The sequence below is a fragment of the Polyodon spathula genome, chromosome 2 (assembly GCF_017654505.1).
Source record: "Polyodon spathula isolate WHYD16114869_AA chromosome 2, ASM1765450v1, whole genome shotgun sequence".
In the NCBI taxonomy this organism is placed as follows: domain Eukaryota; kingdom Metazoa; phylum Chordata; class Actinopteri; order Acipenseriformes; family Polyodontidae; genus Polyodon; species Polyodon spathula.
The window spans coordinates 96,749,391-96,818,372 of NC_054535.1; the positions used below are offsets into that span (position 1 = coordinate 96,749,391).

The 68,982-nt window shown below is 36.5% G+C and overlaps 1 protein-coding gene across 1 annotated transcript; it reads right to left on the reverse strand.

Annotated features, from left to right (window-relative positions):
* Positions 1-3,269: 3,269 nt before the first annotated feature.
* LOC121304547 (phospholipid-transporting ATPase IC-like) lies at positions 3,270-53,698 on the reverse strand. Its single transcript, XM_041235732.1, has 28 exons — positions 53,469-53,698; positions 30,139-30,331; positions 29,618-29,715; positions 26,909-27,022; positions 24,899-24,997; positions 23,756-23,817; positions 22,905-22,977; positions 22,496-22,566; positions 19,754-19,836; positions 19,026-19,184; positions 16,277-16,365; positions 15,554-15,744; positions 15,096-15,304; positions 14,962-15,005; positions 14,361-14,517; positions 13,873-14,061; positions 9,975-10,087; positions 9,632-9,796; positions 8,971-9,082; positions 8,622-8,697; positions 7,611-7,740; positions 6,822-7,113; positions 6,437-6,660; positions 5,591-5,674; positions 4,894-5,139; positions 4,344-4,482; positions 4,038-4,168; positions 3,270-3,528 (listed from the first exon to the last, which is right to left on the reverse strand). Exons 2-28 carry the CDS (start codon positions 30,308-30,310, stop codon positions 3,328-3,330), a joined length of 3,723 nt encoding a protein of 1,240 aa, XP_041091666.1. The 5' UTR covers positions 30,311-30,331; positions 53,469-53,698; the 3' UTR covers positions 3,270-3,327.
* Between the last annotated feature and the right edge of the window lie 15,284 nt (positions 53,699-68,982).

The window sequence follows — 68,982 nt, forward strand, 5'->3', positions numbered from 1 at the left end:
TATATATATATATATATATATATAAATATATATAATTATATAGTATTTGATTGAATTTCTGGTATCGGGAGCAGTAATAAATAAATATATAAATAAATACATAAAAAAAATGTATGCTGCTTTTAAATTTAGTTGTATATTTTTGCAGCTCTGATTTGAGATATATTTGTTTTCTGTACCAGTAGGTATCGGGGCGCTGTATAGATCCAGTATAAAATGCTCTTACAATTTGAGTACAAAAGAATATACAGAAAACAACTATTAATACATGCTAGATCTGCAAATATACAGCCGCATTTAAAAACAGTATAAAATTACTGCTCCCGATAACAGAAATTCAATCAAATGCTCTTTGAAAAAGCAACTACGCATATTATGTGTATAGTAGACACCCAGCACAAAGAGCTTTACAAAGATGTGAACCATGCATTATATGCAGAGTCACTTACAATAGGACATTGATTTAATATCTCATTGACAGGATGGAGCACAGTGAGTCAGTCGGTGGGATTTGAACCCACGACCTTGTGGTTACAAGCGTTGGACGGTAACCACTAGACCACACTGCCTTCTTCAAACAGACATGCTCTCTTTAGTGTTATTATTCCACTGTACATTTAACTGTAGGCTCGACTGCTTGGCTAAACGGGCAACTCATCTTCAATCTGTCTCCTTGTTATAAGCATGCATGTCTACGTGAACATCTTGCACTGAATTAAGACCCACACGCATCTACACAATCTCAAAATCTCAGATTCCATATCTGAAAAAACAAAAACAAATAACATAAATACATCGACACCACCAGCTTTTTACAATAAACAACAAGTTATTCTACTACAATCAGCACTCTTTTGGTTTGCAGTGGGAACCAAAGTATACATGCATTAATAGCATAAAAGGAATACACAGTTTACCATGCAAAATATGAAAGGAATAAGAGAATTCCGCCTGCATGTATACAGAGCATTCGGAATAGTCTAGTATTCTGCATACTTAATATTCTGAATACTTGTACCATGTAAACATACTGATTGAATCAGAATTCTGCACTGTGGGGTGACATTTTCATTCTGTGGGGTGAATGTTCAAAAAACCATAACATATTTGTTAAAAAGGGACATTTGTGACACACTGACCACGTCTTTTTGGTAAAAAACCAACACAATCTGAGGAATATTATGAACCACCTTAAACACTTCTAGGTGGAACACATTCTTTAGCCATTTGAACTCTGAAAGGCCAAAAACTACTCAAAACATGACTAACCTTTGACCTCAGATAATGTCACATGATTATATTCCCCCACACTGTGACATTTAAAAAAAAAAACAAAAAACCACAACAACTCAGGCCTTATTCAATACACGGATACCACTTTTGTGTTAATCCAATGTGCAAAACTCCAGTTACTGGTATTTGTCTTACCACCACCACATCTAACTTTTTAAAATAAAACGGCCTATTTTTTTATTTTACCACATTGCCACTAATGTATCCACCCTAGAATGGTGTATTAGGACCTTGACTGTCCCAAAAACACAGAAATAATCTCTCTACCAGGGTTGAGCTTTTTCAAGATTTAATGCTCTTTATTACTTCAAATGATAGACTGTTTATGTTGTTACTGAATAACCACAGCTAAACTTAACCTATCCCTATTCAGGTGACTTCTGATAACTAATTCCTTTAGCTTTGAAAAGACTGTGCAAGGCTTGTGTACTAATTGTTGATACACTATAAGTGGCCTCAAAAACCTTTATTGGGAGAGCACACATTATGAGGAGGTGTACCGAGCAGAAGGGATAGTGCAGCTGTTTACTCTTGCAACCCCTACATAAAAGGTCAACCCCCAGATAATATATGGAAACTAACTGTCAAAATCCAAAACTTACATTAATTCAAACCAGTAATTCACAATGCAGGCTTGTGAACAGCTTGATGTCATGTAACATGACTGACTGTCTTGTCTTGCTTACATACCCCTCTAGGGTGAGCAGAGGTTGTGCATAACATGGGCATTCCTAGAAGGCATGTTCAAACTCTGATTGGCTGCTGCACAGATTCTTCATTTGCTGCCTCTTCTGTGAACTGTCTTATAGTATCATCTCCATTGTCTACTGTTGTCAGTCAAATGTCACTGGTCTAGACTTATCTGATCAACAGCTGATATTTAGTCTTTTGTCTGTGCAGCCCGCTTCCCTGTGGTATATAAAAAGTCTCTACAGTTATCCCAGTTTGTATTAATGTTGTTATATTATAATCAAAATCTTATCCAAGCACGACAGAAAACAATGCTGTTTATTTCTTTTTTTATTATTATTTCTTCTTAAATAAAGTCAAAGTATTCACAAACACTAACAGAAAACTTTAGTGTTTTTATTAAGTATTTGGATATTGAAGAGAGTATTTTACACAAATTGCAACATCAGTTGTGTCTAAGATTACATTTTCAGACTATTATAAAACCCATCAGCTTTATTGCAACCCATCCAGGTTTTAAAATTCTGGTTTCAATGTGTTGTCAGTTCATCCCTTCAATAAAAAGTACCAGAACCTGGACCTCAAACTGAACCTGATCAAAAAAGTTTCTACATACAGTTCCAATCTTGGATATTAACCTAGTTCTGCATGGACTGGTTTTGGTTAGGCATTCAAGTTATACCAACTGCAAACAATGTGTCTCCAAAAAGGACACCATCATAGGACTAAATTTCAATTGATGAACCACAATATACAATACATTGCAAACGACTATGTACACAATTACCCCTAAAAACTTAAAGACCCACCTATCTTTATAATTAGCATGGTGTTGGGGACACTATCCATAATCTAAACTCACTGCGTACTGCTATTCTTTGATTAATTTGTACATGCCTTTTGCTGCAATTCTTTCACAAAGTCCAAGAGGAGTCTAGTTTTATAAAATCTAACAAGCCCTTTTTGAGTAGGTAAAATGTTTAAGTAACTAATTTATTTCATAAGTGGAGGATAACAAATTCACTACACACATTTCTTCACCTATTAAAAACAAAAAAAACTTGTATGACTAGTAACACCACCCAGTTGTAACAATATCAAAAACATGCACAGCTGGAGTAGAAAATGGTCAAGACATAAAGCATCACAATATTAAGGCCACCACAGAACTAAAACGGCAAATATCAGGGAATTCAACAAGTAATAAGAATATATTGAACAAAAAAAAAATCTAAAAAATGTCCTGAGAACAACATTGTCCATTATAAAAATAAGGTAAACTGTGCAAGAGTTAAAAAGTCTTTTAATGCATTATTGTTAAAAGCGTGTGTTAGTCTGTGGCGTTCACTCTGTTTCTCGGAGCACGGATGCCCGGACTGCCGATGGCCTCTTGCGGATGCTTTGTCCAGAAGCGATTAAGTCAGCGTAGCCTCGTTGGTGTGAGAAAGCATAAGCGGACCGGCGACTGGTTGCACCTCGTCTTAAAGCACTTGGTTTCTTCTTTGGAGACTCGGCTGCCTCGTATGTCTTACGGCTCCTCTGTACCTGTGTTTTTAAAATGAAGAGAATGATTTCCTCTCCCTAGAGCAAAAGTTCTTAGTCTTTTTACTAAACATTAAAAAAAGGAAATTTTGTTGGCGATATAATTATTAGGTACATGATATATATATATAGATCACCATTATTAAGAAATTAAAATCTTACTTGTAATAATCAGTACCTGGTTGTCAGTTAAAATACCGTATTTGTTTAGGTTCAGAAACCAAGTGGGTTGAAAGGTCAAATTCTCAGTGAAAAGCAGTACACATCACAAAACCACCACACAGTTTGACAGTCTCAAAACTGTATAAAGAGAACTTCAGGTTTCGAGTAAAACCCCAAAACACATTCCAACAAAACACCATCACAAAAACACTGCGGGCACATGTAGTGTATTGTTTTTTTATTGGTAGCAGTAGCAGTTACCACACCTACTGCAGTTCTACAAATCAGACAGAACCACGATGTCAGATGATTTTCTTATTTTGAATCTAAAGGTTTTCTTGACAACTTACTTTATCACCCTCTGAAGGCCATATTGTCTTGTGCAGGAAATGGACTGCGATAACAGGCATAAGACTGATACCAACGGTCAGTATAATCGTCAGCCACAGATAAGGCTGCCTGAGAGCATTTGGAGCAGCTCCTGTAGAAGAAAACATTAATAAAATTAATAGAGCAACAATTATTTACTTAAACTAGCACAGTTCAATATGATAAACCATATTTTTAATTTCCAACTTTGACTCATCATGGCTAAACACTGGCTGCATTAGAATTGACATGCGTATCATTACTAAACAAAGTTGACCAATACTAACCTGTAAACGTGAAGTAAGAGGGGAAGATGACATGTATCCCTGCGCTATGGATGTCAAACATTATTCCAAAATAAATTGCTATACTGCCAAAGACTGAGAATGCATTTAAAAAGGTCCAGTATGAAGTGTTCAGGGAAATCTATGAGAGAAAAAGGTAGCACCCAGTTATAACAATGCACCTCACCTCAAACAAAGCTCTCACACACTGTACAAAGGAGGCAAGCCAGAAATACAATATACAATAACTCAAAGCCTTTCATGAGATCAGGATTCAGCTCTAGTTAAAATTAGCCTGTCACATCCTAATAACGCAATACAGTGATCTGAGTCCATGTATAGAACCATGAACAAATATATTTATTGATGTATTAAATAGTTCCACTAGCTTCTTGTGAATGTTTTAAACACCTTTTGCAAATTGTTCTCTTTGTTTGCTTGGCATTTTGAGAGGGAGAGAGAGAAAAGGAAATGTTTACACAATCCAAGAAGGTAAAGGGGTAGCCAACACTATTTACACTAAATACACAATACTTGACTGTATTTTACTTGCCTGGAGATTGACAATGATGATTAGAGAGGAGGCAGTAGTGACAGCGAATGACTGGTAGTCTGACGGTGCCTCCCCATCCTGCCCCATGGTTTGCAGAAATGCACCATAGGGTATAAAGAAGACTATCAACGACGTATAAATTCCATGGAACAAACTTATGAAGAAGTTCTTGTAATTAAACAGCTGTCCTTCTTGCCCTGGGACATAAAGCTTTGGAAAGCGGAGGCTTAGTTTGTCATTCACATCCTAAAAACAAAAGAAATAAACTGAATCATAACTTGTATTAAAATGAAGACTCAAACCTTAAGTTGCTCTCAGGATTGTCAGGCACCGTTTAAAATGAAGATTGCATTTAAAAGTTATGACATTAATAGATTTCATGATGTTTCAATGAAGAACCAATGTTAGCTTAAAGAAAATACACTCCTCAAAAAGGTGGGTGATTTCCTAAGGAATTTGGGCAGAAGTAAAACCATTAAAAAATAAAATGTGGAAACGATATGCCAATACAGCGAAAACAAAATCAGAAGGGTGCGTTTGTGTTTGCAAATGTCAGGGATTAAGCTGCTAAAGAAAATGTTTTGAAAAGCTTAAGAGCATATGAAATCAAGAAGATTCAGGACAGTGTTACAAAAAACCTGATGAACATGTATATATGATTCATGCATGAATGAATGAATTAATATAAAATACACACCTGATCTAACAAACCTACAAGAAGAACTGGAAGACTGCTGTACAGAACATTGTACAATGTAATGAACCAGTCCTCATAAGCAGTCTAAGAAAAAGAAAGACAAAAAAGATTTAACTCTACCTATAAACCAAGGTGTAAAACAGCACATTTGTATTTTTTCTTTTTTTTTTTTTTTAAACATTGAGAATGAAGTAGTACAGTGGAAGCTGGCATTTTAATACGGATTTAAACCTGCTAAGATACAGAAGGGTATATTAAAATGAGAAATAACTAACTTGAGTGCTTAAGAGACCTTCAAATTACACATTACCAAATCACTAATAAAATAACAAGTTTGTTTCTCCTTGGAAATTGGAGTTAGAAAATATGCCCCTGATGTATGATCCTGTATAGTAACACTGGGTCGGTCTACAGAAAAAAAACACACTGCATCAATGCCACTGATTAGCAATTTGGAGTCATAAGATTCAACCAAATTGCGGTTCCTATAGAACTAACAACTGTTGCTTCATAAAGTCAAATGAAACCTGCTGAACTTATTTAACTACATACCACTTTGGAGTTTTTCATATACTTAAATTGAAAAATGTGACATTTCGAAACCTAACATGAAATACTGTACGACTATAATGGCTTCCGGGAGACTTTTTCAATATCATTTGTAGTTTCTGATTACATGTTAAATAAAAGATTATTCTGTTCAATCCTAAAATTCTAGGTGTGCAAAACTTTAGGCCAAAGCCGCAGTTTAGCTCAGATTGCTTTGGAAAGGTCATACTATTAAAACAAATTAAAATTGGCAAGAAACATGTGTCACATAAATTGGTAAATTCTAGGTATTCTTACCCTTGCAGAATATCCACTGAAAAATGAGTACCAGATATGAACCAACGTGAAAGCGAAGTTCTTGTAGAAAAAGTACCGCAGGAATTTACACATGCGGATGTACGACCATCTTCCATGCACCAGCAGTAGCCTCTCCAGGTAGCGGAACTGGGCAAAGGCATAATCACTGGACATGACAGCCTGCATGCCTTCCTGTCCACTGATCCCAACACCGATGTCTGCAGCTATAGAGATAAAGATTGGAAATCAGGAATTGTAATCACGAAGCACATATAAAACTTTACTCTCCTCCTTGTACTGCATAAGAATTTCAAGTTATTAAATTTAAAAAAAAAATAAAAAAAACAGACAAATCTAGTACAAAATTTTTTTTAAAGTATTTTACTTTTAATCATGTTGACGTCATTGGCTCCATCTCCAATGGACAGTGTGATTGCCTTCTTGCACTTCTTGACAAGGTTGACTACCATGGCTTTCTGCTTGGGAGTGACTCTGCAGCAGATGACCGCGTTGCACTCGCAGGCCATGTCCACAAAGTGGCTCTGTCGCTCCTCCTTGGCCCGCTCCTCCTTCAGCTTAGACTGCTGCTGGTGTGTTTGTTCTTCCTTTGTCTTGGGAGTAGGCAGCCGCAGCTTCAATTTCCTCTTCCTCTTTTTTTTCTCATAAAGGATTTCATTCTGTTTGGAAAAATGTATTAATTTGAGTTCAAATTTATTACAAAAAAAAATCAATAGCCTTGTTGTGTTTGCAGCATATAAAATAAATAACTACAACATAAAACACTAAACTACCTCAGGTTGTAGAATATGCATAATATCTTCCATTAAAATAAGCCTTTTAATTAAATTAAGCAGAACAATGTTTTCTGACATGAAAGGGAATGACAGGATGTTTTGAGAAATCTGTATTTTCAAGTAAACCCCCATGTCCCAAAAGTGATCACCAGTGAGACATTAACATTTGCACTTCACCAGGCAGATTTACATTACATTATGCACATGTGTGCACAAAACACAAGTGCATTTCATACAAATAATACCTTAGAAGACCTAATATAAAATGGGCCCAACAAAGGAAACAGTACTGTATTTTATCCAACCAGGTGAAACCAAAAGAAGGGGTTGGTGCACCATTTGGGAAGGACAGATGGACTCTTCACACTTCAGTAACTTACCAGCCAAGACCCAGTGATTACTAAAGCGTGTATTCCTCCATCTGTAAAGTAGGGCTCTTTGGCTTTTGATTTCACTAGTTCTGTCCCATCTGTGTTTCTACTGTTCTGCTGCCTGGTCCTCAGAATTACACTGCAAGGAAAATACATATTTTACAGTCGTTCAATTGGCTTCATGATTGGCCACTTTACAAGCAAGTTAATTTGACAAATTATGCTGGTCACATAATAAAATATCAAAATACATACAGAACTAAATAAGCTCTCCGTCTCCCCTCTAGACTGACTTTGCCAATGTTCATCCAAATGCTTACATACAAAGGTAATACACATATACTGGGTGTTCACATTATATGTACAAAGATTCACATTTACAAAAACAAATACAAATATTAAACACTATTAAAAGCTGCAATAACAAATCAAATAATTACACAAAGTTCCATTTCACAACATCAGTCTAATATGCAGATTTGAAAGCAGCACATTTTAAGAGAACACTTAAATGATAAATGGTACCATACAAGGTTTTGAAAGCTCTCAATTTAAATGTGTTATTTTCTGGTATTCTGTTACAGAGTAACAGAGGTAATTTCATTTCATTACTCCAGTTCAAAGCATGTTGGCTGGTAAATCACAGGAAAGAAAAGTGTGAGGGGTGGGAACGTATCACCCAGCAGGTGAAAGGACCAAGGGAAGTGCATGTGTTACGCAAAATCAACAATGAAAGAGGTGCACAACAGGTTTCGGGAAATATTGCATTAGCTAGAACCCCTTTAAAGTGGAACCAAGCTCAAAGCAGGCTTCAGCCTTTCCACATATTGTTGTCAAACAATAAACTTCTGCTAAATAATTTTTCTTAATAGGAAAAAATAAGCTTTGACAAAATTAAAAGGACATTGCCTTATAATACCATAAATCACAACGATGACTCACATAGCCTGATAAACATACTCCTCATTTAAAATCCTGTGTGCACTAAAACAGGCTTACAACTGCAGAAGTTAAACATACTTGACATCTTCTCCGTAATGGATTTGCGTTTCGTCAGTTAAAAGCTGACAGGAATACCCAATGTTTTCAGCAGTTTCTACGAGAGGAAAAAAAGTGTTATTGTTACCAAGACAGTAGAAGTCCAGTAGAGACTGTAGAAGACCAGAGAACAAATCTGACCATCTCAATAAGGATTCTCCGATTTACAGGATATTGCATTAGTTAACTGTTTAAGACCTAGTCCCTCATATAACAGATTATTGGAATGCAAAACTGAATCCCTAATATGTACAGTACTCTGCAAAAAGTTGCTTTATATGCTTCTGACAGTCAAGAAAAAAAAAAAACATTTAAAATTTCAAACTAGTACCTTTCTTATCCCCAGTTAGAACCCAGATTTTGATATCAGCCTTGGCCAATTTGGATATCGTCTCTGGAACACCGTCTTGCAGTTTGTCTTCAATGGCAGTTGCTCCAATAAGCTGGAAAGTGACAAGAACCACAATGAAATGCCTTAAGAGAGTTTGATTTTACTATGCAACTAAATTGAGGGGCAGCAGATAGAGGATATGCATCTTCAAGAACAGCACCAGCTCTGGAACATTATTCTGATGTTGCTATGCAACATAAGTGTGGATATTGTTTCAGGTCTGTTGTCAAATCGCAGAACATTTTTTGGTGGAAATGTCCATAATTCAAGTTTATTTTTGCAAACACATTTGGTCTAAAAAGTATGCTACAATACCAAAAACGGTTCTGTTATTAAAAATGAAGTCCTGTGTAGACTTTTGCTGGTTAACTAAAATCTGCTTGAAAAAATTGCATTGGCTTTCAGTTTATGGGTTAACCTTACGGTATATTCCCTCTCCAGTATGATATTTAAACATGTTCCATCATGTGCCCTTCCCTCTCTTACCCTAAATCTTCACATTAAAATTATAGGTTAGGCAAACTGTACTGTTAGCCTGCAGATGTATTACAATGCACAAGATTAAACACTGTAATTTTATTAATTAAAAAAATTAACATACAAGCAGGTTGGTTTCTATTTCTTCATATACTTTATCCAAAGCTGCTTCTCGGTCTGTCACAGCAATTCTAGCTTCCTTGTGCTTCTCTTCCCAGACGCTAAACTCTTCATTGCTTATATCTCTGTAACACAGACAGAGAGTTCGGAGGGTCTCGTTTGCAAAAATCTGGGAAAAGATCAAAACAAATTTTAGAGATAATATTGCATTTAAACAGTTGCCTAGATCAATTAAGCAGTTTATATATGATTGTACTTTACTGTCTGTGCAGTACAGATAGTAGACGTTGTAATACATACCAGTTATTTTTTAGTTTGAATTCAAATAAATGGTTTAAAAGACTTACATCAAGTTCTGTCTGGGTAGTTTCCTTGTTTTCAGCCTCCGGGTACAAACGTTCGTAGATAACAGTATCAGCTCCTTTACAGTAGAGTCTGATTGTGCCATCAGTGAGTTTCACTGAAAAGAAAGCAGAGGGAGTTATATGACACACACATACAAATGTATTGGCACCCTACACTTAATACACAATAATTCAAGAAAGCATGTTAAATACAAGCATTTAGTGAACATTAGCCACCAATTAACATAGACCAAAATAAACAAAAAAAACCCACACACCACACAAGTTTAACAAACAATGTTTATATAAAAAGCACTTTGTTTTCTTGAATTCTCTTATATTAAAAGTGTAGTGTGACAATACTTCTGTGGCACTATAAAACAGTTAAGTTGTATCGGACACTTGTATTAGTTGAGAAAAACCACAGAGCACTTGTGTTCCACAAATTAAAACAACTCAAACTCAAAATGTTCTGTCTCTATACCCTAAAACACTCAAGTCACATTACAGCAAATTTTGTACAGTGTGTTTATAGAACCCTGCAAACAAGAAGTCACTACCTCAAATCGTCCCAGAGACACACAGGGGTGATTAATTACATACCGTGCGACATGAGCAACAGATAATTTGCAAGTATTAGTGTGTGCTGTAGATATGTTTGTTTCCCATATGTAAACCTACTAAACACTCAAGCAACAAACACACACTGACATTTTCTACTGAATGATTAATTATCTGCTCTATTAATATAACATAAAGCTACTGCAGCCAGCCAGTCAGTGAAAGAAAACCACATCCAGACAGAAGTTTGTGAAACCAATCCAGGTAACGTATGTTCTTGTGTCTCCTGGATTTACAGTAAATTCATAATGTCTTTTCTGAATATGAACTCATATTCTTGCAAGTTTGAATCTGCAAAAGTAACGCCCTGACTATGTTTGTACTACCAGACTTCCCCACAAAACTCCTCCAAGTCCCTGCGGCACATAACATTAGCGCCCGCAGCCGTACGCACTTTACGCAATGTGCATACTATTAATTTCCCCTAGTTTAAGTCTGTATTTCAAAATAGGCTTATTTGTAACTTTTACTATTGTTGTGAACTATTTGGCTGTCACTGTAATTGCTGTTCTCTATCTCGATGGCAGCATGTTGTGTTTATTCATTTTTCTGAAAGGGAACCTCAGCACTCCGATTGGCTGAAACAGTTATCGGCATGAGAGGGATGTTGGTGTGGTTCAGTTGTGTGTACCATGTGAAAGATTTCTTGGGGCGCGCCAGGCACATAACATCACTCAAAGCTACAGCAGCTCAATTATAAAAATCAGAAATACAACTATAATGTAAACTCTTAACAATTCCTTTCAATTTAGCTTTTAGATTACATGTGACTTACACCATTTACTTTAAATGCCAGCTAATGTTGAATATATATATATATATATATATATATATATATATATATATATATATATATATATATATATATATATATATATATATATACACACACACACACACACACACACACACACACACACTTGACAGTTTGAAAATACTTGCTTAAATGTAATTGGAAATTAACCAAAAGTGAGTCATTTATAAAATTAACTCAGTGTGTGGTGTTTTATGGATTGGGAGGGCTCACGCCTGGCTCAGCTATTTTTGATTTGAACATTTCATTGGAAGTTTAACAGGTTGGAGTCTCCAGATGCTTAGTTTATTTGATTCACTCTTGGTTGCGTGTTTTTAAATATTAATTTACTGCATTTTTTGACAACGTATAATAAAGTAATATTAAAGTTAAAAAAAACACCACACACGTGTCCAGCATTTAGCTTTCTTCAGCTTACATTTGAACGTTCCTAACATCAAACACTAACTATATATACTGTAGTTAAACCACTAAGCCAGTCAGTTATTAACTTTGATAGTTAAATAACTATGTTGTATAAAAAGAAAAAAGAAAATAACTTGTGACTAAGATGACACAATAAACTGCCATAAAAGCACAGAAAAGCAACTTTTGCAAATAGCAGTAATCTTTTCTTTATTCTGAGATATTGTGAAATACCAGAAGGTACACCCAGTAAGTACCCTCATTCAAGATTTATTTTTTGCACACTTTTTTCATACTGCATAGACCAGATGAAATCGACAGGTGTGATTAAATCAATTAAAAACCCCTCTTTCTCATTCATATATATATATTAGACGTCGGCACGGGTACATAAACTGGCTGGTTTTAAAATTAACCAACGCTACGGTCTCTTTTTATTATCCAGGTTTCACTTTATTAATTTGAGAATTTAAAGAAAAATGTAGAAAATATGACAGTGCAGTTGTAAGCGTAGGTCTCTGGCCAGCGTAGTAAATACAATGTTAAAACAAGCTTTGCATTAAGCCTTCTCTTCACTGACAGGATTTCAATGTTTTACAAAAAACAACAACACACAGCGAGCAGGGGGTACACCTCAATAATAATAATAATAATAATAATAATAATAATAATAATAATAATAACTGTGGAGACTATTCTCAGGAACTAAATCGGAAACAAAACATCCTAAACAGGGCTCTACAGAGGGACTAATTTGGTCACATATACAACAAAATTTGCTTGTGCGCATTTAGGAGCATAGCGTCTAGCGTCACTAGAAATTCCTAAAGGTTGACATAAAAAATAAGTGATTTTTTATTTTTTTTTAGCCGACTATAAAAAAAATCAAAAGAAAACAAAAATACACTGATCTAAACTTCATAGTTCAATTGTAATGTACTCTGGGAATCTAGTTTATTTGTGTCCACTGCCAACTGTTAATCACACATTAAAAAAAAAAAAAAAAAAAAAAAAAAAAAACTTACAAATGCCACCACGCCAGTTCCACTGATTTATCAGTGAGATGGCTATTTGTTTCCAGACAGTTTGAAAACTTGTCAAACCAAGTTGAATATATATGTATCACACACACACGTGTGGGGGTGTGTGCCACACACCCCCACAATGGGGGTGTATATATAATATATATATATATATATATATATATATATATATATATATATATATATATATATATATATATATATATATATATATATAAAATGCTGCTTGAGTATTCAGTAGGTATATTTAATGTAACCATATCTGCAGCATACACAAAATGTACTTTTTATATCTAAGGCATGGGTCATGTCTTGATAAAGCAGGACACTCCAAACAGACCTTAATTGCAGCTTCATTGGATCGACAGTTCAGAAGTTATAGGGTCACAGTTTTAGGTTTTGAGCAGATCCACCGACATTCAAAATTGCTAAATTAAAAGGATCTATTTGATCTATTTTACTGAAATATTAAGCCAGTATCACTGGGCAGAGCTTGATGCATACTGGGTTCCTTGTAATAAATTTGCTCTGTGAAATTCATATTCCTGATATGACCTCTCCCTCCACCAGGAAATTCAGTATCAGTCAAACACATGCCAGTAAGGTAATAAAACATGCATACAAATTCTGAGATGGCCACACCTTTATACATTTTCTGCCAAAGTAATAAAGCAAATTGTGTCTCAAAATTGTTAATCATAACAGTTGAACATATTAACTATTTACAACAAAATGGCACTAAAACCATTACTTTCTCTCAAATGGATCCTGAGCGATAGCAATTTGAACGTCAGTGGGTCTGATGAAAACCTAAAACTGATTCTCTATAAATTCTGAACCACTGTTCAATCAAAAATGATGATAAAATGATAATAAAATCCCTAGCGGTAACAAATTTCCATTAAAACCCGAAACAATGCCCCTTAGGCGTCTAGATTTGTTTCCTTAACAAACTAGATATTTCACACAAAATGTACATTTAGAACTAAAAATATCATACAAAAAAACTACCACTTACAAATAACAGACATTCGTTTTCTGTCACTGTTGAAGTCTAATATTGCTATCACTTCATATGTTTTTTCAAACCCCATCTCACTTATTGTGATAGTGTTTTGTGTTCGGGAGAGGAAGACAAATCCAAAGTTCCTGGCAGCCGTAACGAGGGCTCCTTCATCTGGGGAAGCTGCCTGATAAACAAGTTGACCTGAGATGAGAAAGAGAATGTGCTCAAAGAGATGCCTAAAACAATACCTTGTCCTTAACACACAAAAAAAAAAAAAAAAAATCAGTTTTTAATAGCAGCCTTGTTAGATCTGCCTGTTTAGATACATTACACATAACCTTATCAGTATATTAGGTTCCAGTGAAATGTCAGTGAATTCCCATAAAACAGAGATTGTAATTCCTGAGAGGTCAAAATGAACAAATGTTAAAAAGAATAACATTATCTGTAAATAAATAAAACCTCAAATCTCCAAGTCCAGCTCTTTTCTTCTCACTGACCTTCCTTTTCTTCCACCATCACAGTGTGGCAAAGGGCAAGTAATCTGAAAAACTCCAGAGTATGTAGGTCTTCCCCTGTCTTTATGCAATGTGGCAAAGAATGGTCATAAAACTGGAACTTCCCATCTGCATACTTGTTCCATCTAAAATCCACAGGCTGCAGTGTTTTGAAAGAAAAAAAAAAAGACAAAAAGTGTATAAAGGATACAGTACAAATGCAATATAAAAAATAATGACTACATGGTGGGGTCTGCATGGATAACATGTATAGTAACAATCTAAACAATGGCAGACACAATTTGTATTTTGCAATATACTGAAAATGCCAATGCTAGTGAAAGGGCATAAAAAGGAAACCTGGGGAGCCATGATTGCCCAATAACCCGTTTTCATTATATGACTGCATTTAATTGGCAGAAAAACGTGACCGTGTCAGTAGCTGAGCTTTAAATCCCAGATCTCTTCACAGACAGAACTAGGCCCCAAAACATATCACCTGCAACACTGCAAAGCTTGTCCCATTTGATACTGAGAGGAATAAAACAGGACAGCTTCAACCTATCGTGTTAAAATACAGAACAGGGGGGGGGGTCATACATACGTCAATGCTGTCTAAATTCACTCCATCTGCATTACATGCGTTACCTAAGGAGAATAATGATATTAGAAAATCAGAAATGTATTTCAAAAATTTTACTGAATAAATAATGGGTTGTGTTCAATACTGAAGCTCACCATATGTCTTTCCATTGATGGTACACTTTTTGAAGGCCATGATGTTTTGGGTGAGGGTCCCTGTCTTGTCTGAGAAGATGTACTCTATCTGTCCCAGCTGCTCATTTAGGGTAGTGGTCCGAGCCTTGGCAGGAGTGTCCTTGTCTTCATAGTACATCTGCAGGTCCCAGTTAATGAAGTGACTCTGACCCAGTCTGATAACTTCAACACTTGAAGAGACATTTAAAAAAGAAATTAGCTTCGAGTGACACATCCCAGACCAAATTAAAAGCTACTTGCGGGTTGCCCAGATCTTGGGGAATATATCTGGCTCTACTCAATGACATGCTGATTCAGCCATAAACATAAGACACATCCTTCACCCTAACCCATAGTTCAAAGAAACCAAATACTGTCCTGTTTTTTGTTTTTATTACAGTATTTTGCATTTGTTAAGCAAAACAAGACTCTTTCCTTACCTAACATAGAGAGAGATGGGGACCATTGTGTTCAGAACAATAATATAACCCCAGAAGGTGATAAAGCCTCGGTAGATTGAGTTTTCAGATGCTCCATCATTCAAGTACCAGGCCTTACTGCCAATCTGCTCCTGCCAAAACGTATGGCCAATAGCCAGGCCCGCTGCTATGAAAATAAGAAGGAAAAAGATCTATACAAAAAAAAAAAGAAGAAAAAGAAATGATTTCTGGAGCAAAGCAGCAAGTAGTGCTGTTGCATCAAAATTATGACCAAACATCCGAGATTACAACATGCACATTTTATGAAAATTTGCGTGTGTTTTACAGGTTGTGACCTTGCTCGCTCTGTCTTAGTAAATACACTGTAAAATGTGCAGTATACACAAATGCTGTGATCTGAACAGTACACTTTTTTTTTTTGGTGTTTGTGGTAGGCTAGCACAGAAGACACATACATTGTACCAAAAATGTCCAAAACTCAAATGGACAAAACCTAAGCCAGCTTTGTCATGCCTCTTATACACAGGGTGCATATTATATAAATAAAAGGGAACTTTCACTTGATACAATTACAAGAACTTCAAAATCAACAATCAATTATGTAATGTATTTTCTACATTCAGTATATATTTGCCCCCCCCACCCACCCACCATGGATATGACGATTACTGAAAGACAATGTTCACATCTTGAATATTAATGAATTGTAAAAGCTGTACATACAGTGTAAACCATATAATTCATCAGACGATCAATATTAGTCCTTTTAAATCTAGTTTTGCCACCATTCTTCATGATTTTGGTGTCAGCCCCTAAAGAAAGGAAAAGAAAACATATATATGCAGCAGCCAAGGGTTACAAGATATACAGCATCTACAACTTGTGCTACCTTAAAGCATTAAAGAAAAGATTAGGTAAAGGGTTAAAATAAACAGTTAAACAAGCAGTAGGAAAATGCTCGAGTATGTCTGTGTAGGCGATGTTGAAATATGGATAGGTGAGTCAGCGCTTTACAAGGACATTGCACTTTGGCTGTGTGGACATCTTGTGTGTACCGAGAACATCTTGTGATACTTTGTTTCCTTTTAAGATGAATCTACGTTCTGCTGCAAGCACACACTATTTTGTCTTCTTTGTGCATTACTATAAAAGCTGTACTTTGTAAATATGTGTCAGAGAAGCATTAGCAGACTGTGACGTGTTGTCTCTCCAGATATCTGCTGGGATAAAACTACCTTCTTTATCATCGACTCTTTAGAGATTGAATTAATTTTTGGTCCCCACACTATGCAGCCTCACTCATCTGACCAAACATTCGTTTTGTTTCGAATATTTACAAACGGATTTACGTTTTCTCCCCATTCCTCAGCCACTATAAACATTATACTTTCATGTAAGTATTTCAAATTTAGTTTTTGATCAAGTTAGTAGTTACTACGCCCGGCAATTCCCACAATATATCAGACTTATTGGTCAACATAAATCAGCTGATAGTTTTGTGAAGCGACAGAGAACCACAACTGAACGTTATTTGATCCTCTGACGTCTAAACATCTGCTGTATCCTAGGATACAGCGTAGGGCTGCTTATTACAATGTCGGAATCAAAATAAAACAGCATTTTAATCAAATTATTCTGTATTGCCTAGAAAATAGTACAGGGATAACGTAGAATAATATTAAAATCAGTATAAACCAACGTCTAGTTATAAAAAAAAATCCTGTCATTTTTGGGTAAAATTCTGAATAAACTGGAAAAGTAGAACACTATGTATATGTTATCTTGCCATGGTAGCATCCTATAATACCTTCTAGGGGGTAAAAAAAACTGAAACATACATATATATACACACACACACAGTACTGTGCAAAAGTTTTAGGCAGGTGTGAAAAAATGCTGTAAAGTAAGAATGCTTTCAAAAATAGACATGTTAATAGATTATATTTATCAATTAACTAAATGCAAAGTGAGTGAACAGAAGAATAATCTAAATCAAATCCATATTTGGTGTGACCACCCTTTGCCTTCAAAACAGCATCAATTCTTCTAGGTACACTTGCACACAGTCAGGGATTTTGTAGGCATATAGTCAGGTGAATGATTAAACAATTATACCAAACAGGTGCTAATGATCATCAATTCAATATGTAGGTTGAAACACAATCATTAACTGAAACAGAAACAGCTGTGTAGGAGGAATAAAACTGGGTGAGGAACAGCCAAACTCAGCTAACAAGGTGAGGTTGATGAAGACAGTTTACTGTCAAAAGTCACACCACGGCAAGACTGAGCACAGCAACAAGACACAAGGTAGTTATACTGCATCAGCAAGGTCTCTCCCAGGCAGAAATTTCAAGGTAGACAGGGGTTTCCAGATGTGCTGTCCAAGTTCTTTTGAAGAAACACAAAGAAACGGGCAACGTTGAGGACCGTAGACGCAGTGGTCGGCCAAGGAAACTTACTGCAGCAGATGAAAGACACATCATGCTTACTTCCCTTCGCAATCTGATGATGTCCAGCAATGCCATCAGCTCAGAATTGGCAGAAAACAGTGGGACCCTGGTACACCCATCTACTGTCCGAAGTCTGGTCAGAAGTGGCCTTCATGGAAGACTTGCGGCCAAAAGGCCATACCTCCGACGTGGAAATAAGGCCAAGCGACTCAACTATGCACGAAAACACAGGAACTGGGGTGTGGAAAAATGGCAGCAGGTGCTCTGGACTGATGAGTCAAAATTTTAAATATTTGGCTGTAGCAGAAGGCAGTTGGTTCACTGAAGGGCTGGAGAGTGGTACATGACTGAGTGTCTGCAGGCAACAGTGAAGCATGGTGGAGGTTCCTTGCAAGTTTGGGGCTGCATTTCTGCAAATGGAGTTGGGGATTTGGTCAGAATTAATGGTCTCTTCAATGCAATACCATCAGGGAGGCACCCAATTGGCCCCAAATTTATTCTGCAGCATGACAACGACCCCAAACATACAGCGAAAGTCATTAAGAACTATCTTCAGCGTAAAGAAGAACAAGGAGTCCTGGAAGTGATGGTATGGCCCCCACAGATCCCTGATCTCAACATCATCGAGTCTGTCTGGGATTACATGAAGAGAGAGAAGCAGCTAAGGCTGCCTAAATCCACAGATGAACTGTGGTTAGTTCTCCAAGATATTTGGGCCAACCTTCCCGCCGAGTTCCTTCAAAAACTGTGTGCAAGTGTACCTAGAAGAATTGATGCTGTTTTGAAGGCAAAGGGTGGTCACACCAAATATTGATTTGATGTAGATTTTTCTTCTGTTCACTCACTTTGCATTTTGTTAATTGATAAATATAAACTACTAACATGTCTATTTTTGAAAGCATTCTTACTTTACAGCATTTTTTCACACCTGCCTAAAACTTTTGCACAGTACTATACAGTACTATATATACATAAAGACGTACATAGGGAATCTGACACTTCCTAATATTTGTACTAACCTGCAAAAATGACCAGAGCGTGACTGATGTCTGTGTTGCGCACTGTACAACCACGCAGTAGAATGTTACTCAGATCCAGTGAGTAACTGTCGTTTCTCCACATCATAGTGCCAGTGAATTTGTCTAGTCTGTTGTTGGGCTCTTCACATTCAATCATAGCTAACGTAACAAAAAGACAAAGAAATGTGTTCACCTGTGGAGCGCTTATTGTTTGTTACCCAAACAAGCTCAGTGAAAAACCTGACTCCACTGAACAATCACTGAAGCAAAATCAGATTTTACTTACTGATAATGAAATTATGCAGCCAGTTTTAAAGACCAAGGTTTTTACTGAGCAAGCACTGGATGGAATCTCAGATTACTGCCAACTAGCTGTTACAGGTTTAATACCCTATTGCCAATCAAACTGAACTACCACGTGCCCTCACTGCCCAGGGTTATTTGAAATACATTGTTAACAGTAGGATTATCTTTCTCAGCCTTTGCCAACATGTTTTGCCTTAGACACATACGATAAAATGACAGAGTCCACATCATAATCCCCTAATCACTCCACATGCATGCCATTATAAAAGTATCAAATGTAGCTTCTAGTATTACCATGGTCAATAGGAGAACCAACACAAAGGCACTTTAAAAGACAAATACATTTATAAACAAAATCTCCTCTACCAATACAAAGCCATTGGCGTTTCTAAAGAAAATGGTAATATTTCAAATGCACACACCATCATATTCTGACAGCTGCTGTTCTGTTTGTAGCTCTTCGTGTGTTACCTTCAGGCCCAGTTTAAACTTCAAATTAGTTTCTCTGAAAAATAATCATTAAATATAAAAATACATAAATACAATATTGATAATGCTGTTAAAATCACAGGTTCATAAATTACAAAAGGTCATTGCTAGTAGATTACAGGCTTTATACTAGCCACTGAAAGATGTAGATGCAAAACATAAAAAGGGAAGAAATGTCCAATCTCCATGAATGGAAACATCAAATACTATTACCTGATTTTAAAGAAAACGTAATTGTTTCGATAAAATGTGGGGTCCAATGACCAAAAAAAAAAAAAAAACTGGCAAAAGTGTGTAATAGCCTTATTATTTCTAGTCATAGTCTACATTTGTGAATAGCATAACTAATAACATGTCTATAGACTGTTTATAATCACTTACAATAAGGGCTTCTGTTTTTTCAGTTTTTATTAATTTAATTATTCTGTGTACTTATTTATTATTAGCAATTTGAGTTTAATGCAAATAGCTTTCGTTTTTTCAGGGCTTTTGCTTTTTATATACTGTATGAAATTAGTGTTTTCGGTTACGTTCCCAAAATGTTTGGGCAATTTGTTCTGTCAAAATATGTATAGTAACTTGACACCACTTAGAAGTTGTACCTTCTTTCCTTTGCTGTCTTCCACAACATAATCCTTATGGTCACGAGAACACTTCAGGGGTTTTTGTGTGGAGGCATTTTTTTACATTTCGCCACAATTCTGTTTCAAATCCTCTGTATCTTAACTGAAATACAGCTTTAAATCCCATGAACAAGCCTCCATTTCTAATTGTAATCTCATTTTTAACTGCAAAGGGAAAGGTCTTTTTTTTTGTAGGTTTTTTTTTTTTTTTTTTTTTTTTTTTTTTTTAAATGGGAAAGGGTTGGTCAATGAGAACTGAATAACCATTTCCACTGTTTTTTCTGTGTTTATTGGCTATACACAGATTATTATTATTATTACTTTTTTTTTTTTAATCTTGGTGTTTTAATTCAGTTAACACTAGGACTATCGGGCGTACGTACATACCTAGAACTACCAGAGGTCTTTTTTACGTTATCTTAAAATGCGTATAAAACTACTGCATCGTTTCGCTGTTCTGCAAATGTAGTCAAAACAGCGTGTTTATTTTAACATACCAAACACAGTGCTTACCTTTAATTCCTCACTTGTATTTTCTCAGAATTTCTTTGTAAATCAGACAGTTTGATGTTATTGTTTGTTTTCCTTCAGGATATTGGAAGTGACACTGTTTTTGAAGCCTGCTTGTTACACGTGAGGAGAAACCTTTTACAACACGAGCATTTAAGGGGACTTATGATTGCAAATGCTGGGCTATAAAACAGAGTGGTTTTAGCAGCTCATAGATGACTTTTAACATGCAACGGGAGCTTAAGACACTGTGAAGCAAGAGAGAATAGTGCCCGAGATTTGTCTGTTTTACTGTTTTATACAAGTGTTTTTTGTTTACCCTTTTATTTTGTGCCCGAGTTCGACTCTGTTAGCTATTCAACTGTAATTTCCGTCTCCAGTCTTGCAATTGCTGGTTTGGTACACTATTACTCAGTAACTTTTTTTTGTTTGGCATTGCTGTGATGAAATGCTATCAAAATACAGTACTGGGTACAAGGCAATGAAGCAGGCATCTGCGACAGCCAGATCCATCACAATGCCTGCGCACAGTAGCCCTGTGCACGCACTTGTGACTATCCGTCCAACACAAGGGTAGCAGAGACTGCAAAAAAGGTGCAGGGTCTGCTACGAAAATGAAAACAAAAGGAAAGACACAAGAAAAATGTGCAGCGGTTGCTAAGGCAACCCTGGGTTCTGTTGTATTGAACATTAATAAACGGCACAGAGCAAGACGATAATGGCACATGTTTTGATGTTGTCTGATTTTTATTTGATAATTACTGTTTACAGAGTATTATTGTTATTAGCAGCATTTTTGTTTTCATTGTTCAAACAAAAAATAAATACGTGTTTTATCTCTATATTGAACATGGTGGTAAGAGGTACACAGGAGCATAAAGGGTTAATAAAAACAAAGTTCAAATCACTTATTTGTGTTTTATTCATCATATGTTAACATTTTATAGCAATTACAGGTTTGAAAACATTATTATTATTATTTTCAATAATCTGGTACTTGGGAAGGGGTTTTATTTTTACATCTGAAGTTGAAGTGATTAAACAAGATAAACATAAAATAATCTGGTTTATTTTTTCTTTCAAAGAAACATTATTGTAAAAGGTGGTTAAAATTAAGGAATATAATGTAGTAAAATTGCAATATTCACACCCTGAACCAATCACCCTGTTTTTTTTCTTTTCTTTTTTTGAAAGAGAATATTCAACAGATATCAACCGAAACCTTACATTAATTACTTAGATATGGTAACGGCTGAGGGCTCAGATCCAGACTTGTCCATTAGTCTAAACTCCAACACATTTCTGAGGTTTTGTAGATACATTTCTGAATTATCCATGTTTAGAAGACAACTTTATTTGAATTTACTTTCGCGTAATGAACTTAGACAGTTGGAGTGGAGCTCTGTTTGGTTATCAGGTGGTGCCACAAGACTTTCTTTGGTAAATTTACCAATCAGTACATAAAGCGCATTATGGCAGAAAATTATAAATGGTCTTGCACATACAAAAAAATTTATAAAAATTAAATAAAGAAAATCTTACCCATCAAGTTCGGCAGTTTCAACATAACAAAGACTGTTTGGTTCCGAGGTAGACAGTAACAGAATATCAGCCTGAATGGAATGAAATCAAAATAACGGCATGAAACAGAAAAACAAATGACATAAATCAAACATGGAAAAACAATAAATGATTAAATAAAGCAGAAACAAAACACGCTCACTTTAGTTACAGATGATTTAAAACTTCAGACAAGGCTCTGCGAGAACTGCATGTGTGCACTTGAATACATTCTAAACACATGTTTAATTCCTACAGTAGTTAAAAACTAGCATTGCTAGGAGTACTTGAGGACAGGGACAGAAACAGGAATTTTTACAAGCTAGTCAGCACACAAAGTAAATATTAAATGAAAAACATGTCATCGGGTATAAAGATAAAATCATCTTACAGGAATAAAATCATTTTTCTTCAATCGAACAACATCCCCAACTTGAACGTCCTTCCATTTGTATGCTTGAAACCTTAAAAAAAAAAATTTAAGTTAACTCTTCAAATAAAAGTATACCATGCATAAACATCTTAAAACTACTCCTACCACGCATTGAGAGTATTAACCGTTTGCGGTCCTATGTCGGACCAGGTCCGACATTACAATTTTCCCTTTCCAGTACGATGTCGGACCCCGTCCAACATCATCAAAAAGATGTAAAGCACAGGTCTCTAGTCATTTTTTCTCTGGAAAACCTTTCAATGGCCGAATGAGACCGATAGGAGCCAGAAAAAAAATAAGGGGCGTATCTGAGCAATGCACCAGAAACAACATGGACACAAACAAAGGAGATAGCTGCTTCTGCATCCAGCGCTCAATGATGAATATCACGGACATTTGCAGAGCTTTGTGATGCTACAGTAATAAAACAATGACTTGGATCGCACTATTGAGGAGTTTGCTGATGAAACGAGTGATCAGGAGAGGATTTATCAGAATGCACGTCTATAAAGAGGTCTGTGGAAAATACAGCGAACAAGGGGTGGGGCGTCGCTGGAGATGCAATACTGATGCAATACTGATGACGTTTTGCCATGCAGTGCCTTTTAAACCTGTTTTACTCTGAAAAATATTTTAGCAGTGCATGTAAAATAACAGCACATGTGAAAATAAATTGGGCCTGACGTGCCTGACAAGCGCTGAATAAATGGACTGCAAAGGGTTAAGCTTAAATCAAATATCGAAGGGGCAATTCAACTTAAATCCTGGCTGCTTATGTAGATTACATATGCTAGACAACTGTAGAATACCTGCCACCCTGAAGGACATCACAAGACCTATTATTAATTTCATTGTCCATCCTGTGACGTGCCTAAAAGATGAAACACAAAATGAAAATGTTATCAGCATTACACAGGTTCTGTCCAAAGCATGTGCTCCTTACCCTTTCTTTAACAAAAAAATGTAATAGAATAGCATGCTGAGAAAGTCTATACTGGATGTAATAGACCAAATATTTATTCAAATAATTATCACTTTGTATATTACAGACCTGACGCGGTGGGCTTTCAGTACTGTGATGTGTACAGAGCTGCACATTGGTGCAAGCTGTTGTATGAATGGAAACACTGTGCATTATGCACATTATTGCAAATTTATTTCTTAGCAGACGCCCTTATCCAGGGTGACTTACAGTGGTTATAAAATATCACAATACAAGGTATCACATTACAGATAAGAGCATTTATAACAGTACAGTAAAAATCAGTAATTAAATATAGTAAATGTATTTGCTTATAATAGAAAATTCCATTAACAGCAAGTAGTAAGTCCAATAAATGGATAAGAATGATTTCAAATAAGTGCAATTAGAAAAACAACCCTGAATACAGATACATAGAAGAGTAAAATCAAGTACAAGATACAGGAAAACAGGTGCATCTTGAGGAGGCGCCAGAAGGTGGTCAGGGACTGGGCAGCCCTGCTATCCGTGGGTAGGTCGTTCCACCGCTGAAGGGCAAGGGTGGAGAAGGAGCGGGATCTGGAAGCAGGGGAGGGGTACAGCTAATCTGCCGGTGGCGGAGGAGCGGAGGGGGCAAGAGGGGGTGTAGGGAGAAACAATAGTCTGGAGATAGGAGGGAGCAGAAAGGTCGAGAGGAGAGTATAAGAATTTTGAATTGGATGCAAGCGGCACTAGGGAGCCAGGTGGAAAGAGCGGAACAGTGGTGTAGCGTGGGATAAACGAGGAAGGGAAAAGACAAGGTGGGCAGCAGAGTTTTGGATAAGCTGGAGCGGACGGATACAACCAATGTGTTACACACGGATCTGCGTTAGGCACAAGTTATATCCTTAGTTTACAATATTAGCAGTTAACCATAAACCTTCGGTACAGTAAACTATAAATCAAAACAGGTGGTTGAATGCTAGCACAGCGATATACAACAAACACTTACAATATCATCCACCAGGTCTTTGATGGCAGTGATGCCCAGCACCAGGATCAAAGGCACCAACGTTGTATACCAAGGCAGTGTGGAGATTTGAGGAATTACCTGAAACACAACATTCAACAGAAAGGTTACCTATAGTATGCAGTTTAACAGTACACCATTACCATTGTTAAGAAACTATGCAGTAAATTACACCACCAGTCTAAATGCACACTGGATAGTTTAAATACTCAATAAGGCTCATTACAGATGTCTTAAAGAGAAACTGCAAATGGGTATGAAATAACAGAGTTATATTAACTAATGCATTCTCCATATACTTTAGCTTCACTTTGTAGACTGCTTAAAGCAAACCTGTGGCTTCAAAACTGTTCTCAAATGAGTTCTCTTCAAGATTAACCTGTCCCCGTGCAGCACTTTGTCCTCACATAACCACTACATTTGTTCTACATGGAATTTCTTTCTTGTGCATTTCTTGCTTTTTTTACAGTGAGGAACAGTTAAATTACTGTTCAGAGAAGTTTCCTTCTAGTTTTATAGCATGTAGATGGCTCACTGCCTCATTGTTCTTACGTCTAGATGCAGCTTGTAGCAAATTGCTGTTGTAAAGGAATTGCCATTCTGAATTGTTTTACCTGGACCAATAAAGATAAGTGGAAGGTTGGTTGGTTGGTTGATTGACTGATTACACTATGTAACACAATTCTTGTTCCTGGGTAGTAAGTGTTATTTCCTAATTGCTTACGCCTCAAAAGTATAGAAAATGGCTATTATTCCCCACAAACTTTGCTTTTGTGACCAGGACAGTGATATTTTGAAATGTACCTATTTCCAATGAGAAAACAGGCAAATGTGTGTCTTTTCGTTCACATAAAGTCAGAAAAAAACAACATATGAATCCAAATTAACATGTATTTACAATAAAGTACTAAAGTTTTTCGAGATTTACGATTATACTGTAAATCACTTTCACGAATCAGCCCCCAAATGTAGTCTCCCATCATGTTCTCGTTATACTGTCTTTGGTAGCGGCGTTCAAAGTCCAGTATATCCTGGTGGAAGCGCTCGCCTTGCTCCTTCGAGTACGCTCCCATGTTCTCCTTGAATTTATCAAGATGAGCATCAAGGATATGGACTTTGAGGGACATCCTACAGCCCATTGTGCCGTAGTTCTTCACCAGAGTCTCAACCAGCTCCACATAGTTTTCGGCCTTGTGATTGCCCAGGAAGCCCCGAACCACTGCGACAAAGCTGTTCCAAGCCGCTTTCTCCTTACTACGGAGCTTCTTGGGGAATTCGTTGCACTCCAGGATCTTCTTTATCTGTGGTCCGACGAAGACACCGGCTTTGACCTTTGCCTCAGACAGCTTAGGGAAGAAGTCTTGAAGGTACTTGAAGGCTGCTGACTCCTTATCTAGAGCTCTAACAAATTGTTTCATAAGGCCCAATTTGATGTGCAGTGGTGGCATCAGCACCTTCCGGGGGTCCACCAGTCTCCCACTTGATGTTGTTCCTCCCCACAGAGAGCTCGGTCCGCTGTGGCCAGTCCCGCCTGTGGTAGGGCGCCTTGGTGTCCCTGCTGTCCCAAAGGCAAAGATAGCAGGGAAACTTGGTAAAACCGCCTTGGAGACCCATCAGGAATGCCACCATTGCAGCCTCTTGATGCCATCTCAGAAAAATGCAGATATGTATCCACTTAGGCAGCTGGAACTAAACTGAACTGGTTGGCTTAAGGCCCCTGTATTTATACTACTATTTATATTACTGGAAAGTTCTAGAAGTTACTCCAAGTTTACTCAGCACTGAATCTATCTGGAATGTTCTGGAAAATAGGTAAATTTCAAAATATCACTGTCCTGGTCACAAAAGCAAAGTTTGTGGGGAATAATAGCCATTTTCTATACTTTTGAGGCATAAGCAATTATGAAATAACACTTACTACCCAGGAACCAAAAAAAAAAAAAAAATTGTTACACAGTGTTAACAAACTGATTCCCAACACAGACTACCTACCTGCAAAATAAGCAGTGCAAGGAAATAGGCGTTGGCTGCTCTTTTAAACTGATCAATCAAGTTCAATGGTAAAAAGGTGATGGCATTATATTTGTAGGTTCTGATTGAATTCCCCTGGAAGAAAAAAACAAAACGAAACATATTAAGCCTTCACTTTCAATTTAAATGCATAATTTATTTTGTCATTCAGTTTTATGCAAGTACACCTGTGGTAATGTCTGAGCATGCCAGTATTGCAGACAGTTTATGAGGTCTTTCCTTTACACATTAAACATATCTGGATTGATTGTAATAATATAAAAATCATTCAAATATTGTATTTTAACGTATGACTAATATGTCTCAGTGGCTACTCTGCATAAATAACAATTTTAAAAAGCTGTACAGGGTTATATTTACAGAAGAGTTTACTGCTGCATTGAACTTCCAAATTAAAATTTAACAAAATGAAAAATAAACAAAAAAAAACAAGTGCTTATGTGACCTTGCTTCATATTACTAGTTGGATTCTAGTTTTGGTAGCATCTGTTTTTCTCCCTTAACAAAAGACTGACGAAAGCACTTTGAAACTCTGTCCGATAAGCTAGAAACTCATGTGTCTGGTAGTTAACAAGGATTACCAACACAGAGTAAACCGTGAAAGAGGATGGACAAATACGGAATGCCGCAGTCATTCTCATTTTCGTATTATACATGGGCTACGTGTTATACATGAACAATTACCCTAAGAGCAACATGTATAGTTTTTAAGGAGGTCCAGGGGTAAACAAGGGACCTCTAGATCTACTAAATAATGGTGGACCACATACTATATCATTACATAAAGCCAGAGCAGAATTACACAGGACAGCATACACATTCATCACACACACTTAAACACTTTTTAAAAATAAAATTTGTAGCGAATAACCGTTTTTACCAAGACTAAGAATTACTTACAACCATCAATACATTGTTGATATGCACAGTAAATATATTACTGTATATGTAGGGCTACAAAAAATAATTTGGACAGATGTTGAGAGAAGAAGTCAAAAAAGTCATTGAGATGTTCTTTAAAATTATTACTACTGTGCTACTGCTTACATTACCTTTAGAATTACTATTAAAACTACTTTCAGGATGGAATTTTTTCAAATGGGAATGTTAGATCAGTTTGATGACTTGGAACATTCTTATCAAATGTCACTGACATCACACGCCAGGAAGTACATTCAACAACCCTGTACTATATATCTTTGAATAGCATAACCCAAACAGCAAGACTAGAGATGTAAGCTTTTACTGCCCAATATACAACCTTCAGGACAGCACTTTGTACAAAGACAGTTTAAAAGCTTCATCAGTGGAGTCACCAGGACATTTTAAGCAGGTGTGTGATGACCCAGCCTAAATGCCCATGAATCACTTGCAGCATGAATTAGTGTGGTGGTACAGTACATTGTGAGAAGAGGGAAGGGGTATTGTTTTGTAAAATAATCTTATTATTCAATTGACCTCAAAAACAACCATTTATTTCTGCACCAAAACCCTCAAAAAATGCCTGTGTGATGTACATCTAATTAGTTAAGCTAGCCTATAAAATTACAAAACCAGAATCAAAGTGTCCAAAAACATCTGGTTCTGTCAGCAACAAGGCTAGACATGAACAGCTCAAGGAACATACCTTATATACACCCAGACATTATGTAGTTACTGACAGAGCCTAGGGATAACCCATGGAACAAAAGGACAACCAAGCTTTTAGGTATTGTGGGTTTTGGAATTAAAGTGTTGCAGAATGCCCTGCAGTTTACAACAAACTAATCACTAACGTTGCTGTATCTCCAGTTATCCATATTGCAAAAATTATATATATATATATATATATATATATATATATATATATATATATATATATATATATATATATATATATAGAGAGAGAGAGAAAGAAATAACGTATCTTTTACTCTGGAACACTGAAGAAAGAGACATGTTCTTCTAAACATCACAGGGTATCCACTCCCTCCTGCAATGTTGTTTTTGCTCTAATTGAAAGGAGTGGCATATTGTGGGAACAGAAAACCTGCACTGTTAAGGAGGAGACGTGATGAGGACACACTGATCCACAAAAAGAGGATTTTTTCCTCCTGGTGAGTGCTGCCAAGAAAATGTTGACAAAAGCAATGTCCATTTGATTTATGACTAACGATGTGTGATTATAAAACTGAAGAGTCAGTCATATGTTTAAAATATAAGGCAGAGACAGAGAGAGCATGGAACATAGCAAAGGTAATGTAATGCATTAGTTGTAAACGTTGCAGGCTGTTCTGTAACACTTTAAACTTACAGATCTAGTTACTTTAAGTGAAATTACACAAAACACCCTACACCTGTTGAGAAGATGATCTTCCTTTCCAGGTCCATAGTTGTATTTGATTACAGATGCATTATTCTTGAGGATTTGTGTGTTTGACTAATAAAATCAAACTGCTTATTTTCTTAAACTAAAACTGCCTACTGCACTGCAACATGTTAATTTTCATCTACTAAAAGTTAATTGGTTCCCCTCTGAATGGTTAAAACATTACTACCACACTGAACCACACATACAAAAAGTAAAACCATATGGAATTTCGTAAAGTAGACAGACCTGTTGGCTTATGCCTACACTGTGAAGACATACAGTGAAAACAATTGTCGACGTGACAAATAAGCCCAACTTACTGAATATTTACTCTTCTTAAACCATAAGAAGCTCTTTTTCTGAAACTCTGGAAGCTCACAGAATCTCCTGTCATTTGCTTTTACTTTCCAGGTGCCCTCTGAAATGAGAGAGGAGGATCAATTAGAGAACAAAGAAACCTACTGCAATGAAGTCAAGGGCTGTTTCAGATGTCAAAGGAAGTTGTTCCACATGTAAATACTAAATATAAATACAATATGAAAATAGCTGCTCCTGAGCTACTTAGGCATTTGTTAATGTGTGCATGGGTACATTTCATTAACATTCCCATGCGTGAATTTCAATACATTTACAGGAGAAGTTTCCACGTCCTCCAATTTCTACCTGATAACATTGAAAAAGGGGTCTCGCAAAACTGGCAAATAATTTGTTTGATTCCAACTCCAATTTAGACTTTAATAGCTAAAACAGTTTGGACGACTTAGTAATACAGAAATAAATAAATAAATAAAATAAACATAAAAAGTTCACATTGCTAGCAGCAGCTACTGGCAAAACATACCTTTCTTCAGTGGGCCCTGCTTGTCCTCGGTCTCCTGATTAATGCGATTTTGCTCAGTGTCTTTAGGCTGCTCCTCATCTAACTCATCATCAGTTTCATCGTCACTGTATGGCATGTCCTCATCATTGGGACCCAAAGAATCAACTGAGCTTACCCTAGAGCGCTGATCCATGTTGACTGGAACAAGGGGTCACTAAGGCAGTAAAACCAGAACAAAGTGTCAAAAAACTAAACAAAATGACACGGTAGGTTTGACATCTTAAACAGGAGACCATCTCTTGTTCGATCAATATGTTAACAGTAGGACTGTTACCTGTTTGACACACTTTACAATGTCTTTCTTTTTCACATGTGGATCAAGTGTGCCCCATCTTTCTCATATTGTAAAAGGTCACTGGATTTCATAATCAATACTTAAAGCAGCCTATAACAGGACAGTGTCAGAAATAAGACTCAGTCAGTTCAAGTGCATATGCAGACTTTTAATACACAAACAAAACAGGGACATGGGCCAAAATAAAAGAAACTAAACAATTCTGCAGTCAGGCTGGGCATTTGCCTTCACTGACCAAGTTCTCCAAAAACAGACTCACTAAACACCACCCCCAGACAAAAGGATTTATCCTTCCTTATACACCATGTGGCTGGAGCCTAATTAACAATCAATCATTCCATTATTAAGGCTCCAGCTACAGTCTCACATGTATTCTGGCAGGGAGGATTGTAACCCGTAACCCCCTCCTTGCCAACCCTAGCTATATATAAGTATGGATGCAACGAACATTTTTTCAGCTCAAATGTCTACTTTTTGAGCAGGGTTGGGATTCAGCCGAATACTTAGGATTCGGTGAACCGAATCCGAATCCTGTATCCTCCCAGACGCACATCCATTTTCATACATCCCTCCAATGTGTGCTGTTCTTTAAATAAAAGACACAAATCCGGTTTTGAACGTAACTTTTGTATTTAATAACAAGAACTTGTTTGTCGCGGCTCTCAACTCCCTATTACTGGTGGAGCACACACTAAACAGTCATGCGGCTGCTGAATGCAAACATACCCCCGTATGCAACAGCAGTCACATCGCTCTTTTCATGAAGTAAAGTTATGCTGTAAACCTGTAATATATAGTAATGGCAAACTGTTGTAGACTTTTGTGCTTTGTCGCTTTGTCTAAAGACATGTTCTAAAGATCATACTGAGGGAAAAATAAATTTAAAAAAAAATAAATCTGTGTACAAAAAAATATTTTTTGTAATTTTGCAACCGTCAGATGTGCAAGACGTTGTTGAACAACATGCTTTAGTAAATAAAATATTACGTTACTGTAATGTGCCAATGCAAGCTGAACCATTTGGGAACTTTTATTAAAATAACGTAACTATTTCGTAGCCTATTTGATATGTGTTACACACACAGTGAATTTAAAATCAACGTTCATTTTATTTCGCAGGGAGATTCGGGTCACTCACAGTAATTTTTTCCTCATAGAGCTCAGATGGAGTTATCTACAGGCTCCAGAATCTCGGGACACTAAGGCAGGTTAGGTTTTTTTTAACTTCTCTCTAAACTGCAATCTATTTGACATGTAAAGTGAGTGTGAATTGCTGTAATCTCAGAGTGCAGTTTGAAAGATACGGGGTCAGTAACTGCAAATAGTGAAAATCCATTTCAGGGCCTTGTAAGTTTACAGCAAAATCTTAAAATCAAGTCTATACTGCACAAGGACCCAATGTAAAGAGGCTAAAACAGGGACAATATGTTCACTTTTCCTGGTTTTAGTCAGAATTCTAGCAGTGGTATGCTGAACAAGCTGAAAGTGGGATAACATATGTTTTGGTACACCAGAAAAAAAGTGCATTAGAATAATCAATTCTAGATGAAACAAGGCATGCATTAGTTTCCTAGCACGAGAATTTGAACACTAACTGGCTTTAGGGGTGTCCAATGACACCCTTCATGAATTACTGGTCCTCAACCGATTAAAAAAAATTAGACCTGCTGACAGATCACTGACACTGCATCTGATAGTAGTTCTGCCATTTCATCAACTGTCAGTTCATGGCAACATACCAAATGATCTCTCAATTATTAAACAGACACTCAAATACACTGTGAATTACTGACCCTCTGGTATTCCATATGCACCCCCCCCCCCCCCCCCCCACAACAGCCCCTGTGAAAAGTTCCTTGACAATAGAATTTATATTATGACAGGCTTCGATATTAAAAAAAAAAATAATTGGTTTATGTTTTATGCTGTCAGCTTAAAAAAAAAACACGTTTATTTTATAGTCAATCTTTAGGAATTTCTAGTGGCACATGCACGCCTAAATTAATTTATGTTCGCACAAGCACATTTTTAATAGCATATGCGACTAAATTTGTCGCACTATAGATCCCTGTTATGGTTGTTTTGTTTCAATTTAGTTCTTGAGAATAGTCGCTGCAGTTATTATTGATGTGTATCTGCTGCTCGATTGTTTTTTGTAAAACATTGTTCATATTCTTTTTTATATATATATATATATATATATATATATATATATATATATATATATATATATACATACACACACACACACACACATACATACATACATATATACATATACATACACACACACATATATACACACACTTCACAATTTGAGCATTTACAAATTATCAAAAAACGAAATGAAAGGTTACTTCGGTCTTTGAGTAAAGCAAGAATCTCAAATCAATTCCATGATATTATTTCTGACTAATTCGTTAGAGTTCCTTAGACTTAGATTCATTTGATTTTGTATTACAGGTTAATAGCCCTACACATAAATCATGGCCATACCCTAGATCTGGTACTTTCTGGCTGCTTAGATGTAAAAAAAAAAAAAAAAAAAAAAAAAAAAAACACAACTCTCCATCTCGCCATTCTGTTGGAGGCCGATATACCCGTATCTGCTGGCATCACCGCACAATTAAATCCCGGGCTATCAAATTCTCTGAAAAGTTAAGCATAACTCTGCCCCCAAATTCCTTATAGGTGGATAAGTTGGCTAATATCTACAATAATAATACTCTATCTGATGTTAGACACGTGTTAATTTGGAGAGTCACCATGGTTTAATGATTCCTGTCATGCACTACAAAGTGAAGGCTTTAGAACGAAAATAGAGGGCATTTAAATTGCACATTCATTTTATTGCTTGGAAGGACCATCAGGCCAATTGCAGGAAGGCTGTCGTTGGCCAGATCAGCATACTATCCAAATTTAATTCAACCCAATGTAAAAAATTCTAAGAATAATCCTACTATTAAGTCTGACTCTTCTCTTAGCTGCACTGACTTTTTAAACTAACAATAAAACAGTGGCCATTAGAGGAAAAAAAAAAAAAATTGCACTGACGCCTTCTACTCAGGAGGTTCCTAGTACCCTGCTCCGAACTACTACAGATATCTTGCAGGACTTCTCTCAAACAATAGTTAAGCAAATGAGAACCACTACCTGTTCCCATCACGCAATTCCTGCTACACTCTTACAAGACATTTTTATTACTGTTAACAACCACATTTCAATTTTAAATGGCTCGCCGCGTCCAAACAGCAAAACAATTCCTCTTCGTTAGCGCAGGCATTACATTATTATTACACAATGGCCTTTTGTAATTGTTGCATTCAGCTGTATTTTTTGCCGTCTTTAAGTAACAAATTGAACTTTGACTGAACTTTGCTGTCAAGCACACAATACTATGTTATTCTTTGTATTCATTTTAAGTAAATGCAACAAGTAAACAATGCCTGTATATTTGTCATAAATACAGCAAGTAAATGATATCTGTTCCTTTAACATTTATAATTCTAAAAGAAATTAAAAATATAGGCCCTATGCCTTGTTCTAGTAGTTTACAACAGCTTAGCTGCACTGTCTATTATTATCAGTATTGGCTGATATGAGTTGATAACCATCGGCTACACCTTAATTTTGTTTTATATACACTGTTGTGCAAAAGTCTTATACATGCTGCATTTTTCTACTCTGATGCATTTGAGCATCAACAATTTACTCAAAGCCTCAATTAGTGTTTTCTACCATTATAACAACCTTGACTTGAATAAAGAAGGAAAAGCATTGGAGAAATAGATCACATCACTTGATTTTCAAGGTGTGGTATCTGAAGCATAATCAACAAAAGCACAGAGAAACATCTTCTGTAACTGACAAACCCAGAAATAAAAAAAACCAAAAAGCTGTCTAACAAGGATGAGCAATACTTGAAAATAATATCCTTAAGGAATAGAAAGACGAACTTGCATTGACAACAGAACTGGCAAGCTATTTTACTCAATGTGTTTCCTTTTAAATGCAAATCAAGATTGTTACAATAGTAGAACACACTAGCGGAGGTAGCCAGTACACTAAAAAATTCCAATCCGATTTAAAAAAAAAAAAGGTGGGGGTGGACGGACAGGACATTTGACCAAAGTAGACAAACTCACTTTGCAATAAAAAGACTGTGCTACATGAACATAGGGACAATAATCACCACTTGCTTACTGCATGACACAAGCATGTATCCACCTACCTTAAGAGAGACCCAGTGGTAAGCCTCGGGCTCTGTTGAATGCGAGACAGAGAATGCAAAGTACTAGTTTGCTTCACCAAATGCACTCCCCAATGGGCGAATAACAAACCTAAATGAAATAAACGATAAGGTACAACTAAGAAGACAGTGAACTAACCCACTGCTACAATAGGATACTTATTTCGATACACTGGGCTTTTCTAAAGCCTAAAACCATTTCCGTTCTAGTCCTGAATCTCCCGATTTTCAAACGCCTAGTCAAATTGGACTTGCATCCCAGACCTTCAACGGAAATTCAGAACAAATTTTAATGTCAACCCCTGATAAGTTTCTACGTACTACGGCCATTCTGGAAAGCATTTTTTGTGTTACTCACCAGACAGGTCAGTCCAATGTTTTGTTGTTTTTTTTTTTTTTTTGTTGTTTTATTGCTGGCTAACTCTTGATTCTAGAAAACATAATATCTTCCAAGGTTCTATGGTAGCACACATTTTTTAAATGTCAACTCATGCTCACATCCCCAAGGACCTCTTTAAACAGAACACAAACTAAGGCAAAGTAGGTAAACAAGTAAAAGTGTAACACAAAGCAAATACAAATTTAAAATGCAAATCTAGTTCATCTGTTCCAAGTGCTGATGACACTGAGGCTAGGCGCATGTTTGTCACACCTACAGCAGTGCAGAGTAAACACTAAATGCACGGAAAGCATGCATAGGCAAAAAGCTACTCAATCATTACACGGAAATCACATAGTTCAAAATCTTTTGGGGGGGGGGGGATGGGGGGGGACACTACGACAGCACACACACCTTGCGGCTGTGTCTAGTTTTATAGATAAACACAATGTAATTCCCCTTCAGGGAAAGCTTTTAAAAAATAAAAGGTACCAAATTCGACAAACGTTATTTATTAAACTAATACAGGAACGCAGGACGCCACACCTTATACATTTCTGCCTAGCAGGAGCTATCAACTAGGTACTGTAATAAAGTGGTAAAGAAAAAACAAGAACAAAGTTACCAGATATCTTTTCCATAACTCAAGATACTGTAGGACAGGTTTAAAGTTGGGTCCCTTAGAAAAAAAAAAAACACCTTTAATGTCAATAAGAATACAAATAAAAACCTGGCCTTTTTTCCCCCGCCCGAAATCACCTGTATGTACCTAACACATTACATCACGTTTGAGTCACTTGAAGTATGCTGACATTTACATACATAAAAACAAGCCTCAACGAGGAAATAATTCACAATTTTGCAACATTGGACTGTCCCATAATTTTACAAATTAACAATAATAAAATGTGCAGCTCCACTAACCTATATTTCAAAAGTTAACACTTTTTTTTAGCAGAAACCTAAAATAAAAGGATGATTTGAAGTATTGGAATTGGCCCATATATTGTTATATCATAACAAATTTGAATTGCATACTACAGAATAACCTTGTTTTAATTGAGGTGTCAAGATATGCTGTGTCAAGAACCGTACACCATTTATCTGCATGTTTGACAATAACTGTTGAACCCCCAAGATGAGGCTGCACCTCCTATTTACCACAAGATCATTTTGTAATTTTTACAAAAAGATTTCTCTGTGAAATAATGCCACAAGAGCAAACATCTATACAGACAGATCTAGAGAAACGATTGACAAATGAGTCACAACGCAAACACACCTACGTGGACAAGAGGGTCAAATACCAGATATGTTTGCTTACATTTTCCATTTGTATTGTTGTGGGCATCTCAAATAAGTAGACAGGATGTTGCAAGTTCATTATATGGGTTACTGGGCTATAACAGTACTGTCTAGGCGAAACAGGGACTGTACATGGTGGGCTACCCGATCGCCAAGGTGAAAGTATCTTATGGAATAGCAAAATTATCACATAAACTTTGTTGTTTGTCAATGCTATTGTAAGTGACTCTGCATATAATGCACAGTTCACAGCCTACCTCTGTTAAGCACTTTGTGCTTGTGGTCCACTATGAAAGGCGCTATATAAATAAATAAGTTGTTATTATTTGCAGTGAGAACGTGTTCTTGATGCTGGCCATGGTGCTAGGTGGGACCCAGATGACCAGCAAGATAAATATGTTTAAGCAATCCAACTACCAGTTGGAAGTTTTTAGACAGATGGGTGGAAGATGGCTTTAACCATGACTTCTGCTCTCCATGTCAATTTGGCCCATTTTACAATAGTACATACAATATAGTATGAAAAAGTATTTTAGCATGACCTAAATCCACTGGTCTGATTGCAGCTAGAGTATTGGAGTAAGTTTGAAAAGCAACACAGAGTACCAAGAAGCAGCAAGTGTTTGAAATATTATTATAGTATAAAATACAAGCAATAAATCTAAAAGATGCAACGAGAGAAAAAGGTGGACTTGTGATTACAGCTCATGCAAAAAGGCAACGCTGGATTACAAATTTCTACTTCTGTATCGAAAGTTCTTTGACCCAATTTCAGAAGGTGCTTTCCTGTGCTAGTTGCCTATACATGTGTAAACCAAGCTAGATCAGCCAGTGTCATTATAGAAGTAACAGACAGCACCATCTACTGCACAGGTATTAGGGATCAAGTTTATTTTTGCATTGCTGGCAATCCAAATATGTGCACTAGATGCCACTGGCTCTATGGAAAACTTAAATGTAATCTGAAGCTGCTCTTTAAATAACTGTTACGTGGAACATATTCTTGAACAGCAGCATCATGATACACAATCACTCTGAATCGATATCAAGCAATTAAAAAGATAAAAAAGGGTTCAGGTTTCAGTTTCTCATGCACAATACAAGATGACTTATTAATGAGGTTTCTAGGCCATTAGAAAGTGCACAATGGTTCAGTATCAAATTAAATACCATCCATACAAAAGCCACTTTTTAAAAAAAATTATTTCTCTTATTTTTTTTGGACTTAGTTTTGTTATATTTAAAAAAGCTAAATTGTTTTTGCAAAAAAACAAGTATGTTCTCATGAAAGATTCTGCCAAGTTGCCACATGCATTTCATTGGGAGACCAATTAAGATGCAGTTCCACCTTTAACTCCACCCTTCAGTTGTGAAAATAAAACCAGTGTTATTTAAACATCCTGTAAGGTGTATCAAATAAACCGTAAGAGAGAAGTCATAATTTATTCCATAGTGCAGCAAATTGAACAAAGTCACAATTAAAAGTTTATCACAGTTTTCTTACCCTTTGTTTACCCTCTTTCCTGCCCCTTTATTTTCATTTTATTTTAAAAAGATATTATACAAACAGTGCTTGCTTTTGAGCATAACTGGGCTACAGTTCAACTATTATAGCGCAGAACATAATTTGTTTTGTCATAATCTGGGCTGTATTTTGTTCATGGTAAAACATGTCATTTCACAGCATTCTGTGGATTACAAATAGGTATTTCAAGATATATCACGATTAAACATAATATTTATTAAAAGCAGAATAGTGATGCATTCAAAAATTATAATTCTCTAGAGTTATTATCCAACCAATGTTCCTAAATATGTAAATGCTTACCTGAAAAACTGTAAATGCTAAATTGTAGAATATTTCTTTTCATTTATGTCCACCTTTTAAAGACATTCTATTTTCATCAGCAGCGAATTAACATAATTAAAACAAATACATGTAAAAATAACAGACATGTGAAATATGCCCTTGTACTGGACAGAGCAATCTTTAGCAAACATATTTCCAGTCTTTAGCAGAAATATATCCGATCTTTGAAGCTGTTGGTGTCTTTTTCAGTGAAGGCATATTAAACAAATCATGCAACTCCAAGCCATGTGTTCAATCATTTAAGCAAATTAAACCAGCTGCCAGGTTCCTAAATGCAGATTAACAGGTGCCTTAAGACAAAAGTTTCCTGTATTTATTTTTAAGTGATACAAAAATTTACACATATTTACACCCTTCTTTCAGAAGTGGGAAATACATATTATATTGTGAAATTGTAAAATCTGTGATAATCGTGAAAAGAAATATTACTCCTAATATGTGCTGTCTCTTCAACAACATGACAAACTTTCCAAAATACAAAAAAATATAAAGAAGATGTAAACATTTGACTGGAGGAGGGGTTAAACAGGTTATTTATGAAACTGGAATAAATTATTTCTTTAACATCAGTAGTTACGCTGTAGATAACACTCTGCATAGTCTGTATATTAATAAACGATTTACATTAGATTCAGAAAAGAGAAAACAGTGAATTTGTGAACGTGAGTGCTTACACGTTTATTTTGTTGACAATAAAGCCAACACCAAAACGATGAGAGCAGGAACTGACTGCAGAACTATTACATCTTTGCAGTAATCCAACTTTTACCAAATGGAAGGTAATCATTTTAAATTACAGCGCCAACACGTAATTCACAAAAATGGCATGCAGCACTGTGAAATAAAAAACACTGTCTATAGAGATACAGTAGAATCTATCACACACACAGCATTGAACCAGGCTGCCACCTTTATATATACAGGCACTGTATATTTCTGGCTGGAGCAGCTATTCAGCCCTAGGGTGCAACACATTATGTTATGTGGCAACATGAACATGGGCTTGCAGCATACAACTGCTTTTCTGAAGAACACCAAAAGGAAAACACACTCCACTTGGAGAACTGGTTTTATGTGTCTGTCTGCCAAAATCTGATGGAAAGAGCAAGTCTGTACTGTATTTAATAGGAAGAGACCAAAAACAAGCAGCCAGAATCTGAAAAACAGGATTCACCAAAAAGTAAAATTGTGTCAATATTTAATATTTGTGTTAGATTCATTTGAAAAAAAAAAAAATTTTTGCAACACAATGTCTTTATCCATTACATTGATGGACAATGATGTAAATGGTAAAACACAAACAGGTACAGTTACAGGTTGCATGTATGCACTGCTTTTAAAAACCAATGTCCAAGTAGAGGTCCCCCAATGCAGTTAAGGCACTTGCTCGTGGAGTACAGGGCATAGGGTAATGGTGACTCTAATAACAGCCTAGCTGAGGACAATACATGAAGTTAATAGAAATCATAAGCTAAAAGAATGGTCCCCCTAATTCACTGTCACTGTCACTGTAGTCTTTAGAAATCAATTTGTTTTTAACTCACTTTTCTTGCAAGCATCTCTTTGCCTCTTAAGCAGCATCTAACTGTATCAAGCAATTTGCATCAAAAATCCAGAAGCATGCGACAGACTTGAAAATCATGTGGTTAAATACAGAGGTGCAATATCTGTATATTCTGTGAACCCCAACTAACTCCTGATAGCAACTTTAAATTGTAGACAAGAAAGTTTAACTAACAGAAAAACCAAAAAAAAAAAAAAAAAAAAAAACTTTACTTCACACTATGGTTCCTTTCTTAGCTTATGAATTCAACCCGTTATCCTGTGGGTATCATTTGTAATAAACATGCATCAGTATTACTGAACCACAGGAGTTGGCTGTATGTTATCGATTATGCCCAACATTGTAGTCTGTTTTCTGAAACGTGTGTATTTCCTGTATTAAGAACCCAAACAATGTTTCACTGCTTGCGATGACAGCAGTTTGAGCACACAAAGAAAACATCAGCACACAGTCCATATGTTGCGCTTGACTTTCTTCTTATGACTTATGTTTTCGCCACATCTGGAAAACCAATTACTAAACCAGAGAGATTTGTGGGTGTATCAGATTGTGGTAATATATATGGGAGAGGTATATCTGTCTGTACATGTTACACTTACATTTTTACATAACAAGTTATTCCATCTACTGGAAATCAGGTCATTTTCATATACTACCATGATAAAACACCAAATTTGCTTGCCTAATGACTTCATAGATACACTATTAGCCATTTCTTGCCATGTTAATACAAAATATACAAAAATAAAACACTGACATGATATTTAGGTAGTTTGCTGACTTGCACCCTCCACAACACTACACAGTTAGTACCATGGAAAGGCAAGTAATTTTGACAGCTATAAAATGGAAAGGCGGCATAAATCCCTGTAGCAGGGTATAATAAACAAACGAATAAATACATACAACCACCAAAAAAATATTACACTTTAATCTACAGAACTGCAAGGCCAAAATCACCTAATTGGTACCAATATTCCATTTCGAGAAGATTTAATTTAACCTTTTTGCTTACAAAGCACATTAAATCATTTTCTATAGGACTCACAGGCTCACACTTTCAAAGAGACACGACCAATCCAAAACCAACCTATATAATAAAAAGTATGAACTCGCACTCACCTTGGGTATCTGAAGAATACACCCTTGGTTACGGTCTCACAGGTACACATGCATCATTCTGCCTTCTTCCTACAAAGTCTCACACTGTTTAGGATGTGTCAACTACTTCCTTCTCCTGCTGCACTATCACATGATATGAACAATACCAAATTACCATGTCCTTTTAGAACACCTCTTCCAATCCAAGACAACACTAGACTAACTAAAACCAGCTAAAGGTAACAGAATACATGTGGGGAATGGATAAGGTTTTTGTGGAATGATTGTATGAAAACCTGCACTGATTTTCCTTGTGGACCAGAAATAAGAACAGCACGAGTCTTATCAGAAAACTAAAGGTGGCAAATCAACTTGAACCTTTGCCCCCGCTCAAAACTGACTTATTTCAGACTTCTCATTTCCTTCTTTAATTATTAAAATTAATAATTAATTTTCTGCATTTCAGAGGACAGTACACAACTGTACAAAGTCTGACACACCCCTGCAATGCTCCTTTGCCCACTACAACAGAAAAACACTCATCTTTGTTACAAAGGTAAGGTTGTCTCTGTTCCCTCAGTACAATCCATCTGGGAATGTTGAATCAGGTACAAACAGTTCCCAGTCATAGTGTATATCCTCAAAACTGGCAAAAGGGTCTTATGTTCACAAATGTTTAAACTAAAAATTAATTCACGTTCCTGTATTTCTGATCAGGTTTTCGTATCTTTACACTGTACAGTCACAACTTTTTCCAGTTTGAAACTGCTTAGATGTGTCAGTTTCTTCATTATAAAGTAATCTTCAAACACTACGCATTAAGCTTTGTATTGCTTCACACCTATTATTGAACTACTTATGTTTAGTTATTTGTGTTTTTATTCACTTGTAAGTGGCACTAGCCGCATAGGGCTCAATACAATTATAATAGTAGTGGCATCCTGCCTCAAGGGTTAAGCAGTAAAATGAGGCTTTCTTGATCTAAAATGTAAAATGAATAAGCAAACAGGCAGAGCGAACGTGAAAATTGATTTTTTCCTACAGGAGGTGGAAACAATCAGAAAACAGATGCAAAGTGCAAATGCAAACCATGCCCAATGATTTTGCAGGGGTTGCTGCTTCTGTTGAATGGAGTTGCTGAGATGTTTTGCAGCTTCCGTCTTAGAGCTTACTGGGGTTTTAACACCAGTGGACAGATTGGGTTATGATAGAGGGCGATACAGGGAAATTGAGAAGTAGAATAATGTAGATTTGAAAAGAACATCTGTGTGAACAGCAGTTAGAACACGGATTGTTTAAAACGGAGATGTCCAACAGAAAGAGCCATATTTCAATATGATATCTGTTTTAGGCCAAAAACAAACACACTTTTGTTCTGATCAAACCGTAACATCTGACTGGGTATGTACATCTGCCATGCTAACAACCCAATTAGACTATTTACATTTCCCTGTCCAGGATATCAAGTTTCACAGCTAGTAACATCAGCTGCACCTTAATATGCATGTGTCTTACAATTTCATGGACACTCAATAACCCCACTTACAAGCTATTAATTGCAAGGATATTCAATACTCTTTATTTGGCTATCAATGCCAGGTCCACTTTTTCTTAGGGACCACTGTATTCTAATGGCCAGAACAATAGAATTACCACTTGGAAGGTAACACATCCCATTCTACAACAAATGGCTTTGTTATAAACTACTTTCATTGAAATCACAGAGCTGCTTTTTAAGTATTAAAAGGTTACTTTCACAGACTACGATTCAAGAATACTAAATGTTAAGCCACTTCCATTCCTGTACAAAGACTTCAAATGCTATTTACTGAGAACACATTCCATAGATTTAAAAAAAGTGTGATTTCTTGATAGATAAAATATTATTATTTGAATGGTCTAAGCAGAGGCAGATATATTAAAACACCAATCTAGACAAAACATCAAGGAGGACTGCGACAGAAATATAATGGGTTCTAGTTGGAAATCTCCCTCCCGACCTGTGAGGGCACAAAGTAGCAAAAGGGAAAGTCTTCGAGCGGGCTGGCCTGACAGTTCACTTCCAGGGTCAGGAAGTCGGTCAGCCTAGAAGGCGGCGAGACTCAGCTGCAGGAACTTATTGACCCGGAAGGTAAACGAGGTAGCAGCTGCAAGCAATAAAGGCAGCTGCAATAGTTTAACAAGGGGTCATGCGTGATTGCATAAAGGGGCCGGAGAATTGTTAATCTTTTCCTTTGCTTGTTTTTTATTGAGACATGATAGTGCCATTATAGTAAGTGACAGATAGTTTGTTTAAACCCGATTTTGAGGGGTATGTTTGCTCAGCTGTTTCAAAACCGTTCGAAACGCCATTTGGCACGATTGGTATCCATGGCATAGAGAATTTTTTTGGTATAGATTGTGAAAATCCGTTTGGTAGTTTTAAAGTTACAGAATTCAGTAAAAATTAGTTTTAACATTCAGACAATTTGTTATGCTGAAATAACTAAAAAACAGCTGCAAGTTTAAATCCCTCCTTTGGTAGGCTGGTAGAACTCGTTAACGAGGAGTGCCTTTTTGTGGAACCAACAAAATCGATCAAGTAATTACCGGATTTTCATTTCTTCTATCTGGACGCTGGACTCTCAACTCATAAAACTCCAAAGTTCTTCAACGAAGACACAATGATGTAATCTTCAAAGCTGTCCTGGAGAAGATGGGCTGCCTCCGGAACTACGAAAGCTTTTGCCTACAGTACAGACTTCATAGGGATAAGGTACTGCGCTGCTGCCCAACAAACTTCCACAAAGAGGACGACTGTGTTAAGAAGACTTTGTTTTAAACATTACACCAACAGAATAATTATCAAACTTATATTGTGTGTTCACAAGTAACAGAACTGAAGCCAGGATATTGAAATTGTCACAATACATAATGTGTGTCTACTCAGCTAGATGCTGGAACACTGTACACGTGTACTTAGCCACGTGGAAGCTGCCACATGAAATGCGTGACTGAACAATGCATGATGAACTATTAGGACTGCTTCACTAATGCAGAACTCTATGACCAGAGAGCACATCAAGGATTTATTATGAACATTTAACAATGCATTACTTTTCCTTGAATGTTTTAATTTGTTTCTTCTTTATACATATGTTTTTAACTATGAAGCCTAACCTTTATTCTTCCTCCTTTTGAGAATATGAATAAATGTAATAATTCGGATTGTTAGGTTTGTCTTATAACAAATACATACTTATTATTGATTTGAAATACTTAAACATACATAATATTAATTGTTAATCTCTTTTCATCACGAATCTAAGGATAGTTAAGCCAGAATCGCTAGTTCTTATTGAGGTATTGTGTTTACTATGGTTAATAATTACATTATGAGCTATAATGGGTATTTTCTTTAATGTTAATTGGCGAGGACACAGTTGTGACAAACCATAGATATACAACGTAAATATGCACGACAGGTAGAATTTATTTCAGGTTAAATAAAATCTCTGTCACTGATTAACGATGCATCAGAGTCCATAATAAATTCCCACGCTTATACAAGCTACTTATATAAATTTACACAAAATCTCAGACTCACCGTCGGTTGTACATAAAATAAAAAATCCAGCGTGTGTGAAAAAAAAGACTTGCAAATCCACTCATTTCAGAACCGCACTCAACAACAGCTCGTCTTATTTGAAATCCAGCAATTTTTCAATGGCAGTTTTTACAGTTCAAAACTCAAATTGCAATACTGAGGTAAGCATATCTTGTTCTGTTGAAAATTAAATCCTGGGTACAATTTCCTAGTTACATTTCCAACTTAAAGTAGATCACAACGCTGGCATTCTATGATTCTTGAAACATGTATTTTTTTGTGATAACTGTAAAAGTTAAGTAGCACTGGGTAAGGGCTTATATGAAATAAATACTTCAAGAGGAATTAACAAGTTCTGTAATTGGTCTCCGTAAATTAAACCACCTTATTTGCGTGCTGTACAGATACACCCATTCTTGTTCACAACCAAAATTATACACATCATAAATAAAAAACAACATTTTGAAGATAGAGGACTGACATGAGGGGTGAGCATTAAAAAAAATTTTGAAAAAAAACACACACACACACACACACACAACAGGCTATGTGGGATTAGGGCCTCATCCCTATACTGTGGCATTTTGCTTCTTACCATGAATGAGGTAATATTACCATAATATATTTTTATAATAATAATTTAAGAAAATGGACACTATATGCGATACATGGGAGTCACAGATTACTGTACTGTGCAAGTTATTTGCTATGTATATGTGCACTCTCCAGTAATATTACTTGTGTCTGTAGTAATATCCCAGTAAGTGTTCATGACTCAACTATCAGAAAAAGAGTGAACAAGAATGGTGTTCATTGAAGGATAGCCAGGAGGAAACCACTGCTCTCTAAAAAGAACATTGCTGCCGGTCTGAAGTTCGTCAAAGAGCACATAGATGATCCACAAGATTTCTTGAACAATGTTCTCTGGACAGACGAGTCAAAGGTAGAACTTTTCGGCCTCAATGAGAAACACTTTGTTCAAACAGAAGAACCTCACCCCAACCGTCAAGCATGGTGGTGGGAGCATGATGGTTTGGGGTTGCTTTGCTGCCTCAGGACCTGAACGGCTTGCCATCATTGACACACCCATTAATTCTTTATTGTATCAGAAGATTCTAGAGGAGAACGTTAGGCTACCTGTCCATGAGCTGATGCTGAACCAAAAAAAAAAGTGGGTCATGCAGCAAGACAATGATCCTAAACATACAAGCAGATCTACAAACGAATGGCTGCAGAAGAAGATATTCTGCGTTTTAGAATGGCCTAGTCAAACTCCGGACTTAAACCCCATCGAGATGTTATGGCAGGACCTGAAGTGAGCGGTCCATGCAAGGAAGCCCTCAAATGTCACCGAGTTGAAGCAGTTCTGCAAGGGGGAATGGGCCAAAACTCCTCAAAGCCGATGTGAGAGACTGACCAACAGTTACAGGAAACACTTAGTTGAAGTCATTGCTGCTCAAGGGGGTGCCACCAGTTACTGAATCTAAAGGTTCACATACTTTTTCACACATGGATATAGAATGTTGAATCATTTGTGGATAAATAAATATTGAAAAAGTATCATGTGTGTAATTTGTTTAATCAGGTTATCTTTATTTATTATTAGGACTTAGATTAAGATCCAATAACATTGTAGGTTTGAAATATGTGAAAATCCTAAGGGGTTCACAAACTCTCGGCACTGTACACATTCAAGGTGTGTTCATTTCTGCTAAACCAACAAAAAAACTACTGTAAACATTAATCACTCTCCAGTTTAAAAACTACTGTAAACAATATCTCTCCAGTTTAAAAACTACTGTAAACATGAATCTCTCTCCAGTTTAAAATCAAGAAAACAAACCAGATGATTGACACTATTTAATGGTCTAATTATTATGCCACACATATCAAATTTATTTTCCAGCATATTAAACACAAGTATGGCTTTTGTCAACAAAATAAAATAGCTGAAAGGGTTGAAAACAAAAGGTTACTGTTAGAAATATTTGCATACTTGAAAAAGAAAAGTACACAAGCAATACATTGTCTCACTTCAGATGTGTTCATATTGTAATTGTTCAGATTATCTTTTACAATTCACATGTCAATGGCTTTAGTCACAATGAACAGTGATATTTCTTCACTTCTAAAGCAGTGGTTCACAATCCTGGTCATGGGGGCCCCTTGTGTCTGCTAGTTTTTGTTCCAACTGAGCTCTGTTACTGAAATGAACACTCAATTGAACTAACAATTTGGTTAATCACATTTTAAATTACTCTTCATCTTATAAAGTTGAAGATTTCAAATTCTATACAATTTCATACATAACTTGAAAAATCCATCTCTTTCAAATCATTCAACAGCTTTCATTAAGCCAAATGTTAGTTTAATTGAGTGCTCAATAAAGAAACAGATTTGGGGAAAAAGTAACAGCAGACACAGGGGGACCAGACCAAGACTGAGAACCACTGATCTAAGGCATATTAGGCTGTTTCAGAGAACTTTTGGATCCTCAGCAACCACTGACCTGCCCAGGGGTGGTGACTACCTATGTTGTGTGAAGTGAACCCACCTAGAGTGCCGGTTAAGCAGTGTGTGCTGGAAAGCCTTGTCAGAACATGGGTGAAGTAAGAGTGCAGTGGCGGTCTTACCTGACTATTTTTTTTGGCTTTGTCAGCTCTTACTGTCACTTAAAACATTTTTATTTTTAATAACTGCACAAATGCCCGCTGGAGTGTTGAAGTGCTTAACTGCGAATTGCATTTTAAATCAATCCACCCATGAAAACCGGCTTTTTCCCTTAATATTCTAATCTACAACTAATCCAATAACATAAAAAGCTACTTAAACATACTTTGACGCTAGTCTATAGACAAGCGAAATCATGCCTGTGACAGGACACCGTAACGAAGGCTCAATTCACAGCTACTGGACAGCAAATCAACATGAAAGACATGATTGGTCCACACTTATGTCATCAGCTGGATCCAAACAACATCCTCCCTCAAAATCAGCCAACCTACCAACCCTGTTCTTTCTGTACCAACCAATCCACTGCCTGCCAGTTTGAATGATGCCCCGCCTCCAACAAGTTTCAAGTCTGACTCAATTCTACACAGACTATTGAACAATTGTACATGTCCTGATAAATTATACTAAGAAAGAGTAAGACCCCAATAAATAAATATGTTAGCCAAATAATAATTAACGTTTTCTCTACGTGCATGTCGTTTTTATATGTTAGGGACTACTTTCTTCAGTGGAAGGTTACCCAGCAAAATATCAGAAGTTCAACATAAAAATATTTATATTTTAAAGAAAAAATAAAGAAATACATAATTTGCTAATAGTGATAGAGCCCTCTCAATGCGGGCTCTAATGTGTGGTAGATGACCTTGACTTTCGTTAGTGCCCTCGCCTTCGGCTCGGGACACATAACTTCAGTTGCAGACATCTACCACACAGTAGAGCCAGCAACGACAGGCTCTATCGCTTAAATACACACACACACAGAAATGGGAACAGCACACCACAAAAATAAATAAATAAATAAATAAATAAATAAATAAAATCAGGCATGTTGGAAAACTAATTTCATGGGAGTCCTTCCGTGTGAAATCAAAGCAGGTCAAAACTTTACCTTTCCAGAATTACACGAAAGTCAATGTGTTTGTGGGATTTAGAAACTGAACCTCTCCTTCCGTGCTCATTTCAGGAATTCAGGACTCTGTAGCTCAAGTAGGGCAAGTTATTTATGTGCCCTCATATCTTTAGTGATAGATTTGCAATTTGGTGTAGGCCTACTTTGTTTTTTCTATAGACCCACTTAACACAACCAGTTTTGTACAAATGCGAGAGGAAGTCATTACACTTCTATGAAAAATCACTATATATACACAAACTTACTGTACTGTAAAACACCTACAGGATATGTGGTTCTGCAAATCTGCAATACCAACACTGTGTTCTCCATCTGGTACCAACCTAATACACCCTGTTTAGGTAATTTGGTGTAGAAAAGGGTTAAATCTGAACCCAACCCCAAGATAGTTATTCAACCCCACCCACTAGGCAGTTTATTTATTGAAATACAGTGCTATGATATTGTTCAGCCAATTCAATTATACAATATACCATAAACTCTAAAGGGCTGTTGGCAAATACTGTAACTAAATACGCCAGAGGCGCTTAACTGAAGTTTTACGGTATTTATTTATTTTTTTTAAATGTCCTCACATGAAAAAGACATTTAAGTCCAAATACTCATATTTTGAAAAAAAATATACACTTGATATAAATGATGAGTCAGTAAGTTTTGCATCTGATGCATGATTTGCAGAGACATTTTTAATAAAAAGGCACTGAATACATATTGACGCTTGGATTTTTAATAATCATCATACAAACATTTTTGTAACTTTACATTCACAATTTCACTTACACAACACAGGCTAGATGCAAATATAGGCTTCATGCAAATAGGACGCTCTGAATCATTGTCTTTTGTCCTTTATATCTCAGACTTTTCCATAGCCTGCTTAACAATATGGAACAAAACAAATAATATTAATAATGATGTAAAGAGAAACAGACCACCGATTGAGAATATGTTGCACCAATCCAATAGTAATCATGTCTTTCCTACATTTGTATCGTCTTTTTACAAAATACGTCAAGTTTGAGATGAAAGGAATAAAATTTGACAGCTTTAGAAAGTGTGTTATACCTAGAGGGGCAAACAGATATTGCATGCATGTGATTCAAGAACAATTATGCTTTAATCATTCAACTGATTTAGTCACTGAAAATCCAATGTAGTCTTATACCAATAGTGTATTTGCAATCCAGTGATTAGACGAGGGAATGTGGAAGCAGGGAAATGCATTTATCCACTGGGTTCACACATAAAATGTGTATAAGTGTATAAAGAAAAGGTGCAGCACACTAGACAAGAGATTCACATTTGTATTGATTGATTACCCAAACAAGCGCCTCAGCTTTAAAGTCGGAAAATGAAATTCGTTTTTTTGCCCCTGGGTTACCAGATTCTCATTAGTTTAACTGTTAATCGGTTTAAGCTTTCTCAAACCTGTACACATTTTGAAAGGAGAGCAAACACTGTCTTGTACTTAATGTAATGAGAGGACTGCAATTAAAATAATGTTATGTGGCCAAAGGCCTGATTTTCAAAGCTTATGTCTAGTATTTTATAAATCCTCACGCCAAAAAAAAAACATTTTTACCAACGCACTGTTTGTAATGAGCTAAACAGAACTAAACCATTTTCTGGAAACAATATTTCATTTTTATTACTAAAATGTGCCAAACATTGATTTCTTACACAAACAACAAAAGCTGGCGCTCCTAAGTTCATTTATACCTTTGAAACTGACAAGTGTAAAATCTACACTATTTGTGTATTTATTTATAGTAAGAAAACGTAGGACCTCCATGTCAAGACTTGTTGCTAGCTCCTTGAAGCATCATTCTGTTAATGCACTCCTACACACCCATTTTGTCACTACATGTTCTGCAATTGTTTCTCCAAGGAAGTTACTTTCAGAATTGTTTACCATTTCAAGGTGCAATGTACTGTACATTTAACCCTAACCATAGGCCTCTATTTTAATGATCCAAACAATGGCAGTTTTAATACCTCTTCTGTCTAATCATGTGTCTGTTGTCCCCCAGAGTTGTTTTTGTATTTTTTTTTTTAAATGCTAAAATAAACTTTTCCTTTTGACAATGTCTTTCTCAATGTTCACTTGTTTGCTTGGCCTGGTTTAATGACCCACTTATTAACATACAATATAAAAAAAAGTCAGTGAAACTAGGTCATTAAAAAATCTATTTTTTGGGCAGCTGTATTCAATCCACCACTGGTTCATTGAATTAGACCCCAATGGCCTTCAAAGGAAAAAATGCACCAAAAATATACAACACAAAAGGCAGTTTTAAAAAAGGAATCCGTGATAGTACACAGATTTACCAAAACATTTCTCCAATGCAAAGTTTGCTTCACTCCACACACACAAAACAAAAAAGCGCTTTTTATTGGTTTCAAAACTGGAAATAAACTAATCAGGGTGTGATTTTTTGCGAATTCCAACCTTAATTGTTTGAGGTTAAGTAAAACTCTATTTTTTTTATACAGTAATCCATTACACTCCGACTGAGATGGGACCAGAGTAAGGGTGGATAAGTAAAAAATCGGAGTTATTCCAGCTGCCCACAGAAGGTTTGTGTGGGAAGGGGAGCGTGGAATTTATGGATTAGATTTACTCTAATATTCCATGACAATCCATATTACAAAAGGAGGTATGAAATGATGCAATACATTCACGACCTAGTAATAAACACAATGGACAAACTACATTACTGTAAAAATGTAAGTGTGTCATACAGAGAGACAGACAGATTCCACATAGCCACACAGACAGGGCATTTCTATATTATGGATATGTTAACTGTCTTGCTGCATATCTCTGCATGTCACATATTTTCTATTTGTTAGAGAACCCCTTACCAAATTCTGATAAAAACATGCCAAGGACATTCTGTGGCACATGTTACTGAGGGTTCAATAATTAGGAAAACAATAAACAAACAAGCAAGGACACACAACTAACCAAAACAAATATATACTGTAAAACTGAAGGGGTTCAAGGGGGCTCTCTACATGTCGCATTATATTTAGATTTATTTATTTACTTTTAATAACTAAAAAGAACCAATTATTCTATTATGCTGAAACTTGAACCAGACACTTAGCACAAATTAGGAGTGTCAGGTGTTTTAGGAATGTGCTCTTTCTGTGTGCTCATCTGCATGTCAAGCTAAAGCATATTTCTACTGAAGCTCCAATTCATTTGTGTATTGCATACAGTGGATGTTGTGTACTGATATCTCCAATGTAATCTTTGTAGCTAGAGAAGGGTATAAATGTCACACATGCTTGTTGAAGGCGTGTCACTGCTCTACTGACAATAACCTGACAAAGGTGGTTTCTATTCAACAAGGATATTAAAACATAATTGCACAGTGTTGTTGGTTAACTATTAAGTACTTGCTTATTCTCCATTTTGGCATACATCTGTTGCCTTGAGCAACCTAAAAAAAAAAAAATGAAGTGCACCATGTGTGCTTCAATAGTAGCCTCCTAAACCAGTTACAATTTGTATACCCAGTAAATCAACATCTAACTAAATTAACACTTATCAACAATTGTTCGTAAAACAATGAAGAGATCTACGGATTCCATTTTATAAAGTAAGTTTGTGTTAAAGTAAATTCTCTAATAAACCTTTAAAAATTGAAAGAACTGCACAAGCCAGGACGGGGCGTGTCTACAAAAAAAAAACTTTCTAAGACTATTATAACAACTAAACTGTCAGCTGGTTTTACAAACCTTAATTAGAACTAATCTTGAACTACCTTACCCAAGGTAACATTGGGCAGTGCAAAATTAGTGCTAATCTGGATCTGTGAAACTTGCCCTCAATATAGAATTGGTGTTTACTCTGGATGTGAGCTCTTCAACACTCAATATCTCTATGTATTATACTGTTGAAGGTACTACGAAATGGGCTTCCATATTCATGTGGTAGCTCTAACCATTTATAATGTTCTTTATTTTTGAATATTACATACCCAGTATGTACTTGGCTAAATACGCTTTAGATAAACACGATATTTCCATCTCAAAACGTTTAAATAACATGCCTAAACGCTTCGTAACAACGAAGTTGCTGTATCCTTTAGAGTGCAGATAGGGTAACGGTTACTATGAAACACATACAGCAACCCACATATGCTCCTATGGCACAATATACAACAAAGATTAGTACAGGCCAATGGGCTACTATGCCACATCATAGGTGGCATGGTCTGGCGCGTGGACCCCAGGCACTGCTGCCTGCACTCATATTTCTAATTGAATATATCATATCACAAAATAGTATGCAAATATTTCATACAATATACTCGGTGCTGGTGATGGACCGAGATTTTTGCACATGGTTGATATTTATTTATTGTACTGTACCACAGTTGTTTTTATTTTTTTTTTATTTTTATTTTTTTTTTGGGGGGGGGGGGGGGGGGGGGGGGGGGGGGTCGAGGGGGAGGGGGGGGGGGGGGGCGGGGGGGGTCAGGGGTGGGGGGGGGGGGGGGGGGGGGGGGGGGGGGGGCAGGGCCGTTGGGGATTAATTCATTAATAGTGTGATTATACTAACACAATGAAAGATAAATGTCATATTACATTTTGCTTTTGATAAACGAAAAGCCTATTTGCCACTTTAAGGGAGTATGTTATCACAGTGGTATGTTATTCAGTGCTAGTGATCCTCTGGTGTTTGCATGCGGTTACCACTCAGGATTATCATAAAAAAAAGACAAAAAAAAATTTAAAAAGGTTATCTTGCACAATGCTTAATGATGCTTCTTCTCCGCCCCTTTTCAAAATATTAAGAATGAAATATCGTTGAAAGTTATATTACAAGTAAATATGAAACAATTACTAAATCCAGCGCATGATAAATTAAAAAAGCACGGTTTGACCAGGTAAAAACAATACGTTAACGTATCAACTCCACAACACATCAAAAACACTGACACAAAAACTCAGTCTGGCTAATCTGGGATACCACAAGTGAACGATGTTAAAAAACAAACAGAGAAACAAACAAACAATGTTGAGTTTAACATAAATGTTTTTTTTGTTTTGTTTGTTTGTTTGTTTGTTTGTTTTTCAATTAACAGAAACAAGCGTGCAATGGTCTTACTTTTGACTCGCGTATTTACAAACTTAAAATCAACACAGAGAGCGTTGCTCACGAAACCACTAGGTAAGCAGCAGGTACAGTGAGCGCAGGTAACAATAGGTTTCCAGCCATTTATCTCACAGGTACGGTAATATACTCCCGTTTAAAAGTAGGATTTTTGTCATCAAAATTGCTTACCTGTGTCCTTAAAATTCCGTTCGGCCTTTTGTTTCTACTTGTCTGTGATAAATCTAACAGCAAACTATTTGTTTAACAATAACTTTAATAAGAAAACTGTTTCATTTAAAAACTCTCGTGTTCTCTGTGCCCGTTCTCTTAATGGCTCCCTTGTTCTGTTAAACTAGACAAACGGGTTCGTCAAGTTTTGTGCCGTCTGCTCTTCCCACAAAAGAAAATGTTTGCCGTGCATGATGACAAGGCAGTGCCTGAGGAAAATAAAGTTTTGATCGATTTTTTTTTTTTTTGTCTAGTCTCTGAAATAAAAGCAAAAATGGTACTTAGAGTCACGTGACCCCACAGGTTAAGCAGCTTCGAGAATTGGAGAGGTTTCTAACACCCAACAGCCAAATTGGCTTTTATTTGCATTGAGTGACAGCTTTGCAATAAATAAATAAATAAATACAACAAAACATTGAAAAAACAAACAAAAACAAACAAATAAATAAACAGAAAATGCTACAAAATAGTTATTATGCACAACTGAAATTGCCCCAGTCAACATGTTTATCAGATGTACTTCTGATCTTTACCACAGATTTTAACAAGTTGAACGTGAAATATTTCTGTACGTCGGTGTTAAGTTTTTGGATACAGTACAATATCATAATCAAAGAGTTAAAAAAAAACAAAAAAAACAACAAAAAAAAAATCCCAAAAAAGTAAAAACGCGGTAGCCAATGAATGCACTATAACTCCTGACGTATTCAAAGTATTATTTTCTTTAAATGTTTTAACTGAAATGAAGTTTACCTGTCCATTTGTTAAAATATAGACTGCATTAGTGCTAAGTATTATAGATTATCTTGATCACTTCGTATAAAAGTGGTGTTTTACAACTCAAAATAGTTTCACCTCAAATATTACTATGGAAAGTTTCCCATTCAGAACTGTGTTAGCCATTGAACAAACGCACTTTGTTGTTGTTTTGACACAACGTTACTTTTTCGTTTTTATTCAATAAGTTATTCAATATGATCTCAATTTTCATTGTAAAACTTGTCAAGAATGAATGAAAAAAATAGTATTTATCATAAGCCTTTCATAGTAACACAGTCAGACTTTCATAACAACATATTATTCCAATACCGGTGGACAAGGAGCATGAAGGATCATGTCAGGGTGTGTGTAGCTGGGCAGGAATGACGCCTTGATACAATTTTTATAAAGTGTGTAACACTGGTGTTACCTGTATATTGGGTAATCATTCTGTTTGCAACATTTGTATTTGTTTGTACTTTTTATGCCCAACTAAGTGGACTTGCCATTTATACTGTGCAGTCAACCCTATGACACTTCCCACTCCACTGTTCCTTAGCTTCACGTTGATTCATGATGGTATTTCTTTATTTCCTAGTACCAGTAGTTCCAAATATAGTCACCACACCCAGTAAGTAGTTTGCATTTGTATTACTTGTGATGTGTGCAATATTGCCCCAGGCTCTCACTGAACATAAAAACATCAGTCTGTAGGCTGGTATATAAAAATAGATTGACTGGCCGCACATATACGTGTGTAAAGGAGGATATCTGAAAAAAAAAAAACAGATACACATTCTTATTGATTGGAACCTTGACACACCTGGATGTCTGGAAATATATATATACTATATATATTATAATATATATATATATATATATATATATATAAATATAAATATTATATATTATAAATCTAATTAACCTAATACATCCGTCGGAAAAAAATTAGAATGTTTCAGCATGAATGAATGTCTTTATCAAAAGTGTTATATTGTTATAGTATAAGTCAATCAAAATCCGTATAATTAATTGTATATTTACGTTTTTGTTTGGGTCACTGCAAACCTGTTATATATGTTTTCTATATATTTATCTTTATATATTATCTAAGAACTCTGCCGTCGTTTAATCTCAGATTCTGTATCTCCGTATTGGAGCAGACTAGCTTCCGTCCTGATCTAACTGGGTTTAGAGGTGTAGAGACTTTTAGAAATCGTGACCACTGACCCGATGGATGAGACGGGGTAGAGGGTCCAGATCTGGCGGTCACTTAGCTAACCACCATGAGGGCAACCTCTGGGAAGGACGCTGGGTGGTGTTGTTCCTCCCACTGTTCCCACCTCTCCCCATCTCGACGCCACAGCGTGTTGATAACTATGGGGAGATCGTGGACGAGGTCTGCCTCAGGGTGCATCAACCAGTCCCAGATCTCCTGGGACGGTGGTGAAGGTGGTGGTGCTGGAGGTAGTGGGGTGGCCCCTGATGCCCGGGGTGAACACTACACCTCTTCCTGGGCCTGGTTGTAGGGGCATCCTGCCCAGTCGTGGCCGTCCTCCTCACACCGGCCACACCAGTTTGCTGGTGGCACGTCTGGGCAGGACCGCCAACGATGGTCCTCCTTCCCACACCAGGAACACCAGGGGAAGAGGCTGGCTGGGTCCTCCAGCAGTGGCTGCAGCAGCTTACATTTCTTCAGCTGCTGCTTTTCCTGCCTTTGCTGCTGTCTGCTCTTCTTCCCCATAATCCAAAAAAAAAAATAAAAAAAAAATTCTCCCAAAAATTCAAAAAAAAAATACTGCTCTGAGCCTCTAGGTGGCACTATCCCACTGCTTACACCATATGTGGCAGGCTGGTGAGTGGCTAGAGGCCCAGAGACAGTCTGCAGTTCAAAAAAATACAAATGTTATTATAAATTACACAAAATAAAAGAGCACAAGGGCAAAATAAAGGGATTTAAACACAAAAAGAAAGACAAAAAGCAAAATGTACAAAATAAAGGTTGCTCTGCCACACAGGTATACAGGTTGTATTAAGGATTGAGGTCTATTTTACATCCTGTTGCATTGGGTAGTATTTTCATAATGCATTTCCCTGTAAAATATATTTGTATTGATCTGTTCTTTGTTTTCTGTAATGTTTGCATGCTGTATGTCTGGACGTGTGTCTGTTGCTAGTGGCGTGCTATTCTTAATATCTCAATACGTTTTGTCATTTCATAAAACATTTGCCATTCTAAAATAAAAGATCCTGTTTATTTTCTGACTAACACTGGTGAAATAAGAATATATTTGTTTATTTTTGTATTAATTAATTTTATGTATTATTACATCTAAGTTTTGCAAACAAGAAGCAATGTATGTTCGATTTAGCTACTGGCTAGTTTACACCACTAGGGATAATTTAAGACTCCCATTGCTGGGTAGTTTGAGCCATTTCAGGTTTCCATGTGTATACTTAATTATAAGATACCTGTACACGGTGTTGGTGGTGTGTCTGATTAAGCATTGGGGTGTCTAAATGAGCTTAAACTAAAAGTTGGAATGACTCAAACTGCTTTGCACTGGGAGTCTTAAAGAGTAAGTAGCAGATTTTCCTACAAATATAGCATTCTATGTCCCCACATACTACTACAACTATTTAAATAATGTACCTTTAATTTCTCTTTTCATTGTTACCATCCTGACAACTTTTCACACTTTTAACTTTAAAGCCTGTTTCAAAGCTCTTTTAAAAATGGCCATTCTAGTGCACTGGGGTTTGAGATCTGTCTGCTTGATCACTGCAAGAAGAGCAATAAAAAACAAACAAAAAAAAAATATTGCTATTTTACCTGTTTGAGAACGTGGGCATGTAGCAGGGGAAGATCTGTGCTGACTGCTGGCGTGTTCACTGTACTGCAGGAAGAGGGCAGCAGTAGTCCAACAACCGTCTGTGAGTCATGGCAGTGACAAAGGGTGGTGGGAAAGTGGATGTGTGGACTTTCCCCCTCTCTGAATGGCTGAGAGGCGGGTCTTGGGGAGATTGGTAGCTCTATAAGTTAACGCTCTGTTGTTTTCTCAGGTCTGCCCTTTTAAATGCACCGAGTGCGCTGAAAAGCTGGTCCACGACCGAGAACCAGTTGGAGAGAACGGAACGGAGGGAGGGGAACCCTTGGGCAGACCCCTGAATAAGTAAAGCTGAGCAGGCTAGTTAGCCGGCAGCGTAGGACGGTGATCCCGGTCGCATGGGCAGCGGCGACCGGCGACCGGGATATTGCTGCAAAGTGCAGCACCTTTTCATTATAGTTTTGTTACTGTTTTATTTTCCATTTTTCTTTCTGCCTTCTATTTTTAAATTATTGTTTGAAGCACCTGCGAGTGCGAGTGCACCCTGAACTGTCGTACCATCATATGGTATTCCCGTGGTTCTGTTTACCATAGTTGGTAAGCAGACCACGGACCAACAGCGCCCTCTGCGGGCTAAAAAGAAATAAGGCACCCTTCAAAATAAAACTGGGCACCTGTGTGGTGTTTTCCAGTACACCTGTCTCTCTCCTGGTCAGTGAATTACCCACAACCCTTCCACAGGGCAATAATCCTTACACTAAAGTCATAAATGTAAAAAGTTGTCAGGATGTTAACAATGAAAAAAAAAACTTACAGGTACATTATTTAAAAAGTTGTAGCAACACCTGGGGATGTGTAACACTATATTTTTTCAGATCCCCACTATTTACTCTTTAAACTATACCCTACATCAGTAGTTTACAGTATGGAATTTACATACTATGGCAGTTTCAGCCATTCCAGATTATGAAATTAGTTTATTATAAAAGTTTACCCTGTTTAGCATGGTAACATTATAGCAAAGTGTAGTGAAGCATAGGTCACCATGGTAAAGCACAGAATATGGTGAAAAATATATTTTATTACATGGTGGCTGCCATGGGTTACCCACATGCAACTTCTTTATTTCCCTTCTGCATTCTGGGGAGAGTTTGGATTAATGCCCAGCAAGCACAATTGTCTGCCAACCTATTTGACTTTCAGAAGGTTGATTAGTGATCCTTTTTTTGTGTTTAAGTGCTGAACTCCAGGTAGCTGGTTATACCACCCAGGATAATCGTTACCACCACCCAACCATCAATTACCCAAACAGAAGAACAAAACAGTAAAGCCACTTGTGAGACAGACAACCCCAACTCTTGCAAAAGTGCAATGCAAAGATGACCAACAAAAAATATGCAATAAAAAAAAAAAAACAAAAAAAAAAAAAAAAAAAAAAAAAAAAAAAAAAAAAAAAAAAAAAAAAAAAAAAAAAAAAAAAAAAAATGTTTGTTACATTGAGCTTTTCATAGGTATGAACCAATGCACTGATGCGCCGGTCTATTGTAAAATAAAAAAATTTAACAAAAGACAAACACTTTCACAAACAAAACGACGGGGTGGTCAAAACAAATAGACAAACAAATAATACTTAGATGTATCGTGCTGGTTGTTCCAGTACAAGTAGCCATTGTTTTCTTTGTATTGATTATTACTTGTCTGTTAGCTAATTCAATAACTACTAGCCGACAGTCACACATTGTCACAAGGTATTTAAAAACAATAACAAATAATGGTGGACAAGTTTTCGCCAGTCCTTCAAAACATAATACATAATAAAATAAAAAAATAATACATAATATAGGATATACAATATGGACTAGAAACACAACAAATTTCAAAGAATAACAAACAATAAAACTCCACTTAAAGTAACACATTATTAATTTACAACACCTTGCATGCAATGATATTTGCTATGCTTTATTATTATTATTATTATTATTATTATTATTATTATTATTATTATTATTTATTTGGCAGGTGCCTTTATTGAATGACTTTATACACTGCAATATTAATATTTAAAGACAATAGAGTTTACAGTAAGTGCAAATAATAGAACTAAAATACAATATGAACTAGGATGCAACAAGCTATATCTACAATGAGATATAACTTAGTATTTGTAATGCAATAGTGCAAGGCTCCAGGCAGTGGAAGGCAGTGAGAGACAGAGCAGTCCTGAAGTTCTCCGGTAGCTGGTTCCACCACAGGTGGGCTTATGAAGAGAAGGAGCAGGCACAGGAGAATGGAGAGTGGAGGAAAGTCATGAACAGATGGCCAGTAGAGCAGAAGCAGAGAGGGTGAGAGGCAGTGTAGGGAGAAACCAGGGATTAGAGGTAGGAGGGGGCAAGAACAAGGGTCTTGAATTGAATGTGAGCAGAGACCTGACCACAACCAACTCTGCTTAAAGGTTCAGAAATCAAATTGCTTGAATTGTAGGCTATGTTCCAGAAATGTAAAATTTATAATTTTCAATATGTATGGCAGTATTAATTTATAGATTATTCCATATCAGTATGGCAGAAAAGGGTAGCCAGTGAAGGGTGTGAAGCAAGTCTGCAGTTGAGGAACAGTTCTTCCTTCGTACTAAAACTTGTTGACAAACAGATTAGTATATCGATAGTCTATCTAAGCAATACAAATTGTAGTGATGTGTCTGTGTTTAGTAAAGATGACAATACCTTTTAGTGGTGATTGCAGTTATGTACTCACCATTTGTGCTCACATTATAATTCTCAGGTAAAATGTAGATTAGTTCAGTTTATTTGAAATAATGGACATGTTGCCTGCTGTGATCCCTCTTTGCAGAGATGGGCAACCAGGAGATTGAACCTACTTATGTTCTCCATATTGGTGTGTGTGTGTGTGTTTTGTTTGTTTGTTTGTTTAAAATTAGGACACCCTCGTTCCAAAAAGATATCCTATTTTACTGTCATAAAAAGGTGTCCTGGAAAATGTTACTTTCCTACAATTTCAGATTCAACTTATTTTGTTTAGTTTCACCCTCAAAAACTGTTTTCTGACAATTTTAAAACCCACAAATGGTTAGGCTTTCAAATAATTTAACTTACAGTACACTTTTTTATTCACTGACTCTTAAACCTGCAAAGCTGCAAGAATGAGCAAAGAAGCCTCTCGCCATACAATAGGTACTTAACACTGCGAAGTGCTGCCTAATAGCCCCACCAGAGATTGCCTTGTGGGTGTGACATCACAATACAATCCCAGACCATACTCAACGTAGCATACAATTCAATCAGTTTGGTTTCTGAACCTTTAAACAGAGTTGCTTGTGGTCAGGTCAGAATTGTAAATAAAAGGCATACATATTAAATCTAACAGTACCTAGTCAGTAAAGAAGCAGGTCAACTGATTTAAGTGTTGGATCTATACACGCCATCTATAGAAAATGAATACAGTGCAAGATATGTGTCAAGGCTATGAAAACCATACATTTAACATTGCAAGTGAGTGTCTATAACTATTTAGATTATCTCAGTGATTTAAACATAACCATTTTAAACAGAACTGTTGTGAGAATGTGAATTCTACTGATATCCATGGCTATTATTAATCATTGTTTTGGTAATGCATTATAAAAACTACTTGAGCAGCTCACATGCCACATGTTCATAATTTGCAGTAGCTAAATGTGTCTTTTTTTCCTTGATTTGGCAACAACTCGTTGCTCCCAAATTGTATATAACCATCAATCACAGTCAGATTACTGTATGATTACTGCATGCTGTAATCTTAATCTCTAATCTGTGTATATTATTATTATTATTATTATTATTATTATTATTATTTATTGTTATTATGATTATTGTGTATTATTACGTATGATTTAAAATGCAAGATGAATGAGGTGCCGTCCGCCATGTTAGTGTGTGGTTGCTTTATAAATTACCTTGTGGGAATGCGTGACTGATCAGCTATTGTTTAATTAGCAACAGTCAGACATCCTTAGCAAACCCATGCACAATGTGACAGAGGGATGATAAGTTAATTGCTAGCCAGTTAGTCTCTCGGTCACAACTATAAAAGAGCTGCATTCTATCAGCATGGAGGAGAGTGTTAGAGGCGGGACGTAAGACGTGAGTCTGAAACAAAACAATTGCTGCTATAAAGATTTCATTATACTTGTTACTGTTTGTCCATGTTTTGTTTGTTTGTTTTGTTTTGCCCCTTGTGCCGTTTTGTTCCTAAGTTTGTTTGTTCACTCAGAATTCTGTTTTTTCATTTAATAAATGCTGCAACAAAGCGCTCAATTTCTCCAAATCCAAGTCTCATTGTGTTCCATCATTTCCTGGTTCTGACGTCGCCGCTCAAGCCATCTGAGACAGTCTGATTTCTTTAAATTGGTAAAGGTTTTACTGATGCGGAAAACCATTTTTAAAATGTGGTCATATTTGCATCATATACTGTACTGTAGACCAACATGGATAACTAGACCTTGAGAGACATGTTGTGAATGTCCCAGAAACCAAATGATTAAAACAATATGGGTCAACATCAAGAACACAGCGATTATTTGAGGTCTCTATAGTACATTATCAGTAATAACTTATTATAGCGACACATTGTTTTCATACAAAAACAAATGCAGGAACAGGGCCAAATCTTGAAGGCATGAGTACTGCTTACATCAGTAGAATGTGTTATTTTTAGATTTACAATTTTGTGTAGGCCTTTTATCGCTTGTTATTTGTGTTGTTATTTTAGATAAATGTGGTTGGCAAAGACTATGTTTGCTTCTTGTCTCTGCCAAAATACATCCTGTGAAAATGCTTGGTAGGCAGATAATAAGTTATTTACAAATTGGCTGTCGACTACTCATATTAAAAAAAAAAAAAAAAAACTGTGCGAAATGTGGTCAAGGGATAAACAAGGTAACTGATAACCAGTTCATCCTTCGGCCACTGGGGTTGGGGTTTTGACCAGACAAACCGTGGTCTGCCCAAAGCTTCTCGGGAAGAGTCTGTATCACTCCCTTTGTTCTTTCATTCCTGTTCTCAGTGACAGGCAGACCTGCCTAACCTCCAGATTTTCCCCAGAGACTGGCTTTTCCATTTGGTCTCAGGGTCTGGATTCTATCGTGAAGTCTCCAGGTATTTGGAGATTTACTGCTGAACAAAACTAAATCCCTAAACTAGATGCTTAAATGTAATTACCAAGTCCCTCTCCCTAGCACTATAATTGGCTGCTTCAAATTCTATTATAAAAAGGACAGTATTATTAATAACAACCAATAATAATATGGAGTTGTACTGTCCAATCAGAGAGATGGATGCAGTTACTGGGTGGAACATGAATGGTTAGCTGATTCACGGGTTGACAGTGTTTATGACAAGCGATCTCAAGAGTTGGAAAGCATACCAGCGGAGTGACTGAGAGTGTAAGTTAAGTATGTAATACACATACAGTAGTCTCAGGCTAAGAAAACACCACTCGGGAAGCATGCAAAGTGTTCTTATAGCCAAAGTGTTCTCTAAGACGAAGTTAGCCACCGGACACTATATGAATCAATCAATAAATAGATGTATTACTTGTCAGGACACAAGTGCATCAACATATGAAATCAACTGAATAATTATAAGTAAACCAATAGGCAGGTGTATGTTAATAAACTATAATAAAGTAACAGACAAACTAACATTAATAAAACTAAACAAAACAACACCATCAAACATGAAATCACTATGTACTATGAAATTAGCTGGCAGGTGTGTTTCTGAGTTATTACAGTGGCAGAGTGTGACGGGGTACACCCTGCCTCAGTGTGTATTTTGTATTATTTTGTATTATTATTATTTAAATGCATTGTTTAGTATTTAAATACACAATGTTTTGTTATTGTTGTTTTACAGCATGGATGGGGTTAAAATTCCCCATCCATGCTAAACTTGTGTAGAATGTGACTGTCTCCAGTTTGATTAATTTATTGCTAATCTGGAGACGGTCACATGTATAAAAACTTTCATTTTTGGTTGAACGAGGTGGGATGTTCAGAGGTGGAACGAGAGAGCGAGACTGTAAGAACTGGTACGAAAGAATTAATTAACAATTGCAGAAAACAGTGACAGTGATGTTTTAATCACCATTTTATTGTTTGGATCCTCCTTCTTTTGTAGTAGTTTTTCTTTAAAAAAAGGGCGGGACTGACAGTGATTTGAACCAGTCATATGATAGACGAAGACTATTGCCCAGTGGTGTAAGGATGTCAGGGCAATAGTTTGATCTAGTTTTGATCCTATGATGAGGTTTTAACCAATCACAGGCCACAATGTCCAACCACTGATTTTTATATATATATATATATATATATATATATATATATATATATATATATATATATATATATATATATATATATATATATATATATATATATATATATATTAAGGGGTGGAGCAAACAGGAATGTAGTGTTACACAAATCAATCATTGTATATTTTGTTCATCTCTCTCCCCGAAGTGGAGAGAGGGGTTGTATATCTTTCCCAAAGGTAGTAACTCCTCTGGACTGTGTGTCCACACACAGGAGGGGGGTTACCGTCTCTAAGGTAACCTGACATACGAAGAGGTGTCACCATCTCTGAGATGACAAAGAGGCTCACGAACCAGAAATAAAAAAAACGCGAAGTTAGTAGATATTAATTCCACCTCTTCAAAGAGCCCAACATAATAGAAGGGGAGTTCTGTCGCTGAGGAGACCCGACAAAAAGGAGAGGAGTCACTGCCTTTGAGGAGACTCAGCAAACAAGAGGGATCCACCGGTTGGGGACCCTCACATAAATGGAGGCATCAGAACCTGAAAGAGATGAAGACAAAGAATCATGCACGCTAAAGGAGGGGTTTGGCCTGGGGTCCCCTCTGAATCATGGAAAACATTCCTCTATGATGTAAATGAAGCAAAGCTTAACAAAGGGTTGGAAAAAGTGGAAACATTAACCCCCCAGAGGAGACCAATGCAGAAGCGGTTGAGAGTCTAGAGGAGGAGGATACAAAAAACACAAGACAGCTAGGTAGGGGTGACCCATGCCTAAATATGTAGATTTAATTGATGAAAGAAGATGATGAAAGAAAGAACATTTTATATATATATATATATATATATATATATATATATATATATATATATATATATATATATATATATACATATATATATATATATATACACATACATATATATATATATATATATATATATATATATATATATATATATATATATATATATATATATATATATATGCGTGGCAAAGCGCCGTATGTTATTGTTTTGTTTTTATTTAAAATGGGTTCTGGCAGAGGCGAGGTCGATAGCCTGTCCTCTGCCAGGAATAATTAGAAAATTCATGCAGAATGTTACCAAGGATAATAAATAACTGGTAGCTAGGAGGAACAAGAGCGAAAGGGGGAACAAAACTAAACATATTTGTTTCCAGTTCATACTGTCTCACTTTCTCGTTCCATCTCTGAACTCTCTACATCTGATCAGCCAAAGCTGCAGGTTTATATACATGTGACCGTCTCCAAATTAGTAATAAATTAAACAATCAATCTGGAGACGGTCACATTCTGCACAGGTTTAGCATGGATGGGGAAGTTTAACACCATCCATGAGGCAAAAACAACAATAACAAAACATTGTGTTTTATACAAATGAAACAATACTTTTTACATAATAACACAACAAATACAAAATACAAAACATACTATGCACAGGGGCAGGGAGTACCCCGTCACAATCTCCCCCTACAGACAGAGCCGGTGCCGGGCTAGGAATGTAACAGCAGCGTCAACACATGAGCTACAATTGCTATACACAGATACACACTACCACCAGTATACGCTACAGTTCATAAACTTCACACACAAAGTAGCAGTTTCCCAGAAACCCCTACCGCCGCACCTACTTCCCAGCCTGGCGTCCATGCTAACACGAACTGCTTGTTGTCCTGAAAATCCTCCCAATTTTCCCTTCCCAATTTGGAATATCCAATTATTTTTAGGCTCAGCTTACCGCTACCACCCCCGCACTGACTCAGGAGTGGTGAAGACACTTGTCCTCCGAAGTGTGTGCCGTCAGCCAGCCACTTTTATTCACACTGCAGACTGACCGTGCAGCCAGCTCAGAGCTACAGCGTCAGAGGACAACTCAGCTCTGGGCAGCTTACAGGCAGGCCCGCAGGCGCCCGGCCAGAATACAGGGGTCGCAGTGAGTCGAGGACACCCTTGCCGACCTAAATCTGCATGGGATTTGGATTAGATTATTACTTTTATAAGAATATTTTTGTATCTTTATCGATACGTCCACTTACCTTAATATTTAACATTTTACAACAGGCTGGGCAGTTGTGCCTGTGGCAAAGACCCTCTTACCAATTCACAACATTTCAACCACATCTAGCAACAATGAAGTTTAAAATTTGTGTTTGCTTATATCTTTTGTTTGTTTTTTGTGTTAATAAAAAGTGTGCCTTCATGCTTAAACTGCAGCTTTCCACCTCTGAGTCTACTTACTGCCATTTATTAAATCTTGGCCACAACGCTACACTTTCACATGTTTACATACAAGTTTTATAACATTAAGGGGAAAATGCTGCATTTGTTTTAAAACCAGGCTCTTAGATAGCTGGAAGAATGAGCTAGGGAAGAGTTAGAAGAAACCACAGCACAAATTATTACCTAAAAGTACTAATACCTTTGTAATTCCCACTTTGATTACCACAGCCCTTTGCTAGTAAATCATTTCTTCATAAATTGGACATCCTGCAGCAGCTAGATTCATTCTGTAAGCCATCAGTGCTCCCTATTCTTAAAACTTAATTAGCTTTTATTCATCTCCTGAGAATGTGTGGCATTTATGACTGATTAATCTTTTCATAAAATAGCTTCTGTGTATATAACTCACAAACGCTATATTCCATTAGCCAAGCTCTGTTCGCAGAAATGTTGTGAAAGCTCCCTTGTTCATCCTAAACATTTCACATATCGTGATGCAGGTTGTTTGAGATTGTCCCCTAAATTAGACCAGCCTTGTAGCTTGTCAAATACAATGTTAATTTTCCTGACTTGTAATATCTCTGAGTCAAGGGGCTCACAGTTTAATTTTCATCACTTCTGTTTAATTCTACAGATACTGCATGGTGTTCATCTGAAGTACCAAGACTCCTGGTAGGGACCACTGGGTGCAACAGTAACTGTGAAATATCTTAATGTGGCTATAGTAAACCAGAACCTATGTGGAAGAGAAGCTTATCATCCATGGTTGGCTAGCGGCTTCAAGCACTTTCTGTATAGTTTTATTTACAACAAAACAAACAAACAAACAAACAAACAATCAGGTCATACTTACCAGTCTAACCACATTCTCACATGGCTGGCTTGTCTGCCTGTTGGATGGGAACTCTGAACTCTGGCCAGACCACTTCGTCTCTCTTTGTTCATCTCCATCTATGACGAATATTTCAGGTTTTCTCACATTTTTTGAGAAACTCCTCTGACAAGTTACTTTAGCCCATCAGTTTCATTTTGGTGCCTGAAGGGAAGGGCTGCCTTTTTGACTCTTTAACCCTGGCTTGGATATATTTTAAGCTACACATCAAGTTATAAGATGCTGTCAAATTTCTCCTTGGCTTATTAATGTCTGAGGTCAGAGGGGTTCAACAGTCACATGCAATGTTGAAAAATGAAACAATTCATTAGGTGCAGACTGTGGGAAAGAGAATAGTAGGGATGAAACCTCAAAACATGGGGGCCTGTCATAGCATGCATGTATATATACACAGGAATTCAGGTTATTCATGCAAAATGATCATCTACAATTCCAAGGTGCACACTTACACAGCATACATTGAAATCTGAAAGTTCTGTTCAACCCCTTAAATTGTGATTGGATACACACATGATAGTCATCCAATCATAATTCAAATGACAGGCAGCCTTTGTAACAATACAAGCAAACATGATACAAATATGTCAGTGGCGGCAATGCATTTGACCTGTTTTTAAAATAAACATAAAACCTAAACCAAGAAAAAACAAAAAGCACTGGTAAGTATATCTGTCAGAAGAGGTGCAATTTACAAGCTAATTGTTGTTTGAGAGGCACTTTGACACGTAGGATTCCTGATGCTGCAGGCTGTACTTAAGATACTGTGTCCACCCTTTGCTGGATTCTATAAACTACATGCTCTGTAATAAATGATTTGAATGGCAGGTTCTTTTGCCAGCTATTTTTAAGCATCCTGGTTAAGCTGCTATGCAAACGATCATAGTGCCACCTATGATGCAAAAAGTCTATTGGGATCACAATGAAAAATATTGTACTTCTGTTGACCAGTGGTTGTGAAGAGACCCTTAAAATAATTGTATTGATACATGCTGATATCCTCTAGTATTGATAAGATCAAATGTATCTTACAAAATAGTTTCTGCTGCCAAGTCAGCAATAGCACAGATTTAAAATGGCTGGAATTCAGACCCTTGAAAGACACCTAAAGCGAAATATAGATTTCAGTTACCAAGGAATGGATTGCTTATAAAACCCAGCAGCACTACTACTTATGTTGTGGAAAATGCCTGTTATTATATTCTTCCCTTCTACTTTTTGTTGGAGAATGTATATTCTAAAGTAGAAAGACAAGCTCATAAGGGGGAAAAGGTTTAATAAAGCATTTATCATCTGCCTGATGATAACTGTACTGACGCTTGAAAGTTTGGGTTGCTTCTGAGTTATTTATATTTCCTTCTAAGAGGGTTTAACCTTAAAGGTCATTACTTTTTCTTTCTTTTTTTTTTTTTTTTTACTCGCAATATTTTTTACCAGTGCCAGTGAATGACGAAGTATCGTGCTTCTGTCTCAATGTATCAAACATAATCACAGATGCAAATACAATTGCATGTTCAGCATCCTTAACACTGGATATTGATAAACAACACAAACAAGGGAAGACCTAGCAAAATCACTGGCAACTTCCCACCAAGAGCAAACAAGCGATGGTGGATAGGTGTGATGGTTAGCAACTTCATTGTAACAGAGACCTCTACTGGTAAGACAAAGACTTCTCTGCGCAAAGCAACCTGGCTCTTTAATACAATGCTTTAGATGCTTGTTTAGTGGTTACAGGTTCACAAGCAGCCTCTTCCTGTTTCAGAGCTACATTTTCCATGTCATGGACAGACTTTCCCTTTATAGGTCTAATCTCTCTCTCTCTCTCTCTCTCTCTCTCTCTCTCTCTCTCTCTCTCTCTCTCTCTCTCTCTCTCTCTCTCTCTCTCTCTCTCTCTCTCTCTCTCTCTCTCTCTCTCTCTCTCTCTCTCTCTCTCTCTCTCTCTCTCTCTCTCTCTCTCTCTCTCTCTCTATATATATATATATATATATAGATATATATATAATATACATATATATATATATATATATATATATATATATATATATATATATAGATATTATATATATATATGATTTAGGATCTTGATGTGCATTAGGATCTATTGTAGGACTGGATGTTACGTTTTAAAATAAGAAAATGGCCATACTGGTATCAAGTTTTCTTTTTTTGTTTTTTTTTCAAACTGCACATTTGGTTCTCTATAGGGAATGAAAGTTCACAACAGGCAAGGTTTGTAAATGTATTTAATTAGCTGCAAGCACATTATTGGCGAAAGCAGAGCTTAATCAGGATCTAAATGATTTCCCAAGCAATGCAACACATGCTCTATCCACATAAAACATAAACTGGATTTAGTCGAAGAACAAAATTATCATTACAACACACTCCACTCTCCAATTCCCTACTTCAGTGTACTACTGAATGCTTTATTTCAAAG

Excerpts from the sequence above, each read along its gene's own strand:
- LOC121304547 (XM_041235732.1), bottom strand. The coding sequence starts at position 30,310 with ATGGATCAGCGCTCTAGGGTAAGCTCAGTTGATTCTTTGGGTCCCAAT. Across the intron at positions 9,083-9,631 it reads AAATAGAAACCAACCTGCTT|CTTATTGGAGCAACTGCCAT; the intron begins GTATGTTAATTT and ends GTCACTTTCCAG. Across the intron at positions 7,741-8,621 it reads CATTACGGAGAAGATGTCAA|TGTAATTCTGAGGACCAGGC; the intron begins GTATGTTTAACT and ends TTTTCCTTGCAG.